Below are 72,089 nucleotides of genomic sequence, written 5' to 3'. Positions count from 1 at the left end.
TAGTATATAAAAAGCCAACTATTTACTATCGTGGTGACCTTGAACAAGTCACTTTCATCCATAAGCCTTGGTTTCCTCTCCTGAAAAATGAGGTTAAACAGATTTGAAGCTGGAAGGGACCTTAGAAGTCATCTGATCCAGTAATTTCACAGAAGAGGAAACTGAGGTCTGTAATTTGGTTGTGATTTGGCCAAAGTCACCCCAAAAGAAAGGGAAGAGCTGGGTCTTTTCCCAGTCTAGGGGTCACTCCTCTGAACCTCACTGGGCCTGGATGAGGTGACATCTCACTTCCTTCTAGCTCTAAACCCAAGATCCTTTGAGCTTCTTCCTCCCAATCTAGAGCTCTTCCCAGTTGGCCATCCTACCTCCGGCTAATGGTTTAGAAAGGGATGCTGCCAGAATCCTTGGGAGGACAGTCCGGAGACCCACAAAGGTCGGATGACGATCAGATCACTGACTCAGCAGAAGGTCCATGTAGGGTGCTTGTCTTTGCCTTCAAGGTGGACAGGCTGACTCAGCAGATGCAAGCTGAGCTGCTTTGGCAATTGTAGAAGAACCCATTAGGGGAATGTGCTTTCAACTTTGCTGGCTTCAGCACAAAGAGTGCCACGGAGCCATCTCTGTTCAGCCTTCTGCCAGGCCCAGGTGGAGCTCACTGGTGTCTGCCAGGCCAGGCCTGGTGAAGGCTGGAAGCTCAAGGCCAAAAGAAGGAAATCAGAGACACATATGGGAGATGGGATGGGATCTCACTCTAGAAAGGATTACAGAACTTGGAAGGCAGTGTGGGCAGCCAAAAGAGCATTAGTTTAGGAGTCAAAGGACCTGAGTTCAAATTCTAGCTTTGTCATTTAGAACCTATATTGCCCTGGGGAAGTCATTCAATTTTTGTGGGACTTAGTTTGCTCACTTGGAAAGTGACTGGTCACCTAGAAAGCCTTTGAAGTCCCTTTTGACTCTAGAACAAATATCCTACGACCCCATGATCATTTCTCTAGGTCTTCACTTTCTTATCTGTAAAATGGGGATGTTGGGAGAGGACATCCAAAATCTCTTCTAGCTTTAAAGCTTTGGCCTTCCCAGAAAAACTGGCCTATTGGCCATTTCCCATACCCAACATTCCATGCCCTTGTCCAGGTAGTGTTCTCCATGCCTGGGTCTCCTTACTCACCCCCGGCTCTTGGAATCCCTACCTCCCTTTAAGGCTCAGATTTAGTGGGTCCATCTCAATTTCTCCAAAAATTCTGCCCCTCCCAATCAATCGTATTGCATTCATCTGGTACTTATCCAAGTGCATGTCAAATCTCCACCATAGAAGGAATATAAACTCCTCGAAGGTAGGGATCTTGTTTTGTTCTTTGGATGCTAGGCATCTAGCATAGTGCTTGGAACATAACATGGACTTCATGGTTGTTCAGTTATTTTTCAGTTGAGTCCAACTCTTCACGACTCCATTTGGGGTTTTCTTGGCAAAGATTCTAGAGTGTTTTGCTATTTTTCCAGCTCATTTTACAAATGAGGAAACTGAGGCAAACAGTTTAAATGACTTGCCCAGGATAACAGAGGCAGCAAGTGTCAGAGGCCAGATTTAAACTCATGAAGGGAATCTTCATGATTTCCAGGTCTGGTACTGTACCTGCTGTGCTACCTTGCTGCCCCAATGGGTACTTAATAAGAGTTTTTAAGTTACATGATTAATTGAAGTCATCCATCTGGGACATGAGCCCAGGTCTTCTGACTCCTGCGTCCAGCTCTTTCCACTGACATACGAGTGGTCATAGCATTTCTGAGCCCTTTTCCTTCTCTGCCAGCTTGGCCCATAGCTGGTTCTACCTCTCAGGCCCTAAAGTTCTTTATGTTTGTGGCCATCTAATACTCTACCTTGAATGGGAGCCTCCCCAACCCCAGGAGGATGTCCTGGGCCAGGCTCCACATTTCAGCATTGGACTAAAACCACTAGAATTCTGGGAAGCCAAGAGAGTGGCCCATAGAACTTCCGTCTTACCTTTCATTTTTCCCCATTCCTAAAGGGACCCTCTGCCATGACTCAGTGGCATTGTAGACTGGAAAGAGGCCTGGAGATGGGGTTAGGGGACCCAAATTCAAAACCTGGCTAATTCTGTGGCTAGGGTCATTGTACTAATCTGAGTCTCAGTCACTGCATCTGGAAAATGGAGATAATATTCTCTACCTCAATTGTTGTAAGAAAATAATAACCCATATGTGTACATCAATTCAAGTTCATAAAGTACCTTCCCCTGAAATTCTGCATGCCATTTATATGCCCTACAAGCCAAACAAGTTACTTAATCTCTTTATTGCCTTTGGGGTCAAAGACAAAGTCTTCAGTTTGGCACTGGACAGCCTTTCCAACTTGGCTATCCTTTTCTAGCTTCCTGATCATGGCTGCCCTTGCACATCCTCATCCTTTCAGCCACTGGCTTGCTGGCTCTTACCTAGTCTTGCATTCTTAGTATTCTATAATAGTCCCAGTGTCTTTGTATGGCTTCTCTCCAACATCCAGAAAGCCTTGCCTCCTCCAAATCTTCCTCGTAGCATCCCTTTTGTTGTTCGGTCATTTTTTCAGTCACCTTCAACTCTCCATGGCCCTCTTTAGGCACCTCCACCCCCATTTAGCATACCCATCTTCTGCCCAAAGGGTGCTAAAAGACTGTCTGCCCTTTGATCCAGCCATAGCACTGCTGGGTTTGTACCCCAAAGAGACAATAAGGAAAAAGACATGTACCAGAATATTCATAGCTGCGCTCTTTGTGGTGGCCCAAAATTGGAAAATGAGGGGATGCCCTTCAATTGGGGAATGGTTGAACCAATTGTGTATCTGATGGTGATGGAATACTATTGTGCTCAAAGGAACAATGAACTGGAGGGATTCCAAGTGAACTGACAGGACTCCCAGGAATTGATGCAGAGCGAAAGGAGCAGAACCAGGAGAACATTGTACACAGAGACTGATACACTGTAGTACAATCAAATGTAATGGACTTCCCCATTAGTGGCAATGCAGTGGTCCTGAACAAGTCAGAGGGATTTATGAGAAAGAACACTATCCACATTCAGAGGGAAAACTGTGGAAGTAGAAACACAGAAGAAAAACAACTGCTTGATTACATGGGTCGAGGGGATATGATTGGGGATGTAGATTCTTACCACTCTTCTGCCTTGGAACCAACACATGGTATTGATTCTAAGGTGGAAAGTAAGGGTTAAAAAATAAAATTTAAAAAAAAAAGCTTGTTTCCTTCCATTCCCTTGCTTAGTAGATCTTGAAGCAATAAAATCCTTGCTCTGACTTCCTTTGTCATTAACATTGTCCAGGGCATGAATTTTCAGGTTATGATGTAAAAAAAAAAAAAGGATAGCGAAGGGAGACAGATTCCACTGCCTTTTCTTCTTGTTTTAACACTGGGTCTCCCAAACACCCCAAGGCTGCAGGTGTTACTCATGGGCACCATCCCACTACTTTGGGGCAATAAAAACTTTGATCTGCTTCATTTTTTCTGCCCTGAGCTGGTTTGCTCCTCCTCAGGCACTTGGGGGGCCCCTGAACCTGGGGCTTCGTGAAATTGATGCCAAACAGTGCCTCCACTCTAGCAGGGGAGCCCACCGAAGCTCAGACCCCCCCAAAGCTGGAGATCTGCCAGCTTCTGCCAGTTTCAGTCCTCAGCATATTATAGGTGGAAGCCATCACCACACCTGGCTGTTGTTAGGTACTCAGTTTTTAGGTATGTTTATATTATTACAATGTCAAAACATCCAGTAACAAATGGGAAAGAAAAAGCCAACACTTGCAACACTATTTTCTTCCATGATCTAATCCAGTGGTGCTGCTTGCAGGCAGTAACAACAGGGCTCCCTTGTGCCCATGAAGAATGAGTCAACCCTGGGGAGCTTTGACTTTAATAAAGGCTTATTGGACTGAAGTTAAGTACTTATTCCTGGCAGGGAACTCAGTAGCTCCCAAAGAAGTCCACTCCACTTCTGGACAGCTTTAATCATTAGGAACCTTTTCTTCCCATCTGATTAGCAACAGGCCAGTGAATTTCACATACTCCTCTCCCCCAGCTGCACCTAGGAGGGGGCCCGGGCTACGGTGGGTCCCTTCCCCCCATTCCACTTAGATGCAAATCTATTGGGACATTCGTAACGGTACCAAGCAGGTGGAAAGATGGCGCCGCAAACCATTGCTCTGTGAAATAGACTTGTGAAACTAGACTTCCTCCTTCTAAATGGCAGTTGGACTTGTCTGTGGAAAGACTAGAGAGTGTGAAGAGAAAGGGGGTGGGTTTGAGATCTGGCTCTTGCCTTCATCAACTCACTTGCACCATCCTAGGTAGCCTCCCCTTTCCAAACTCATTCATACCCTCATCTGTGAGTGCCCCAAGGCCCTTGAGGGTCCTCGACCTCCTCCCCCATTCTGGCCACATCTCTTTTCCTTTCCCAGCTCATCTCCCATAAATTGAATGTTGGTGGTGGAGTTGGGTGGGGAGTAGGATGAGAAATCCAGTCAATGAGGTTCTTCAAGGACATCAGGAAGACCTGGGGTTTTATTAACCCCTTACCTTCCATGTTAGAATGAATACTATGTGTTGATTCTAACACCAAAATGCAATAAGGACTAGGCAATGGGAGTTATATGATTTGCCCAGTGACACACACCTAGAAAGTGTCTGAGGTCAGATTTGAATCCTGGACCTCTCATCTCTAGACGTGGCTTTCAATCCACTGAGCCACTTGTCTGGCCCTAGAAGACCTGGTTTTGAACCTGAGCTCTGCCACTTGTCTTGGTGACCTTGGGCAAGTAACTTAACTTTCCTGAGCCTCTTTCTTCACCTGCAAAATCAGTAAACTGAACTCTATTATAATCTCATCTTCAGTCACTCTTCTGGTCTTTTCTCTGCTGGCTACAAACATACTTGACTCTTCCCCAATCCTGAAAAGTCTTCACTGGACCTTACCATTTCCCAATTTTATCTTCCTATATCTCTCCTCCCTTTAATAGTCAAATTCCTAAAAACAAATCAATAATCGGAGAAGCAGCTAGATGAGTCAGTGACTTGAAAGCCAAGTCTAAGGATGGGAAGTCTTGGATTCAAATCTGGCCCGAGACACATCCTAACTCTGTAGCTATGGACAAGTCACTTAATCCCCATTGTCTACCCTTTACCCCTCTTCTTCTTTGGAATGAATACATATTGATGATTCTAAAATAAGAGGCAAGAGTTATATTTTTTTTAAAAAAACACAATAATAATCTTGCCTATGTTCAATACCTACACTTCTAGTGCAAATACCAACAACATGGAAATGGGTTCGAATCAAGAACACATGTGATACCCAGTGGAATCGTGCATTGGCTATGGGAGAGGTGGTGGGAAGGGGCGGGGGTGGGGGGGAGGAAAAGAAAATGATCTTTGTTTCCAATGAATAATGTTTGGAAATGACCAAATAAAATAATGTTTAAAAAAAAGAAATTAAGGGAAATAAAACATGTATTTGAACAAAAAAAAAATACCTACACTTCTTTATTCTCTCTCACAAATCCACCCTTTGCAGAATGGCTTTTGACTTCATCATTCAACAGAAAACTGTTCTCTCCAAAGTTACCAATAAGTTTTAATTGTCAGTGTCCTTTTCTCAGCCCTCATCCTTCTCTCTTTCAATGTGGAGGAATTGAGAGATTAGAACAGTAAGTGAGAGTGAGAATTAAGGCAATTGAGTGAACCACAATGACTATTTTGTGACTCATTTCTGGAGCTAGTCAGAATTTCTATTTAATTCCAGCTCAATTTTGTCATGTGTGAAAATGTTATTCAATTATGGGAATTGGGAGTAAACCTTATCGAATTGTTTGAACCTACCCATGCATTGCTGGGAAGTTGGACCACTTCTTCCTATGGTTTAGAGACCCTTAACCAAAGACCTAGGTCATGCTGATTAGAAACCTAAATCCAAAAATTGATGCAAGTTTTCTCACAATTATATATCTCAAGCAACCTATATGTCTTACCTGAAAACTGGTCAATTATTATTTCCATGTTCCTTTGATTGTTCACAGACACTTGGGCAGGAAGATCTTTTTCTAATTTAAGGAAATTGCTCTTGTATTCTCCCTCTCTCCCAACTTGGCAATTCCCCAATATTTTCTCCAATTAATAAATCACATTACCCAATGTTGTATCCTGGTTGTTTTCTTTCAATTAACTGGTCTTATTTGACTGTTTTTAATGTATAAAAGTTTGTCTCCTCCAGTATTTGGGGTCCAGCCCTAAGCTGAGGAAGGAGCCTAGTCCCGATTTATTAGGTAATTGCCATATATTGCTTAATAAGTCAATATACTCAGAAAGTAGAACCTTTGTTTCTTTAGTCCTTTCACCCACCACAATGAAGCCTTTGACACTGTTGATCTCTCCCCCATCCTGCATATGTTCTCCTCTCTGGGTTTTCATGAATTTGTTCTTTTTTCATTCTCCTCCTAGCTATCTTAACTATTCTTTCTCAGTCTTCTTTGATAGTTCATCAAGCATATCATGCCCCCTAGCTGTGAGTGTGCCCCAACTGTGTCTTCAGTCCTTTGTTTGATAGATGTGTCTTTGTGTGTGTGTGTGTGTGATCTGTGTATCTGGAGCTGATCATTAAATTTTCAGTGTGATAATTTATACGTTACAAGGAAAGTGCTTGATTTATTGTTTTGTTAATTGTCTAGACTTGAGAAAATAATGGTGAAAATACTAATAAAGGATTAATCTTAAAACTGTATCATAAGAGGGGGCAACTGGGTAGCTCAATGGATTGAGAGCCAACTCTAGAGATGGGAGATCCTGGGTTCAAATCTGGCCTCACACACTTCCTAGCTATGTGACCCTGGGCAAGTCACTTAATCCCCATTGCCTAGTCCTTACCACTCTCCTGCCTTGGAACCAAAATATTGATTCTAAGTCAGAAGGTAAGAGTTTGGGGGGTTTTAAGTGTATCAGAGAGGCAGCCAGGTAGCACAGTGGATAGAGTGGTAACTGGGGAATCAAAAGGACCTGGCTCAAATCTGGCCTCAGACAGTTCCTAGCTGTATAACTCTACGTAAGTCAGAACTCTGTTTGCCTAACCCTTGCTCTTCTGTCTTAAGAGTTGTTCTTAAGACAAAAAACAAGGGTTTGGGGTTTTTTGTGTGTCATACATAAAATTTCTTTTCCTAGAGAGCATGTTGTTAAACATTTAAAATTTACCTGGATCTAGCCCTAGTTTCAGTTATGCATCTTTAATCAAGCTCAGCTCAGACTCAGACTGGATGCTCTAGCACCAGCTCAATCTCAGCATGTCCGCATATGAACGTATCATCCTTTCCCAAAAACCAATGTCTCTTCTGAACTTCCCTGTTTCTGTCAAGGATACCATCATCCATCCAGTCATCCAGAGTCAAAACCATATTGTCATCATACTCTCCTAACTCTCCCTTTAAACGTCCAACAGGGGTGCAGCTGGGTGACTCAGTAGATTGAGAGCCAGACCTAGAGATGGGAGGTCCTAGGCTCAAATCTGGCCTCAGACACTTCCCAGCTGTGTGACCCTGGCCAAGTCACTTGACCCCCATTGCCTAGCCCTTACCACTCTTCTGCCTTGGAACCAATCACCAGTATTGACTCCAAGACAGAAGGTAAGGGTTTTTAAAAATAAATAAATAAATGTCCAACAGTCTTCTCATTTCTATTTCCACAACATCTTTTACATCCATGCCCATCTTTCTTTTTACAAGATCAGCAGTTTAGTTCAAGTCCTTCCTCAATGATCTCCTTACTATTCTCCCTGCCTCTGTTGTCTCCCCTTTAATCCATTTTCCATACAGTTGCCAAGTACGGTTCTGGATACTTCTCTTCCCTACTCAATAAACTCCAAAGGTTTTCTAATGTTTATAGGAGCTGATACTTATAAAACTTCTGTTTAGTTTTTTTTAACTTCATAATCCAGCCCCAACCTACCTTTCCAAAGATATTATACACTATTCTTATTCCCACACCATGGATCAGCCAAATTGGGTTTCTTGATATTCCTCATTATCTTCATCTGGGAAAATAAGTTGCCTGGGCTAGATGGTCAAGATTTCTTTGTAAGTCTCTAAATCAACAAACCTCTAAGCCAGTGATGGTGAACCTTTTAGAGATAGAGTACTAGGTTCCATCCCCACCCCACCCCCACACTGAGTGCTGTGCCCATCACCACATCAAGTGCCAGGCATGTTCTGCCCCTCCCTCTTTACCCCACACAGGAAAGAGAGAAAGCACCCCCATCGGACTGCTGAACAGAGGGATAGGTAAAATGAGAAATGTCCTTAGGGAGTGTAGAGGGGGGAAGGGAGTGGCCCAAGCACTTGGCTCCCCTTCAGCTCTACCACCTGTGAGCTGCCTACCCTACTCACTATGTACTCCCATTGTGCTGTTGGGCAGAGTGTTGAGTGATGTGAAAAAATGTCATCAGTCACAGTGGAGAGGGGAGAGGAGCAACTACATCTGAGTCCTTCTGCCTTTCTAGTAACAAATTGGAGAGGTGGGGAGGGTCCACATGTCCACAGAGAGTGCTCTGCATGCCATGTTTGGCATCAGTGCAGTAGATTTGCCATCACTGCTCTAAGCTAAGCTCTTCCTCCCCTACCTTCTTCCAGTATCCATTCACTGTCCCCATGACAATGGTCCCATTCTCTGGGAGCTTATAGGAATGCCATACTCATTGATGAAAACTGGTAGCATGACTAACAAGTATGCAAGTGGAAATGCACTCCCTTTCCCTAGTTTATGAGAATGAATTCTCTCCCTTATCCAATTTCCCTATAGCTCTGCATGCAGAACACTTCTACCATCACCCTTTGAATCATTCCTGTGTACATGTAACACTACTTGAGAGAGTAAGCTCCTTGAGGGAAGGGGCTGTATTACCTTTATCTTCAGGGCCCAACACAGGACTGCAAACATTAACAGCCACTTTATAAACATTTCTTGAGTTAAAAGCCACTGTGTTCTACATCATACAAAGAAATTAAAACAAAGGGGGCGTAAGACTGAGCCTGATATATGCAGAGTTTGAAGGCTCTCTAATGCAGATAGGAATGAACTGGGCAGCTTCCCCTCACTGGAAGCCTTCAATAGCCTGGATGAACACTTTGGAGCCAGAGGGCCTGGGTTCAAATTCTGACTCCTCTATTTCCTCCTTGTATAACACTGGGCAAATCAACCTCCTCCTCTGTAAAATGAGGGAGCTGGTCTGGAAACTAAGGTCCCTGATAATCCTGCAGTCCTGGAGTTCTTAGCCTTGGTTTCAACCCAGAACTTGCTAACTAACCTTCAGCAAACAACCTAAAATAATGTAAGACCATCTAAGGCAAATGAGCTGTAGTGGGATATAATGGATAGTCCATTTTAGAATCAGCAAGACATGGGTTCAAATCTTGGCTATGACACAATGGCTGTATAACCCTAAGAAAGATCATGCCCCAAGGCAACTCTAAATCTATAACCTATCCAGCAGGTACCAACCTGAATTGATAGAGGGAGTGTCCTCATCTGGAGTTATCTACACCAGCAGAATCACATCTGATTCCCCCCTCCAAAAAAGATGCCTGGGGAGCTGTCAAATTTAAATCCACTTTGCCTTTAATCCAATCATGCAAAGTCCATTCATTTTGATAAGACAGTTGATGCTTTTGCACTTTGTGGCCATCAACTTTAGAAAAAGCTGCCTCATCATCACTCTTCAATCTGCCATAGTATCTGCTTCTAAGTAACTGATGTGAGGCCCTTTCTTATTCCTGCCCCATCCAATCAGCCAGAGAGGTCAAATTGCATTCCACAGTTCACTGAAATGGGGAAATAGTTCCTTTTTAAAACCTGACCAGGCTACATAGATGCACAACCACAACCAGGACAGGTCAACCAGGGTCTTGCCTTGGGGTAGCACCATTTGTAGGACAGAAAGAATACTAGTAGTCTTTCAGTGGGTTAAAAAGCTGAGCTCAGCAGTTTCTTTCTTGCCCTACTCCTCAGTCTCTAGCCCTCCCAGAAGCAACCTCATCCCAGAGTCTCATAGCTCCCTCCCCTGGATCTGTCTTTAAAAGTTGACTTGAGAAAAGTCCATATTTGGTACCATTTGCTCAATGTAGAAAAACTTGTTAATTTTGAGCCTATTCCTTATTCTAAATGCCTCAGGAGCTAGAAGTAAGGAGAATCGCCTAGTGCAGTGATGGTGAACCTTTTAAAGACTGACTGACCAAACTGCAACCTTGATGCTGCATGCAAGCCCCTTCCTTGCCTTACCCCAGACAGGGGAGGGAGGAAGAACTCCCATGGGCTGCTGGGGAGAGGGGCAAATGAAGTGAGAAATGTCCTCAGGCACATATGAAGAGGGGGAGGGGAGCAGCTCCCTCTGGCACACATGCCATAGGTTTGCCAACACAGACCTAGTGCTTCTTGCTTTAGAGGGTCAGAGTACCCCCCAGGTCTGCCAAGCAAACTCCCTCATTTTATGTTTCTTATAAAACATAAGAACCTGGATTTAGAACTAGGAAGGGACCTTTGACACCATCTAGCTTGAACTCATCATTATGTGCAGGGAGAAACTAAAGTTCAAGAGAAAGAATAAGCTAAGTACAGCTAAGAAATCATTGTGCATGTGGCACAATGGATAGCATGGTGTCTAGAGGAGGGGTCCCCAAACTTTTTACACAGGGGGCTAGTTCACTGTCCCTCAGACCATTGGAGGGCCAGACTATAAAAACCTAACCCTAGCCCTAACCCTAACCCAGCAGCAGTACACACAGTGTGGAATCCCCTCCCCCAGATCTCTGCTCACCATGCTGATGTCTTCCATTGTGCAGCCACATAATCCTTTGCACAGTGCCTCATTCTAAGACACCATGCAAAGGATTATGTCACTGGAAGTACATGAGTGACACTGTGCTTTGTGGAGTTGCTACATAGTGCTCCTCTCACCAACCACCAAGGAAAGAGGTACCCCTTCCAGAAGTGTGATGGGGGCTGGATACATGGCCTCAGGGGGCCGCATGTGGCCCACGGGCTGTAGTTTGGGTACCCTTGGTCTAGAGTCATGAATGCTAACCTTCATGAGTACAAATCTGGTCTCGCTGGCTGTATGACCCTGAGTAAGTCATTTAACCTTGTTTGCCTCAGTTTCCTCAACTGTCAAATGAGCTGGAGAAGGAAATGGAAAACCTCTCCAGTATATTTGCCAAGAAAACCTAAAAAAAGTTACAAAGAGTTGGACATGACTGAATTCCAAAGAAGTGGTAAAGCTAGGGTTCAAACTGGGGTCCTGTCTCCCCATACCAGTATCCTCTAAAGTGACTATAATATCACATGAGACAGAACACAGAAAGGCCTGGATGGTGAGGGTACGTGAAAAAGGGTAACTAAAAGCCATAGTACAAGCCTGAATCCACTCTAATCCCAACCCCCTTTACCTTTCTCTTGTAGCTAGGATCAGGAAGAGTCCCATTTTAGAAGTGAACGTGAGTGGGGCTTGGCATACAGCAGCTACAAAGATGATAGAAGGCTGGGCAGCCCACAGAGGGCACTGTGGACCTGCAGTTCTGCCTGCATCATTCTGGCTGCCAATTCCTGCCCTGGGTTCTCTGAGCCTTGAAATATATGGGTCCTGGGCCACAACCACAAAAGCTCCAATGTCGAACCCAAGTTTATAAAAAGGTCCTAGAATTTTTTTTTAGGCTAACTTCCTGGGTAGGCAACAGAAACAATAGGGAAAAGAAGTTTGTCGTCTCCATGCAACCCCTCTTACCCAGGGACTCTTAATCCATTTGGGGGGGATCTGGTAATGGTGAAAAGGATCTCTTCTTGGAATTTTGCTGTTCAGTTGTATCTGACTCTTAATGACCCCACTTGAGGTTTTCTTGGCAAAGATACTGGAGTTGCTGGCCATTTCCTTCTCCGAGACATTTTACAAATGAGGAAACTGAGGCAAACAGGGTAAAACAATTTGCCCAGGGTCACACAGCTAATAAGGGGCCTTGAACTTAGGAAAATGAGTGTTCTGGATCCCAGGCCTAGCACTTTATCCAGTGCATTATTCTAGAATAATACTTCTTCAAAATTGAAGCAAATGCTAAATTTGAATTAAATTAGTTAAAATGAAGATATAGAGTATTTTTACCCATCCAAGTTCACAGACCCCCTGAAAGTTATCCAAGGATTCCTGTGGGATATCCAGATACAAGGTTAATAATCTCTGGTTTCGAGAAGAATTATTTCTTTGGAGGAGGTTCCAGTTTATGCTACTTGTCCTACCTAACTACATAGTCTACTTAAAGACCCCCATTTTATCCAAGTGGCATGGCCCTTGGGGGTATGTCCTTTTTACACTATAAATAGTATTCTTTTTTATTTTTTAAACCCTTACTTTCCATCTTGGAATGTATTGGTTCCAAGGCAAAAGAGTGGTAAGGGCTAGGCAATGGGGGTTAAGTGACTTGCCAAGGTCACACCACACAGTTAGGAAATGTCTGAGGTCAGACTTGAACCCAGGACCTCCCATCTAGAGGCCTGGCTATCAATCCACTGCACTACCCAGCTGCCCCCAAGAAATCTACTCATTACACTCAGTTAACTGAAATCACTTTCTCCCAAGCTGCCAAAGCTATCTTGACTGGTAATTCCAATGGTCTTTGCTTGACTTCTCTGGAGTTAGTTTCCAAAGTACTTTACAAACACAGATTCTCTCAAGTCTTGGGACAATGTTAGCTTTTAAAAACAGATTACACAAAGACTTTTAGGACACTGACAATCTCATTTGATCCTCACAACAACTATTACTATTATCCTCAATTTACAGATGAGGAAACTGAGGCGAATAGAGGTTAAGGTGCTTGCCAAGTGACACATGGCTTAATCTCAGGTCTTCCTGACTCCAAAACCCAGGTTTTGTACACTGTGCCATTTGGCTGGCTTTGCTGCTCACCATCCTTCCTAGATATCCTCTCCTCCCTCAGTTTTTATGACACTGGTCTTCTCTGGTTCTCTTACTTGTCATGATTATCTCTTTATTGCTGGATCCTTATTCAGATCTCACCATCCCATAACCACAAGGGTCCCAAAGCTAAGGCTTAGGCTCCCCTTTCTCTCTAGGGGATTCTCTTTGGGGAATCTCATTGGCTCCCCTGAATTGAATCATTTCTAACCAGGTGACTGTAAGGTCTATGTATCCAACCTTTCTCTCTTGAGTTCTGGGGCTTTATTGTCATCTTCTGCTTGGATGTTAGCTTCCCAGATGTTTTGTTGAGTTATCATTTGGTCATTTTTTCCCAGTAATATCCAACTCTTCATGACTCCATTTGAGATTGTCTTGGAGAAGATACTGGAGTGATTTGCTATTTCCTTCTCCAGCTCATTTGACAGATGAGGAAACTGAGGTAAATAGGGTTGAGTGATTTGTCCAGGGTCACTCAGCTAGGGTCGACAGGACAATTTTGAATGCAGAAAGATGAGTCTTCCTGACTCTGGAACTGGCACTCTATCCACTGCACCACCTGGCTGCCCTATCTCAAACTATATCCAAAACAGAACTCATCCCATCCCATCTGCCCCAAACCTCTTCATCTCCATTCTTTCCTGTTTCCATCCAGGGCACCACCATCCACTCTGGCACCTTCAATCACAATTTCAGTTGTCCTCAAGTGTTCCCTCTCATTCACTCTTCACCCTTTGGCCTTCCTTGCTTTTCTCCACCATCCATCCCTTTGCTCTCCACTTCTAAGGCCAGCATCTTAGTTTGGCTCCTCATCACTTCCTACCTGGACTATGGTAATTACAGCATGCTTGCTGTCTCTCCCCATGCAATTCACCCTCCGCCATCTGCCAAAATCACCTTCCTAAAGCAGTCACCTGTTTATAGCACTTCTCTGCTTGAGAGGTTTCAATTGCTTTCTGTTGCCTCTAGGATGAAATACCAAGTTCTCAGTCATGCATTTAAAGCCTTGAATAATCTGATTCCAACCTTTCTACCTTTCTAGGCTCACTGCACTTTACTCCTCTTGATCCGGCCTATATTCCAGCCCAATTATTCCATCTCCAGCCTCCTTGTGTTTTTAAAAGATTTCCTTTTTTTCTCTTTCCTTCCCTTGCCCAGGTTCACACAGCTGGTGTCTGATGCAAGATTTAACCCAGGACCTTCCATCTCCATGGTTGGCTCTTTCTCTATCCACAGAACCTCCTAACTTCCTTCCTCAGCCCTGCCTCTTGGAATTCCTAGCTATTAACCAGTCTTAGCTCAGGAATGTGCTACCTGTAAGCCTGCGCTGAGTTGCTAGTTGTTAGGGCTCTCTCCCTCCTCAAATGAGCTTCCATTCACTTATCTGTTTGATACCATGTATCCTCCAATCAAGAAGCAGCTCCTTAGAGATGAGGACCAACGGCCTGTTTTGCCTATGTCCCCCCAACACCTACTTCAGTGCCCCCAAACATTGTTAAGTGCTTAATTGCTTGTTGAATCAAATAGCCTGCTTACTGGACTTGATGTTTAAGAAAGTTGAAGATGGAGTCCCTTTATGAAGCTTAGTGTCTAACTGACCTTGAACACAGTCTGTTTAGGCTCTTACCTCCTATACCAATGTTGGCAAACCTATGGCACACATGCCACAGGAGGCTGCTCCCTTCCCTCTCTCCACGAAGCCTAAGGACATTTTTCACATCAACTGCCCCCACCCCATCTGGGGTAAGGGGGCATCTCACAAGCAGCACGAGGATGCAATTGGGCACTCTATCTCTAAAAAGTTTGCCATCACTGTCCTAGACTGACCCAGCTCCCCAGTAACCAATGGGTACTCTTCCTGCTTTGATTGGGTTCTGCCCACCATACTATTCCCCAAGTTGGAGCCCCTTGAACATCACCCTCCCCACCCCAATGCACGATCCCAAAACAGAGAAATGCCTCCCAGGCATGTCTGCAGACACTGACATTCACACATCTTTTTTTATTTTTTTTATTTTTGTACAAAAACATTTTTTAAAAAAATAAGCCATGACCTTGTCTGTTCCATGGCAGATAAACGACCTCAGTTTAGAGGAAATGCCTTCCTAGATACATCCCTTCCCCCTTCTTCCTACCCACTTGTAAGGAGTTTCAGAGGAAGGGATGAGGAAGGCTGCAAGCTACACTACCATAAAGCCCTGAGCTGGAAGGAGGGGGAGCATTGAGGCATAGAACATTAGACATGTTTTCCCTGGCGATGCCACACCCTTGACACCAAGAAAGGATGGACAAAGGAGAGAAGAGTGAACAATATCAGCACAATATTTACCTGTGGGAGAAAAGGAAGAGAAGGAAATGTAAGTACTAGTCCGGGATCACTTCAATCAGAACAATAACTACGGTGGGATAATGAGGGCTTTACCATGAGCACCAAGACTTTTTTTTATAGGGTGCTAATAGCATTTGGACTCCAGCAGGTAGGAATAATTGAGTTAACTAATTCATTTAAATAGTTAAAACAAGAAGCTATGAGGGCATATCTCCTCCCTACTCCCAGTCATTTCTCTTATGTGACCCTGCCCTAATTCTCTTTCCTCTCTCTTCCCCCCTTTCTCTCTGCCCTTTTCTCTCTCTCTCTCTCTCCCCCCTTCCCCTCTTCCTCCCCCTCTCCCTCTCCTTTCACCATAAGACCTGGTGTTCTCCCTATTCCAATCTGAACTTGTCTTGGAAGTTGGTTTGTGGTACTTCCCCCAAGTGGTAGGGATTCTAGGGATGACTGTGACTTATGTGGCCATACTTATTGTTCCATCTTCATCCTTTAGGTAGCCTGTTCATTTCATAATGTTAAGAGCTAAAAGGGAACTCAGATAGCAATCAGTCATAAGCTAGAAGCTAGAACTGGAAGGGATCACCTTACTGTATGGAGAACTGAGGTACAAATACAGTTATTGAGCATCAGAGATGGGATTTGAATCCAAGGCCTCTGCCTCCAGAACCAGTGTTCTCCTTCCAATGCCTCCATAATCTCATCTAGTCCTACCTTTTCATTTTCCACATACAAAGGGAAAGCAACTCATTCAAAGTTACACAGCCAGTTGTTAAAGCTACAATTTAAATAGGTCTTTTAGAGTCAAATATTTTTGAAGAGATCATCTAAGTGAGTCTTCAGGGACATTTTAACTTCTGCATAGCCCTTTGGAGAAAAATGAAGGCAGGAGCAGTTAGGTAGCCCAATGAATTGAGAGCCAGACCCAAAAGCAGGAGGTCCTGGGTCACAGATTCTAAATATCTCATTTTATAGGAGAAGAAACTGGGGCACTAAGAGGCTAAGTGACTTGGCCAAGATCACATAGGTTATAAGGGATGAAACTAGGATTCAAAATGAGATCCTGACTAAATCTAGCATGCTTTCTACCTCATGGAACTACTCTCCTTTTTTGACCTTATTTGTTTTGGGCAACTCTAGACCAAGAAACCCTCAGAAAGCTACAGTCTCTCCTGGGAAACTCTTGAAGAGCCCCAAATACCATAGAAAACAGGTAAAAATCATCTTGATTCTCCCATATTACTCCTCTCCCATCTATTGTTCATCCTCTTCCCCAGAGGCCAGGTATTCTCATGAAGGGAGAGGGGTAGACACAGGGATGTTACTCACATATAGAGGGTTCCCCTGGAGTGGCCCTTTGATGAGGATGAAAATGGGGAACTGTAGAATTGTGACTAGTGCTGACAGCATCATCACTGTCCCGTAGATCTTCCCAAAATGCTGGGAAGGAAAACTGTGGAGAAACATAGAATTGCCCAATGAGTCATCATGCCCCTCCCACTATGGGGGCTTTCTAGTAACTCAGATTTTGTCTATGTTCTTTTCTGTCCTGTTGCCCTATCCATTTCCTTCTTTATTTATTGTACCGATAAGTATTCTGAAGTTATATGATCCAAATTGCCTCCTTCCTTCCTTCTCTCCCCTTTCCCAGAATTGCCAAACAATTCAGTCTGGGTCATACATATGTTATCATGCAAAATCCATTTCCATATCATTCATTTTAGTAAGTGAATAATCTCATAAAACCAAAACCCCACAATATGAATCCAAATAAACAAGTAAAAAATCACATGCTTTCATTTGCATTCCTACTCCAAGAGTTCTTTTTCTGGAAGTGGGTAGAATTCTTTGTTGTAAGTCCCTCAGAATTGTCCTGGATCATTGCATTGCTGAGAGTAGCAAAGTCTATCACATTTGATTATTCTTCAATATTGCTGTTACTGTGTACAATGTTCTCCTGGTTCTGCTTATTTCACTCTGCATCAGTTCACATAGATCTTTCCAGCTCTTTCTGAAAGCATCCTGCTCATCATTCCTTACAAAACAATATTTTCCATCACCCATTATGAAGATTGGATTTGGCTCTCCCCTAATTGTAACAATGAAGGTACTTTCACAATCCTTGATTGTGAAAATTAAATTGTAATCCCGTCTATTTTTAGTCCTCAAAAATGCAAACACAATACTTAAAGTTGAGTGGGAAGATCTGCCCATGTTATATCTAATCACCAAAGGTGTAAATATCCCACTTAATCATGAAGTGGGAGGTCTGTGACCCATGTGTGAGATAGTGGGTAACAAATTAGAATTGACTAACTGCCTTCTGGACAGTCCTAGAGCAGAGCTTCAGCTGTGATTGGTAGATGTGGAATTAGGGGAAGTAACAAAAAAAAAAGGTTTTTGAAAGAAAGAGACAAGGGCATGAGGTGGTTCTTTTGGGAGTTTGAAAGAGACATATTTGGAGTGGAGCCTCCTATAAGAAGCAGTTCTACTGGAGTTGAGGCTGATAAAGAATCTGCTGATTGAACTGACATGTGGTGAGTATAAAGGCTGACTTCCTTTCCTTGGCCTTTCTGGAGGCATCAGCTTTTGGAAAAGGCCCATCGTCTTGAGACTCCTTTCCCCTGGCTGGGGCCTTTGAATTCCTACCTGGCTCAGAGGAAGCCAGAGCTCGCTCGGGCACTCTCCCCTCTCCCCTCTCCCCTCTCCCTTCTCCCTTCTCCCTTCTCCCTTCTCCCTTCTCTCTCTCTCTCTCTCTCTCTCTCCTTTTTTTCCCTTTCTTCTTACTATTTTCTCTCTTATAAAATAAACAATCGTAAATTCCATTCTGACTTTAGTATTCATTTTTGGGATTTAGTAATTAAATCTCTGGTAACCAATTAAATATATCCAGTCCAACCATAATTCTAACAACCTGGCTGACCACATCAGTTGTGACAAAATACCCTCAATCTTAACTTTCCTAAACTTTTCCCTTACTGTTGTGACTATCCCTAAGTCATATTTTAATAGCTTATTTTGAATCTACACAAATCAAGTGTAGAGGTAAGTTCAATTTTTTTTCTCCTTAAATTAAATAAAACAGTAGTTTTAATCTTAGCAACAGGGCCCTAAGGTCATAGCTAGGGGAGCTGTTTCAAATTCTCCCTTGCCCTAGGGAATAATCAACCCAATTAGCTGACCCTCCTTGGAAATACTAACTGACTGGAGTGTTCTTAACTAGCTGTGAGAAAAACCTGGAAAAAGGAGCCCTGCTAGAGAGTGCTTGTATTAAAGTTTTAGCTTTGTCCCCCTCTGCCTTTTCCCCCCAGAAGAGTTAATTGGATTAAAACTTTAAAAAGCACCACACCCAAACACCTAAAAAATGTGGTCAGAGCCAGTATACTGCCAAATTAACAATTGACTTCTCAGCAAAATAACCAGAATTGGACAAACATTGTTCTTTGTCTATTTCATATCCCCAAAAATATATGGCAATGGCTATACTCTACACTGTTCCTGGGTGTAGTTGCAATTGTTATCAGTGCAGTGTTATATCTTTTTTTCTCTAGGAAAGACATGGAAAATACCATAAATATGCTAAAAAATCAAATAAGAGATTCAGTTCAGTCTCCCCTCAGAAGTCTCCAACTGTTCCTTCTACTACTCAGCAATATGTAGAACTAAATGCTCAGCTTCAGTATAACTCAAGTCGACTAGAAAATATAGAGGAGAGTTTGGGGGAGATCATGACTTTTATTAAAAACATTGAAATGAATTTAAAACCATCCCAGAGTAGGAGGGACTTATCTCTCCATACTTCCTCATTATAAGAATCTCTGTCCCACCCTGCTCTACACAATATGGCTCCTAGTTCACAAACCATCCCCTCCCATATCCATCTCCTTCCCCTGTTATCCAACCCACTCCTCCCCCCACCCATGCTGAATGCCCCACCTTCTCCTCCCTGGCTCCTCCCCCTACCCATACTGACTGCCCCACCCCCTCTACCCTAACCCCTGCCTATGCCTCCTGCCCCCCTCTGCATCTTCCCCTCCATAGTCCCTGCCCCTTCTTCCTTTACCCGTCCTTCCTTCCCTCCCTGCCCAATTAATTTCCCATACTACTCCTACCTCTCATCCTTCTGGCACTATGGGCCCACAACCTCTCCCCCTCAGCTTGCCTACCCCTTCCCCTCCTCTTACCTACCCCATTGAAAACAGAGCAAGGAGCCCAGAGACAGAAAATTCAGAAGTTTATTCCCTTAAAGGGAAGTTCCAACTTTCAATAAAAATGGGAACTTGGTATCTATAAGACAACATACAGCTTTCAGGCCTAAAGATTTAAATAAATTCAAGGAAGGCCTGCCACCATTTGAGGAAGAGCCAATATTAATTATCAAAAGATTAAGAACATATTCAAAACTCTTAACCCCACTTGGATAGATGTTGAAAATTTATTAGAAAAAAATTTGACAGAGAGAAAAATAAAGTCATCTCTTTGGCTAATCAGAAGTGAGGTAGGGAAGAAAACTATTGGTCAACTAAAAATCCACATTGGAACCCCAATGTTGAACCAGATTATACAAAACTAAACCAGGCCAGAGAAGCATTAATGACAGCCATGAGAGCATGCTCTGATAAGACTAGATTCATGGTCCAAATTTGAAAACACCCAACAAGAAATAGATGAGACTCCCTCCCAGTTTATGGACAGACTTATTGATGTGGGGAACATATACGTGGACTTTGATCTATCCAGAGAAAGAGATATTAGACAAATATATAAACAATTCATTAAGAATTGTTGTTCAGTGGTAAAAGATTACTTTAAAACTAGCTGTCCGAACTGAGATTCTATGGACCTCAAAGAATTCAGGAGAGTAGTAATGTACATTTATAAGGGCCATACAAAAAGATGTGAGGAAAACAGTAAATCAGTGGAAGACTTACAGAAAGAAATTGAAATGTTAAAAATAAACTGAAAAATCAGGGAGAGACCATAGCCCCTTTGCAGGAATCCACAGATAAATCAATAACATGCCTTTACTGTGGAAAAAGAGGCCATGTAAGAACTGGCTACAGAAAAAAAGAAATAATAACAACTTTAGAAATAATAACTATAGAAATGACTTTAATAATGATCACAGAAATCACAACTTTAGAACTGATAGAAATAACTATAATGACTATAGAAATCAAAATTATAGAAACAGAAATTGGAAAAATGATAACTCAAACCAACTCCACAACAGTATAACTTAAGTGGAGCTCATCCAAAAAATACTCAGGTTGCTACTGCTCCTCCATGTAGGGAAGAAGATGGTGCCCCTTAGACTCTATTGTTTTTGCTGATATTAACTCTTTTCAGTTTTGTCTCCCCTCCAAATAGTAGCAAAGAAGAAATGGATTTTTTTTAATACAGTACCTGTGTGACTGATTATACCCTCTGTTGATAATGAATAATTGGCTATATTGATTGTATTTAACTATTGATTATGATAAGATTTCCCTATTGATGGATCTGTACTATTTTGTTGTGCTTTATTTGTGCCATACAGTATTTTTTCTTTCTCTCATTTTTGCATTTGAAGCACATAATTGTATTGAAAATATTGTCTTTTAACTAGTTTTGGTTTTTGCAATAAGCATATCCATTTGCAATAAGATATCCATTTTCCTAGCATATAAATGCATACCCAAAAGCTTTAGACTATCGGAACCTGCCATTTATTGATAAACATTATGGAACTATGATTAATAATTGTGCCTGATTCTAGGAAATGGAATAAAAAAGGGGGGGGGGAGCAGAGACTATAGCTACATAGTGCCATAGAAGCAGGGATTTACCCTGAAAAGTGCCAAAAGAGCACACAGGTAAAAAAGAAACCAATCCATGTGGATTCTAAGCCAATATGAAAGGACTTGAACCTAGAGTAAGACTCATGAGGTTGAGGTGCTTGACATTATGTTAAGACACAGGATTCCTTGAACCACACTCCTTGTAAAATACTTTCTATGAAAGTACCTAACAAATGGTTATTCTGGCTCTCCTATCCCTGAGAAATGATGAAATATCAGATTTTTCTCTCTTAAGATATGGCATCTTCCTGTAGTCCTGACTTATAATGGGTAAATACAACATTACTGCAATTTTTTCCCCTTGAGATTTGTAGGACATAAATTTACTTTAATTGGATCCTAATAACAAAGGCCTATTATAAATTTATTCTTTTTTAATTCAGAAATTTTATAATATATAGTTTGACTTTTTTATTTCTCTCAAAAGCTTAATTTTTTCCTCTATTTATTTTTCTTTTATGTTTTTGATTTTTTCTTTTGATAATTGACTCATACATCCATAACTCAACCACTTTAGAGTTGATCCGGGTGTTGAAAACCCTCTTCAGGGGGGATTATATTGTATTTTTATTTTTAAAAATCCAAGATTTAGAATTTTGTTTGAGAAGAATTTCAGGAAAAGAAGTTTGCTAACTCCTTGAATATAGAAAATGACCTCCAAAAATTGATGCAGAGTGAAATGAGCAGAACCAGGGGAACACTGTATACATTGTGGCACAATCAAATGTAATGGACTGCTCTACTAGTAGCAATGCAGAAAAACTGGAGAAAGCTGATATGAGCCAGAAAGATCCAGGTTCAAGTCATGATATTTTGCTTGAGTGATTCATTTTATCTCTAAGAACCCTCAGCAACTATCTAAAACTAAGTAATAGAAGTGCCAACCTGTATCAGTAGCAATTCCTCTGGCAGTTCCTTTTGTAATCTCTTATGTCTCTAAGTTTCATTTTATTGTATGTATCCCAACAGTCTAGCCTGTCAAGTTCTTTCTGATACCTGACTCACCTGCAAACTCAATATAGATGTAAGCTCTCTGAAAGCAGGGCCAGTTTCATTTGTTTTTGTACAGTCAATGCTTGCTAATCAATGGCACAGGAATGAGCAGATTTCATCCAAAATCTCTATCCACAATTAATACAAACATCTTGATTGTCACCATTTACCCTATTCCAAAGCCAATCATTGATCATCTTAAGTCTCATCTCTCTTCTTTTCCTCTTGTCTATCCCTTGACCCCATTTCCTAGGAGCTAGAATGGGTATCCCCATCTTTGCTCTAGAACACACACACACACTTCCCACCCCTCTACTTCAACCCTACTTACGCCAGAGTGATGAAGGCAGCATTTCCTCCAAACAGGAAAGACCGACTAATAACTTGTAGGATGAAGGTGAAATACTGGAGCTTGAGGATAGGAATGGAGGCACAGATGGAGAAGGCGAGGCACAACAGAGATGTCAGGGCCAAGGATGGGAAGGTACAGTGAAGATCTGCCATGGATTCTGGAAAACCTGGTCAAGGAAAAGATTCTAGTTTAAGTTGGAATAAAGATAAATGGAAGGATGGAAATTGGAATGGGGAAAGGATCATGAAAAAAGGGAAAAGGGTAATAAGGAAGAACCTGGAGGGGAAGAGAAAGATCTAGGAAAGAGATTAGAGAGCAAAGGACTTTATACTGTCAATAGGCCAATTAAACAGGTAAAACAACATTCTTTAAGATTAAAAAAAAAAGAAAGAAACTACCAAATTGGGAGTTTCTTTCCCCACTCCCCAGGCTATTTCCCTGACTTTTCCTCTCTTTCCCATTTATTGCTTCAAAGCCTCCTGCCCAGGGGCTGACCCTGTCACTACCATGAGACAGATTTCTGGAGTTTCTCCAGTCATGGAACCTTTTCTCCCGAGTTCCAGAAGTCTACACTCTTCAGCCTCTTTCTTTCTAACCCCACTATCCCACTGAACATGTAAAACAGTTTAGCAACAACAGCAGAATTATTCATTTGGGCTCTAAGATGAGGGGCTGAGGGAGCAAAACTGTGAAAAGGAGAGACAGGAAAACAAAGACTTGATAAGGGGTTCCAGGACCCTGGACAGAGACACTCAGACCTCACCTTTTCTTCTTGCCTCCTGCTGGTATTTTTTCTTAAGGCGATCCAACATGAATCCATTCCAGGGGGCACACAGCACCCCAAAGAGTTGAGTGATGGCAAAGGCATTTGTAAAGGAGCTGACTGCAATGGTCAAGAGAGATGGAAGAGATTAGTTAGAGCTGAGCAGAGGAGTGTCTAGTTTAGATATAGCTACCCCTTATCTCCCCCTTTCCTGTATTCCCAGTGCTTAGCACAGTGTCTGGAACACAGGGAGCACTTAAATGCCTAATAAAAGCTGAGTATGGTGATCAATGCCTTTCAGGTCAACTACCAGAGAGGCTGAGGGTAGAAAATCTCCCGAGCTTGGGGGTTCTAAACTGTAGTGGGTTATGCTGATCACTAAACTTAGAATTCATATAGTAAACTGTTGGGGTAGAAGAGGTGAACCACCAGGTTGCCCAAAGGGTAAAAACTGGCCCCAAACTGAAATGGAACAAATCAAAACTCCCATGCTAATACAAAGGGGACTAGGCCCATGAATGGCCCCTCTACATCCAGTCTGGATGACAGAGGAAGGTTCAGTCTTTTGTTTTTTTTAACTCTTACCTTCTATCTTTGAATCAATATTAAGTATTGGTTTCAAGGCAAAAAAATAGTAAAAGATAAGCAATTGGAGTTAAGTGATTTGCCCAAGGTCACACAGATTTGAACCCAGGACCTCCCATCTCTAGGTCCAGCTCTCAATCCATTGAGCCACCTAGCTGCCAATTCTGTTCTTTTTAAAAATTAAAATAAATATTTGCTACTGCTATTGGTGATAAGATCAACTAATCCAATGTTCTCACTGTACACGGAGAGCAAACAGGCCCAGAGGAGGTGAATGACTTGCCTAAGTTCACCAATGAGTCAGTGGCAGAACCAAAACTAAAATTCAGGTCCTCCTTCCCTTATAGGCTAGTGCTCCCTGCAGAGCTCTCATTGAATGCTCTAATAATGGCACACTGCTCTGAGAGGACTAACCTAGCATGTGGAAAGATGGGGGCTATACCTAGATGCAGATTCCAGTGGCAGCTCAACCACTAAGGGATTACAAACAAGTTATTTAACTTCATTAAAAGGCAGCCTGGGGGGAGGGGGTAGAGAAGAAATTAGGTGGCTCAGTGGTTTGAGATCTAGGGCTAGAGATGGGAGGTCCTGGGTTCAAATCTAGCTAGACACTTCCTAGCTATGTGACACTAGACAACTCACTTAACCACCATTTCCTAGCTCTTACCACTTATGTTTCAGAACCAATATATACAGTAATAATTCTAAGATGGAAGGCAAGGGTTAAAAAAAAGGCAACAAAGGATAGAGCAGGATACCTGGATTCAGACCCTACTTCAGGCACTCACTAGTGTGAGCCTGTCTCACCAATGGAATTCCTTCAATCTATAAAATTTTAGTGTTGGACAATGACAACCCATTTCACCTCTCAATTCAGGAGGCTATATACCATAGGTTTTTTCCTCCTCAGGAAACTTTGTGATGCCCATTTCCCAGGATCCTTTATTTATTCTTGGAAACCCTAGAGAGCTAAAGAAGTAGAAAGGATTTCCACTGGATTCCATATCCCTAGCTGGCATCAGTTACTTATATCTCCCTATCACATACCTGTGTGGCTCTACTCCAGGGTCCCTCCTATTCCCCCAAACCCCTCATCTGCCCTCCAAGCAAATACCATGATCCTGGTTCCCATTGGACAGCTGGTTCAGCATGGGGTTGAGAGTCCCGATGAAGAGGTAGTGCCACAGCTGCATTACAGACATCCAGACCAGGTGCCAAAAGAATCGCCAGGAGAGAATACAGCTCCGGAAAGAGACCTGTTCAGCCCCAGATGACTCTGATGGAAAAGGAGAGCCTTGACATGATTAGAGGAAAGGGAGGGGGAATAGAGAAGATTGAAATCTGGAGAGATCATGGACCGAGAAGTAGAGGAATCTAATAACAGGCAACTAGCAAGTTGCTTACCATCTCCAAGAGAGGGGAGGGAAACAATTTGGATCTCATCATTTCAAAAGAAATTGTTATTACATGTAATTGGGGGAAATTTTAGAAGTGAATAAAGAACTGGACTTGTAGTCAAGAAGACTTGAGTTCAAATTCTGCATCAGGTACTTTAGTTGCATGACTCTGGCCAAATCACTTAACTGCACTGTGCCTCAGTTTTCTCTTCTATAACATAGGAGGATCAAATGAGATAAACTATGTAAAAAAAAAAAAACAATGCAAACCTGAAAATACTCTGAAAATGTTAGCCATTACTCTTTTTTTAAATCTTTACTTTCCTTCTTGGAATCAACAGTATATGAGTTCCAAGGCAAAAGAGCAATAAGGGCTGGGCAAGGAGAGCTAAGTGAATTTGAATTGCCCAAGAAAATGTCTGAGACTGGATTTGAACCCAAGTCCTCCTATATCCAGTCCTGGCTCTCTATCCACTGAACCCCTAGCTGCCTCACTGCTCCCTTCATTCATTCCTTGTTAAGAGGGAAGAAAGGGTTAATAAGGCATATTTGAAAATGACAGAAAGACAGATGGCAATAAAAAGCCATGTTGGAGGGGCAGCGACCCTGAAAATGAGGGGTCCTGTGTTAAAATTGCTCCTCAGACAATGTCCTACCTATGTTACCCTGGTCAAGTAACTTAACCCCAGTTGCCTAGCCCTTATTGCTCTTCAGCCTTAGAACCAATACCCAGTATTGATTCAAAAAGAGAAGGGAAGGACTTAAAAATAATTTAAAAGTAACATTAGTGTTTAGAGAAAAGGTTTCCAGTGAAAGATGGACTTGGGAGGATAATGAAATCTCCATTGCCTCTGGGGATAATCAGGTGACAGGAAAGGTAAAGATGGCATGGAAGCAGATGATGAGAAGAGGGGATGCAGACTTACCTTGAAGTGTTGGGGAAGGAGTGACCTCCTGCCTCAGTTCCTCCTCTTCCTTGCGGACTCCACCTTTTGTTCCTTGGGACCCATTAGCTCCCCTTGAACAGCTAATGCTGAGGAAAGAGATGGCCCCATCCAACCCCAAAGCACAGTCAGTTTTTTTCCAACAACAATAACCAACACTTACAATGTGCCAGAGTCCTTGCCTTGAAGAAGCCAAGCTTCCACTAGAGGGGAGGGAGCTCATAAACAATCCCCCCTAAAAGATCTTGTGGTGGCCATATACGGCCTTGGGGAAGGGGAGAAAATGAATCACAAAACGGCAGAAAATGATCCATCAAAAATTGTTTCTACATGTAATTGAAAAAAATAAAAATGAAATCCCATGTTAAAAAAAATGGGGCAGGTAGGTGGTACAGATCTGGAGTCAGACTGGGGCAGGTAGGTGGTACAGATCTGGAGTCAGAAAGACCTGAGTTCAAATCTAGCCTCACTCAAGACATTTTGGAGGTGTGTTACCCTTGGCAAGATGCTTAATCCCATTTGTCTAACCCTTGCCCTTCTTAGAATTACTAAGAAAGTAATAGTTTAAAAAAAGTATCCTGTTATTCTTGGCAGGGCTGGGAGAGTTAGTAGGGTCCTGGATATGGTACCCTATCTGATATGGGGTGGCTTCTTTCTCATTCCCCATACTCACCCCACCACCTCCTGGTGCCTCCTAGTCTCAGTGCCCTGGGGTAGTATTAACCTGGACCTCTGAGAGGTGACTGCCTGGGGGAAAGGCCAGAGCTTACCCATAAGTGTAGTTGGATGGCACTGGATAGGGTATGTGGCCCCTGGGCATGAGGAAGAAAGTTCGGATGAGATGAAAGATGCTGAAAGCACAGAGAATGAAGAAGGACACTCGGAGAGGCAGGCCCCGCTCGTACAGGAGCTGTGGAAAGAAAGAAATGGGGTAGGTCAGCAAGGATGGAGCACTCTCCATCAGTCCACCTGTTCAGGACCTGAGGACATCCACTATAGGAGCCAGGCAGTCAACCTCTAGGTCTTTAAAGAGGAGCTTTGAGTCTTTTTTTTTTTAACCGTTACCATCTATCTTGGAATTGATACTAAGTATCACTTCCAAGGCATTAAGAACAGTAAAGGTGGGGGCAGCGGGGTAGCTCAGTGGATTGAGAGCCAGGCCTAGAGACAGGAGGTCCTGGGTTCAAATTTGGCCTCAGACATTTCCCAGCTGTGTGACCCTGGGCAAGTCACTTGACCCCCATTGCCTAGCCCTTACCACTCTTCTGCCTTGGAGCCAATACACAGTACAGAACAGAACAGAAAAGGTAAGGGTTTAAAAAAAAAAAAGAAAGAACAGTAAAGGCTGGGCAATTGGGGTGAAATGACTTGCCCAGGGTCACACAACTGGGAAGTGTCTGAGGCCAATTTGATCCCAGGACCTCTCATTTCTAGGTCTGGCTCTCTATCCAGTTACCTAGCTGTCCCAAGAGTCATTAGATGGAAGGAATCTTAGAATGGAATAGGATCAGAACTGGATCTAGATCCAATAGATAAGTGATTCATAGATAAGGAAATTGAGACCCAAAAATTTAAGTAATTTAAAGGGACCTTAGAACAGACAATGAAGAACTAAAAGAGGGGACAGTTGGGTGAATCAGTGGATTGAGAGTCAGTCCTAGAGATGGGAGGTCCTGGGTTCAAATATGACCTCGGACACTTCCCAACTGTGTGCCTCTGGGCAAGTCATTTGACCCCCATTTGCCTAGCCCTTACCACTCTTCTGCCTTGGAGCCAATATACAGTATTGACTCCAACATGGAAGGTATGGGTTTAAAAAAGAACTAAAAGAAATCTTGGAAAATAAAATGTAGGAAGGGATCATGAGCATAATGTTAGTGTTGGATGAGACTTTGGAAATTATTTCAGTTCTAGCCCTTCATTTTACCAATGGGGAAATTGAGGCTAGGAAAGTGGGATGACTTGTTCAAGGACATACAACTAGTTAGTGGGAGAAATGAAACTAGATTCTAGGTATCCCTTTGTCATTGTTCAGTCATTTCAGATGTATGTGGCTCTTTGCAATCCCATATGGGGTTTTCTTGGCAAAGATACTGGATTGCTTTGCCATTTCCTTCTTCAGCCCATGTTATAGATGAGGGAAACTGATGCAAATAGGGTTAAATGACTTGTCTATGTCTGCCCTTTGATCCAGCCATAGCACTGCTGGGTTTATACCCCAAAGTCATAATAAGGAAAAAGACTTGTACAAGAATATTCATAGCTGCGCTCTTTGTGGTGGCCAAAAATTGGAAAATGAAGGGATGCCCTTCAATTGGGGAATGGCTGAACCAATTGAGGTATATGTTGGTGATGGAATACTATTGTGCTAAAAGGAATAATAAAGTGGAGGAATTCCATGGAGACTGGAACGACCTCCATGAACTGATGCAGAGTGAGAGGAGCAGAACCAGGAAAACATTGTACACAGAGACTGATACAATGTGGTACAATCGAACATAATGGACTTCTCCATTAATGGCAATGCAGTGATCCTGAACAACTTGGAGGAACCTACGAGAAAACCACTATCCACGTCCAAAGGAAACACTGCAGGAGTAAAAACACCGAAGAAAAACAACTGCTTGAATACATGGGTGGAAGGGATATGGTTGGGGATGGAGACTCTAAATGAACGCCTTAGTGCAAACAACATGGAAATAGGTTCTGATCAAGGACACAAGTAATACCCAATGAAATTGTGTGTTGGCTGCAGGCAGGGGCAGGAAGGGAAATAATATTATTGTAACCAAGGAATAATGTTCACTAAATAAACTTATTCAAATGGAAAAAAATAATAAAAAATAAAATTTTAAAAAATGACTTGTCCAGTGCTAAACTAGTAAGTGTCTGAGGCTGGATCTAAACTCAGAAGATGAGTTTTCCTGACTCTAGACACAGCACTCACTCTCTCTCCCCCCTGCACCAGCCAGCTGCCTCTAGGTCTCCTTTCCATTCCCAAGTTCTATTATTATGCTTGTCTTCTTCTGGAATTAGAATTCCAAGGCCCTGATCCTTATAGGGGTGGGGGAATGGTCCCATCTCATCTTGAATTGGTATGCAAGGTCTAAGAAGGGCAGCTAGAAGAGCCCTAAACACAGGATTTTACAAAGTGCTTCATGCAGAGGCAGAATGAACTGGGTTCAAGTTCTGCCTCAAAAACATGTTGGCTGTGTGTCCCTGAGCAAATCACTTTTTTCTTCTGTCAAATAATATGAGTGGCTTCAATACTCTCCGACATCTCTTCCCGGTGGTCTACGATCCTAAAACCTCAGTTGGGTTGCAGGCAGGCTCTGGTCCTGCAGAGGTCAGCAAGCTGTAGAGTCCTAAGAGCTTTCTACCTACAGAGCTCAGCATTGTCAACAAGGGGGAAAGGGAAGAAGAGAGCCACAATGGGGAATTGTGGGGGAACATTCAAAGACAGCCCAGCCAAACCAGGCTTTTCAGTCAAAATTCCAGGTCCTGTTGCTGGACATTTACAATGGCTATCCCCCTCACCAGCTTCCCCCAACCTGGCACATACACATGTAGCCTAGAATGTTCTCCTCCACCTCTTCCCTTCCCCCTTTCTGTCTGTCTCTCTTTCCCTTCCCTCTCTCCCTCTCTGAACCTCTCACACACACTCTCTCTCCCCCTCTGTCTGTCTGTCCCTCCCTCTCCCTCTCACACACACACTCTCTCTGCCTCTCTCCCTGTCTGTCTCTCCTTCCCTCCTTCTCTCAATCTCTTAATCTCAGGTAGCCTTCAAAATCCAGTTTAAATACCTTCTCCCTGAAGCCTCTCCCAATTCCTCCCAGCTGGCCTCCCTCCCCAAGTGAGCTGGTATTCCTGCTGTCTCACACACACACACACGCACACACACACTTGTGCATGGAGGGGCCTCTTTTTCCTCAGTGTCAGTTATCTACAGTTAACCCAAAGCACAGGAAGTCTGTCCTCAAAGCACCACCTGTGGCAGCAGTCGGCCCCCGTGGCGGCATCCTTTCGGCCTCCACTTTCATTTCTTTCGAGTTTGGTAGAAGGATAAGAGGCTGAGGAACTGGGGGGATCCAACAGAGATACTTGCTTATCCTCAGTTTCAGCCATTCTCAGTAGGTCTTGGAATATATCCCCCAAAGAACGCCCTCCTGTGTGTGTACAAACATGCACATGCATGTATGTATAGAACTATAGCTATCCACATGTGCGCATACATGTATAGACATAGATATATACATGTGTCTATGCATGGGTATATAAAGGTATAAATGGACATGGCTAGATCTATACACATCTCACACACATTTTCTATACCCAGTTGTCTCCCAGATCAATATGTAAATTTTTCTGTTGTTTTTTTTTAACCCTTATCTTCCATCTTGGAATCAGTACTGTGTATTGGCTCCAAGGCAGAAGAGTGGTAAGGGCTAAGCAGTGGGGGTCAAGTGACTTGCCCAGGGTCACACAGCTGGGAAGTGTCTGAGGTCAAATTTGAACCTAGGACCTCCCATCTCTAGGCCTGGCTCTCCATCCACTGAGCTACCCAGCTGCCCCCTATATAAGTTCTTTGAGATCAGAGACTATTTCCTTTTTCTCTTGGTATCTCCTGCTCCCAGCACACTGCTTGGCACATAGCAGGTACTTAATAAATACTTGCTCATTGGTTGATCAGTCTCAGGTGAGAAGAATACAAGATGGAGATTGGGTCAGTGTCTACTTAGAGGTTCAAGGACACTTCCTTAAACCATACAGTATTGCCAGGACAACCTAGTCTTATGATCCTCATGGCAGCAGCCACATGGGACATAGGAGAGAGAGCAGTAGCTCTTAGTTGGATCTGGGTACAAATTCCACATCTGAGCCTATGACCCTAAGTAAGTCACTTAACTTACCCAGATCTCAGTTTCCCCTCTCTGCCAAAAAGCGGTTGAAGCAGCTAGCCTCTAAAGTCTCTCCCAGCTGGTAGACTATAGCCTCCTTTGTCCTCTGTTCCAGATTCACCCTAGTCACCTCTGACCTGGGCATTCCATCTGGGATCTTGCTTCAGGACCCACATTGGAGCTTGTGAATCCAATACAGCATTTATTAAGCATTTGCTGTATATGAGGCATAGTGTCAGGTTCTAAGGATATGGAGGAAAAATGGTTCCTACCCACCTGATGCTTATAATCTGGGGGATGGGGGAGGAATACAACAGATATTCAGATAAGGAACTAAGTAAGAGGAGCTGGTTCATGAACCCATGCGAAGACAAAGAGGAGGGAGATGGAGTTCCAAACTGGCCATTTGGGCCAAGAGGATATGGAGGAGATCAATGTAGGCTATGTCTGGAAAGAGAGTTGGGAGCCAGATTGTGAAGGGCTTTAAATGCCGGGCTAAGGACTTCAGGTTGTCTCATTTCATCCTGAAGTAATAGGGAATTATTCAGAGTTTCAGAGGAGGGAGGTGACATGGTCAGGTGAGAAGATGGATAAACAAGGAGGAAGGAATGGACTCCAGAAACCAATCGGGAGGTTAAGAGAAGAAAGGAAAGGGGGATGATTACAAGGCAGGGTTACAATGGCTCCATCCTATGGGAAAAAATGATCAAGTGACCCAAATGCTTGGAAGAAATTGCCTGCCATCTTCATCAGCCCCTTCTTGGAAGTGTTTCCAGGATAGGGCAGAGGAAGGAAGGGAAAGAGGAGAGGAAAGGAACAAACATACCTTAATGATGAGAAAGATTGCAGAGGAGGAATCGAATGCCCCATTGTAGAGGGTGATTATGGTGGATCGATGTTTGCCAAATAGGTTCCCCACCTGGCGGAAGGACAGCCAATGAGCTATTAGATTTCTGGAAAAACTTCTCCACATATACATCCTTGAACATAATCCCCTGACCAGGGGTCTTTGAAGGAAAAGCTTTAGCCTCTGAGGGACCCCAGTTTGGAAGAATTACTGCTACTGCTTCTTCTTTGTCCTTTGTCCCTTCCCTCCCCCTACCTCACTTTGGGAAAAAGAGCTAAGGAGGAAGACCATACCTGCAAATTGGTAAGAAGAAACAGGATGCCTCCAACAGCAAGCATTGGGAAGGCAGCAAAGAGCATGGGTGCTGTACCTGAAAAGGACAGACGGGTCACTTCTGGTTTCCTGACCCTAACCAGAGGGGAAGTCAAACCCAATAACCCAGATTCAAAGAGATTCTAGATATAGATTTTCTCCATCCTTCAAGGCCTACCTTATGCTATAGCAAGGTCCCGGAAACCCACCATGCTCTTTTCTTTTCCCTGAATTCTTATAGGACTTTTAGTCTCTGCCCCACAATTCCACAATTAACTAATCGTGTATCATTCTATTTCACAGGATCATAGAATAAGAGAATACAAATCCTCTTCCCTTTTCCTGGCTAGACCAGGAGGAAGCCTTAGATAATTTGAATAATCTGACTTAGCTACCAAGGGACAAACAAGAGGAAGTGGGCAAGATGGAAACAAGTCAAGAGACAATTCTAACTTAACCATCTAAGCATGAACTTAGTTCTGAGTGTTCTGAGCCTTGTACACCTGTGTTTGTAAAGCAGGCTGGTGAGAACCCACAGAAAATGTAATAAACTGAAGTTTCCAACTGTATTGCAGCCTTTCATGTTAGGAGGGAACCTCTAGAATAAATGACAAGTTCTGGAAGGAACCTTTACTTTTGCATCTGCAAAATAAAAGGGTTGGGCTCGCTGGCTTCTCAAGTCCCTTCCAGCTTCATGTTTGATCTTAGTCATGACTGTCATGTACAGACAGTATGGATTCAATATTCCAAATGTGGCCTGAGTAGGAAGAACAGAACCTCGTTCCTAGAAGCTACACGTCATTGTCAACAGAGCCCCAAAGCCCAGCATAAGAATGCAATGTGGAGGGGGCAGCTGGGTAGCTCAGTGGATGGAGAGCCAGACCTAGAGATGGGAGGTCCTAGGTTCAAATCTGGCCTCCGCCACTTCCTAGTTGTGTGACCCTGGGCAAGTCACTTGACCCCCATTGCCTAGCCCTTACCACTCTTCTGCCTTGGAGCCAATACACAGTATTGACTCCAAGACAGAAGGTAAGGGTTAAAAAAAAAAAAAGAATGCAATGTGGAGTTTTGATTTGGGTCTTTTCCTGGTCCAAAATGCATCATTCTATTGCAGACTGGCCCTCCTCAGCCAGCTTTTCTCTTCTCTTTTTTGCTTTTGTTATCTAGACCTGGGGAGGGATCAGAGTTCTTCTCTGATGTTCCCTTCACCAATGAATGAAAAAACATTTGTTGTTAAATGCTTACTAGGCTGTTCTATGTACTAGGCATATTAGTAGAAAAAGACAATTTCTGCTCTCATGAAACTGACACTAATTGGAAAAGTCACAAGGAAGACAGCAAGGTCTTCATGCCCCTAGGATACTTTGGGCTATCTGCCCTGTGGGAGGGACCCACCATTATTGGACAAAGGAGTTAAGCGGGGTGGCAACCACCTTGAAGAAGGGGAAGAGAAGTTCTCCTTGGCACCAGCCAACGCTACGGATTGGCACCTTCTTTGCCACTTAAGTCTTAATTACAGGGGACATTAAAGTGAAATGATTTGCCCAGGGTCACAGTGACAATACACGTCAGAGATAGAACATGAGCCTGGGTCTAGGGGACTTCAAAGTCAACTCTTCAGTCACTCACTACTCCTTGGTGCCTCTAAAACATTACTGTTGGTACCCATTACTGTGATGGTTACATACTGCTTAAATTTCACGAAATCAGGTTTATGAACCAGAAATAAATATAAACACCGACCCCGTGAATCGTGGGCTCCCTCTGCAACCTCTTCTTTAGAAATTGAGTCAGAGTTGCACCCAACATTCTTGGAACACAGTTCTGGGATAAGACTTTGGCTATCTACCCCATTAGAATACCAGTAATATCTTCTCCCTCTGCCCTGAAGGCTCAGAGTGAACTCCTAATAACCACCCCACCTAAACTGCCACCCAGCATTCTGTCAGGCTGGGCTTCTACTTAGCAAGGTCATAAACCCCTTGGGATATGTTGAGGTTGCCAAGCTGAAAGGGAAAAAGAAGGGCGAATACACTCCTGCTTACTAGAGGGAGGGAGGTGGAACAGTGGATGGGGTGATGGCTCTGAAGAAAGAATGCAACCTTGAAACATTTCCTAGCTTTGGGACCTGGGGCCAGTCACTTAATCTCTGGTCTGCTTGTTTCCTCAACTGGAAAAAAGGAGATAGTAAGATCTACAGCCCAGGGCTGTGATAAGGACCAAAAGAGTATTTGAAAAACACTTAGCACAGTGCCTGGCTCCATAATAAATGTTTATCCATGGGGCAGCTAGGTGGCTCAGGGCATAGAAAGTCAGATCTGTAGATAAGAGGTCCTGGGTTCAAATGTGACCCCAGATAATTTCCTTTCCACGTGTGACTCTAAGCAAGTCACTTATCCTCAATTGTCTAGCCCTTATTCTTCTTCTGTGTTGGAACCAATACTTAATATTGATTCTAAGACAAGTTATGGTTTTAAAAAATGCTTATTCATTTCCCTTTCCCTTCCTTTACTTCAGCTTGCCCTAGTCTCTAGAGTCCTAGGGTCTACACTGCAAGTCCCTTTGTGGTCACTTATGTTCCCCTTATTTCTAGTATCTTCAAAAAGTCTTGCCAAACCCATTCCCCAATTGCCCTCCAAGGCTCATGTCATGCTCTCAAAGTATCTCTATTTGACCACTGGCAAAGATAGGATCTTGGATTTGGAACTGAAAGGTCCTTTACTTTATATTTGTTTATTTACTTACTTACTTTACATTTAAATAGGAAGGCTAGGTGGCTCAGTGAAAAGAATGCTGGGCTTGGCATCAGGAAGACTCATCAATCTGGCCTCTGACACTACTACCTGTGTGAAACTAGCCAAGTCACTTAACTGTGTTTGCCTCAGTTCCTCATCTATAAAATGAGCAGAAGGAAATGGCAAACCACTCCAATATCTTTGCCAAGAAAACCCCAAATGGGGTTACAAGGACTCAAGACTTGACTTGACAACAACTTTACATTAAAGATGAGAAAATTGAGACCCACGTGCAATAAGTGGTTCCCTCAAGATGACTAAGAGACAGGTGTTGCTTGTAAACCCAGGATGCCCTTTCACCTGTGTATCATACATCAAATTAGGGAATCTCAACTGTCTTTGTGACTTAGTTTCTTTCTCTATAAAATGGGAATAGAAGCCCATTCTATCAACTATAAAGGATTATTTAGACTTCCTTTGAAAGTCCTTTTTGCATTCTGAAAAGCCCCACCCACCATAAATGAGAACCATAGATATCGCTAGCACAGTCTAGTTAAGAGGGAGTGTTCCTAAAATGTGAGCCCTTAAGTGATGACCCAGCCTGGGGTAAGGGGGATAAGAAATACCTAAACCAATTCCTCAGCACCCCCATCCCCACTGTCCCTTTTGGATCAATCTCCTAGCATTAGGAGGTCCTATGAGAAACTGTCCTGCTTCCTTCCTCCCAATTGGCACTCACCTGCAGAGGAGATAGCTACAAGAAGGGTGGCCCCAGTGTAGAGAAATCTGAAATGCAGAACAAAGAAAAGGGACTTGTCAAAACACCAGGGCCCCTGAGTAAAAGAATGGAGAAACTCCATATTTCCTACGTAAGGCTCACTCTTTTGTTTTTTATTTTTTCTTTCTGTTGCTCAACAGGAAATGGGCAAGAGAGATTTCCTTCTCTCTGGGTACATGGCTGGAGAAGACCTAGGTATTGAGAAAGCAACTGGCTAGGTAGGGATGGGGGATTGTGGGAGTAAAAAGATATAAAGAACAAGTCCAAGAAAAGGAGTTAGTGTAGTCATAAGGGAATAAAGGAAAGGCATTCAAAATGATGTGATGGATAGAGGATGGGTGGAAATCTGAAGGGAACCAAGAGGCCTGTCTGTCTTTCCAGAGGGCTCCAAGTGGCTAATAACTCTAGGAAAAGAACATACCACATATGTGCTTTCACACTAAAAAGTAAAACAAAAAATTCAACAATAACAAAGAGTTCAAGGACCAATCATGGTGTTTTCTGGTTAATAGGGCTCAGTGGAAGGAACCCTGACCCTAAACTTTGACCCAAGAAATCTAGTTTGGAAGCAGAGGCTACCACTCAGTGGCTAGAAGCCAGGTCTGGAGTCCAGAGATCCTGGGTTCAAATCTGGTCTCAAACACTTCCTAGCTGTGTGACCCTGGCCAAGTCACTTAACCCCAATTGCCTAGCCCCTGTCATTCTTCTGCTGTAGAACGGATTTTTAGGATGGATTCTAATATAGAATGTATTTTTTAAAAAACAGAAATCTAGGTTTGAGACATAGCTCTGAATGAATAGTACCTAGTAGTCTGAGTTGGGTCACCCTGAGTAGGTCCTTGAACTTTTGTGACTGGGTTCTCAATTAGGCAATACCAGTTTTATTACCTGTCTCACTAGTTTGAGACAAAGACATCGCAGTCTTTAAGTCACTCTAGAAATGTGAGCTTTTATTACTGCACATTTCTCACCTCCTTGGAAGGGAGCCAGACTTATCTCAATAACCCTTGCCAGGAAGAAGGCAAGACAGTATTATTCTGACTATCTTGATGGCAGATGTAGGAACAGCAAAGAGAAGGCAAGGAGGGAGACTGAGGAACAGTGTAACAAGTCACAGTAAAGGAATTAGTGGAATATAGAATTCTTTATAGAAGAAATAACAGATCCAAGGATAGAAAAAACTTGAGAACTTGTATGGGCAGATGGAGAGCAGAGTAAGCAAAACCTGGGAGACAATTCACCTGATGGAAAAGATTCACAAGGGAAAAGAAGGAAGATCAGAACTCTTTTCTCGATGAGGACTTTTGACACATCCTCTTGGGAAATACTGAACTCTAAGTCCATGATCTACATTTTCAGAAAAAATGAATACTGATTGATTTGTTTTGGGTAATTGTATTTGTCACTAGGGAAAAGTCCCATTTGGAAGTCTAGAACAACTCCTTGGAAACTGATTCTGTTTGGGGTTTTGGTGGCAGTTTGTTTGTTTTTTGAGACAAAAACAAGACATTCTGGATTCTCTATTGTTTGCTAGTAGGAGATAGAAACAGAAAAAAGCCCACCAGATTTAGCAGATTCTGGAACCTGGCTCAGACACTTAGAACTAACAACTCTAAGCAAGTCTCTTTCCTTTTCGAGATCTCAATTTCCATGAAACTTTATATTTTGGAGATCAGGAGAGAGTGCCGAGTTGCCATTTAGCTCCTAGCCTTCCCTCTCTTGTCTAGGAACTCACATGGCAATGAGTCGAGCTACGGTGGTTCCAAGGCGATCAAAGATGTAGCCAGTGGGGAATGTCATGAAGTTGTTCGCAAAGGACGCCAGAGTAAAGATGAGGGAGAACTTCGAATCCTGAGCGCTGCATTCTAGAAAAGAAAGAATTTTCACAGGTCCACTTAAAGTAGGTGCTACCATATTCAGAGCTGCAACTAGACAGAGTTCTCCGGAGTAATGATATTTAGGGGGCATCAAATATGTTGGCATCTTTTACCAGTGGGGGGGGGGGAATATGAGCTTTGCCTCCAGGGAGTAGCAGTAATTAGGGAAAGATGGGGAAAGAACAGCTTCATTCCCATCAACCCCTGTCCATAATTATCCCGATGTGCTCTTTCCCTCCCTGCCTGCACCCTAATATCTAAATTGTCAAAACTTGCCTGATTCTTAGATAGATCTACCCTTCAAACCCATTTTAAAGTATTACTTGGATTTAATGTTAAATGTAGATATTACTAATGTTTTATATCCTATTATTTATATTTATTGATAATATTTGCTATAAATAAGATGTTAAATAATATTAATTTTGAAGTATGATCTAATATAACCAACACAAAAACAGAAATCCTTTCTCCACCATTTCCTCCATCTTCCGTTTAAAGACTCATTTATATAGCATCTAAAGTTTTGCAAAGTGCTTTACTTCACCATTATTCATTTGACTCACAATAGCCCTGGGAGGTAGGATAATGATTAACATTTGAAAAGTATCTTTTAAGGTCTTCAAAGCACTCCCTTCACATCACCTCAAAGACGTGCCAACAATCACCCAAAGAGGTAGGTGTTATTACTCTCAATTTACAGATGGGGTAAACTGAGGCCCAGAGAATTTAAGTGACTCATCCTAGGTCCCACAGGCAAAAGTAAATTGAGGTCCTCCAATTCCGATTAGCAGTCTTCCCATTGCACAGTACTTCTCTCCTTTGGTAAAGCTGACTGCTTCCTAAGGCAGCTTATCTCACTTTAGTATAATTGTTAGGAAAATCTACCCCCCAAAAAAGTTTGCCCCTGGACCCAATGCCATCTACAGGTCCAATTCCCCAACAAAAACCCCAGAATTGGACTCCTTGTGTCGTGTTAAAATTTGACTGGAAAAAGGTTCAGGAAACACGGAGGTTTTAGCAACAGCAGTTCCTGTTTCATTTGTGCTCGACATTTCCCCAAACTCTGTCCTCATAAGAGTTTCCCATGAGTAATGAGGGGGAAGTGTCACTTTCTGCAAGTGGCAAACTCATCAGAGAGAGGCCAAGTGATTTGCTCAAAGTCACAGGTTGAGCCAGGTTGAGTATTTTTAAGGAATGGTTCCCACTAAAGCCGGCGTTTGGATCAATTTCTATCAAGCATTGGCTTTGTGCCCACAGCAATAAAAGCTAAAATATTCCCTGGCTTCAAAGGGATTCTATTCTCATCAGAGAACTGCTTCATTCTTTTTAGACCTTTTTGGGGTGATCTGTCCAATTGGGGAATCATGAGATGGCCACACCTACATTCTGTATTACTCCCCTAAGGTGCCAATCTCCCAGCACCAAGATCTTCCTCCATAAAAAAAAAAACAACAACAAAAGATCGATTCAGCCATTGTCCAGACACACGCTGCTCCTACCTGCCTTCCCTGTGGCATTGCCCGTCAGATTGAGCGGCTGCTCACACAGATCCTGAAAGTAGTGGTCACTTTTGAGAACGAACACCAGCGAGGTCCAGCCAAAGATCAGTCCGGAGAAGGCTATACATTCCAGTAGCCCCGTCAGGAAGGTGGCCACGCGAAGCAGGAGCTGAGATCGGGCCATGGAGCTCCAACCGTACCGCCACTGGTTTGGTCAGGGTCCAACCCCAAGGTTCTGCCTCAACAGAGGCTTTTTCCTTGGGTACTGCTCCAAATTCCAAAGGCAGGAAATATCTGTTTCTGCTCCTTGCCCCAAGCTCTGGGGACCAACCTGCGGGGCAGACGGGATCTTATTTTAAGCCTCTGGAGCTCAGCTACAACCTGAAGGGCTAGGATCAGAACTGGTTGAACCAGGGTAGAAACAGAGGATTGGAGGAAGGGGAGCAAGAGCCAGCCAAGGGAGCAAATAAAGCAAAGCAACAGCTGGTTCTTTTAGGATTAGAGCCCTTGCTCCACAATCTTTGGGGGACCAGCTGTTGCTGGCTAGATACAGCTGTGGGAAGATATTCATTTCACGACTCTTCCTCCCTTACTTCCTTTTCTCTCGTTTCTTCTCCTGGGCCTGTTAGACCGACCCGGTTGATTCTCAACCTCTCCAGAGGTTAGTTTTTTTGGATGAGGACTCCTTTGGCGATTTGGCAAAGCCTTTCTCACAATAATGTTTTTAAATGCATAAAATAAAATGCGTAGGATTATACAGGAAGCCTAGTCTATGGGAATACATTTTAAAATCAGTCCAGGGACCTTAGGGTAAGAACTCCGGGTCTATGTAGTCCATTACCCCAAGGTAATGGCTCCCAGGATGACGCTTTGTGATGCATCCTTTAGCCCCACTCCCCAGCAATCTCATTTCTAAACAAAAGTTCTCAGCCATTTTCTGCATATTCACACACAATCTGACCAGCAGAAGGAAGACCCAGGGAAACTGGGATTTTCCCAACTTCAAGCAAAAATAACTCCTGTAAAAAGCTTGTTCCTTTTCTGTACAATGAAGTGATCAAGTTAAGTGACTCATTAGTTTGACCTAAAATCCCTTCCCAGCTCTGAGAATCCAGGTTCTTAAACCCCCCCCCCCCCACTCCCCAGCTCAAATATTTTGGTGTTCTAGAGTCCCTTCCAGTTCTGATGTTCAATTTAAGGTCTCTTTTCATTCTAGGCGCTGGGCCCACGCTTCCAAGAATCTGGCCTCCCTCCCATCCCCCACTCTACCACATGTGCTCATTCCTGAGATAGGGATTCCAGCCTTTCCACCCAACTTACCTCTCCGGAGAGCAAAAGGCTTCTACGTTCTCTTCCCCTACCCTTTCTTAAATGAGTTCTTTGCAGATTCCCGCCTTTGCTTCCCAATCTCTAGCCCCTCCTCTTTTGCAAATTGATTAGTTCACAGCCAGAAGAGACCCACCCCACTGTGGAGCTTAGTACAAGCTCAGCCCATCAGTCTCTGTCCAGTAGAAAAGAAAAGGTCTTTTGTCCACTAGAACCTAACACACACACACACACACACACACACACACACACACACACACACACACACACACACACACACACACACACACACGATTCTCTCTGTCTGTCTCTCTGTCTCTGTCTGTCTCTGTCTCTGTCTCTCTCTCTTTCTCTGTCTGTCTGTCTCTGTCTCTGTCTCTCTCTCTTTCTCTCTCTGTCTCTGTCTGTCTCTGTCTCTGTCTCTCTCTCTTTCTCTCTCTGTCTCTGTCTGTCTCTGTCTCTGTCTCTCTCTCTTTCTCTCTCTGTCTCTGTCTGTCTCTGTCCCTGTCTCTCTCTCTCTCTCTCTGCCTACTCAGATGGGCAGCTTGACTCTTTCCAAGTCCAGATCTCAACCCAGGACTTTTCCGTTCGCCCCCTCTTCCTCAAACACCAATTTCACCGTCACCATCGGACAAACACTTTACTGCCAACACCCTCGACGGACCATATCTTAACTTAGGGAAACTTCCGCACTGGAGGCTGCTCTCCAGGGCCCCCAGGTCACAAGTGGCCAGTTATTTTCGGGAAAGCCCGGTCTTACTTCACTCCCAGCTCCCGGGCTATTTTCTCGTAAGCCTCTCCAAATACCTTTCATACCTAGATCTTTTCCTTTCCGTTTTCCGTTTCTAGAACAATGAACCACAACCTAATGAGCTCACCATAGTTCTTGGACGGTGCTCCTCTGACCCCACTGACCACCACCCCACCGTAACTTTCCAGGCTAAGTGTTCCTTCCCCCTCTTAATATGTAGATTCTTTTCCGGCAGAGACTGGCTTTGTTTTATGTTTATACCCCCAGAAATTAGCCAATCATGGAACTAGAATAAATGTTTAACAGTTGCTATTTCCATGTATTTAAAAGCTTTCTTTCATTCCTCTTCATTTATTATTCAGAACCTCCCTTTCTTCCCTCCCCCCCCCCAATTCCAACATACTGGTCTCTGATTGGTGAATTTCTGTCTCTCCTCTTGCCCAAAGCCAGTTCTTCATACCACTTCCCAGTTATCTACACACCCATGCTTCCTGCACTCTGGACATCCTCCTACTCCTCTTCCTCTTCTCCTAACCATCAACTCTGCCCCTAGAAGGTCTGGCTCTGGCTGCCCCCTCATCTTGCCACCACCCCCACCACCCTCACCAGGCCTCCACCATTACTTCAATCTCCAGATCTATACTTTTTGCATCCTGCTGACCACCTTATTTTATGAAACCTTCAAACATTCTTGGATCAGGTAGATTGTCCTAGACTGAACAATAAACCTTGAAATATACATTAAGCACTTGAGCAGATATAATAAAATCATTTTCTCTTAGTTTCTCTGATTTTATCTGGGCTGCTTTCAGATAATATCCTCTTTCCCTAGCTTCCATGTAAGCTAAACAATCAGTTGTCCTTCCTTTCTTATACCCCCTAACATGTATATATAAGATACCAAATTCTTCAATTGGACAGAAATTCCCATTCTTAGTGTTTCTCCCAGAGACTGTGTTCCCAGAGTCCCAGAGCTTGGCTCTGTGTGGTGGCCATAAAAGCATTGTCTTCTTTGTCCTAATGAAAGATTTGTTCTTTTGTAACTGTTTTGGTGGTTCCGCAGTTTTTTGTTTTGTTTTATTGACATATTGGAGACCTCAGTGAGATTCAAAGTTATTTTGCTGTAATTTGTATTTTTTAATGTCCAAAAGGCACAGAAAGAAATATCTCTGGTAATAGAGATCTAACATGGAGTGCAGTTAATTCAGTGTAAAAAATATTTTTGAACTATTTTGTGCGCTGCCATATATGCTCTTCATTCTGTTACTTTTCTGTTATTCACCCATGAGAAATGAAACAATAAGTCATTTATTGTTCAATATATATATATATATATATATGGGTTTAAAGATCAACTGAAATAATGCATTTAAAGTATTATAGAAATGATAGTGATTATTGTGATTCTCCATTGTCTGTACCAGCAAGCCCTCAATACCTCATCCCTTGAATATCACAAGAGTGAGCTAGTAGGCCTGTCTGCTTCAAGTTTCTCCCCTTTCCAGTCTCTCCTCCTCTCAGTTGTCAAATTGATCTGCCTAGCACAAGTCTAACCCTATCACTCAATCATTTAACACTCCCTATCACCTCCAGAAAAAGCCCTTATTTGGCATTCAAACCTTTCATATAAGACTGTCCCTTGCCTTCCCTTGACAATCTTCTTTAAAACAAATCTTTAAAACAAAACAAAAACAAAAAATCCTTATATTCTGTCTTAGCATCAGTCCAGACAGAAGAATGGGAAGTGGTGGCAGTGGTTAAGTGACTTGCCCAGGGTCACACAGAAAGTATTTGAGGTCAGATTTGAACCAAGGATTTTCCATCTCTGGACCTGGATCTCAATCCACTGAACCATCTAGCTGCCCTGCCTTGCCAGGCTTCTTACATAGGACCATCCTCTACATTTTCTGCTATCCAATGACACTGGCCTCCTTGTTCCTTGAATAAGACACTTCATCTCCCAATTCTTGACATTTTCCCTAGCTATTCCCCATGCCTAAAATATTCTCTATTGTTGTCTCTGCCTCCTAGCTTCCCTGGCTTCCTTCAAATCTCATCCCCTCCTCTTCTAGAAGCCTTTCCCAGTCCCTCTTAATATAGAGTTGTCTGCATTGTTGTCTCCCTCTTTTAGAAAGTGAGTCCCTTTGAGGGCAGACTTTGGACCTTTTTTATGCTAATGGAGACAACCTAGCACCCTGAATCCAAGAGCCTTGGGAATAGCAATGCTTCCTAAACCACCATGTCCAGCCTTTGCAGATATGGAGGAGGAAGAGATCATTATGGACATGAGTTTCATCTTCTTTATTACCACCAGCAACAACTGCTCAGCAATTGCCACCAACAGGCAGATACACAAAGACCCTGGGAGTGGCAGCAACCTCTAAACCATCATTCCTGCTTCCAACCCAGGACCTCACATCTCTCATCGGGAAAGCAATTCCTTTGGAGAAGGGGCCAGCCACTCTTACCAAAAGCCAACTAATTACCACACACAGGCAGGCAAGTCAGCCTAACTAAAACAGTAAGGCACCTGAAGGAGAAACCAGAGGCAGCATGTGCCAGGCAAGTGAAACCATTACCACCTTAATCACCTTGCCCTTAAACCAAAAGCCTTGGGAATAATGATGCTTTTAGCCCAAGGCCTTCAACCATCATCCTAGGAAGCAACTCTTGTAGAGATAAAGCCTGACAACTAGTCCTTCAAGTGCTGCAGTCACAGCTACTGAAAAGTTCTTGCCAACAAAGTACTGGGCACTATCAAATGCTTCAAAATAAGAATCTGAAAGGAATTTATCAATAGAAATGGCATCAAATCCAGCCATACCACTGCTGGGTTTGTACCTCAAAGAGATAATAAAGAAAAATACTTGTATAAAATATTTATAGCTGTACGTTTTATAGTGGCAAAAAATTGGAAAAAGAGGGGATGTCCCTCAACTGGGGAATGGCTGAACAAACTGTGGTATCTGTTGGTGATAGAATACTGTTGTGCTCAAAGGAATAATAAACTGGAGGAATTCCATGGAGACTGGAACAACCTCCAGGAACTGATGCAGAGTGAAAGGAACAGAACCAAGAGAACATTATACACAGAAAGTGAAACATTGTGGCACAATCAAATGTAATGGACTTCTCTACTAGCAGCAATGCAATGATCCAGGACAATCCTGAGGGACTTATGAGAAAGAAGCTCTCCACACTCAGAGAAAGAACTGTGGGAGCAGAAACACAGAAGAAAAACACATGATTGATCACATGGTTCAATGGATATATGATTGGGAATATTGACTTTAAACGATCACTCTATTGCAAATATTAATGATATGGAAATAGATTTTGATCAATGACACATGTAAAATCCAGTGGAATTGTTCATCAGCTCCAGGAAGGGGGAGGAAAGAGGGAAGGGAAAGAGCATGAATCATGTAACCATAGAAAAATATTCTAAATTTATTCATCAATAAAAAATTTTAAAGTTTTTAGTTAATTAAAAGAAAGAAAAAAAATTTAAAGAAAAAAATCAAAGAATTTGAAGACTAAGTGAAAGTGGACCAGCTGCAGAATAAGCTCATATTCCAAGGTGTGCTCACCAATGTTGTCCACCACCAACTTGGTTCCAGTTTGGTAGCCCTTCTGAATGAAACATATATTTTAAAGTGAAGATGTTGGTTGTACTGTGTGAGAAGTGGAGTTGTTGATATGAGAACATCAATTAATGTGTTGATAAGGTTGTGGGTTTTTTTGTTATTATCCTAAAAAGAAAAAAAAATAGTTTATGATTCAATCTGGGGAGAGACAGAGACAGAGAGAGAGAGAGAGAGAATTGCCATATGACATCTCACAGACCTTGCCTCAAAATTTCCTGTCCTCCCTTGAACAAATATGATTGATGATTCTAGAAAGTATAAAATATACAATGGGTAATCAGAGCAAAAAAAAAAATGCAGAAAGAATGATCTTCCCTAAATGACTGGAAAAATCATGGCTAATACTCCAATGATAAATTGTAAATACCATTTTAAACATTTTAGACCTTGATACATATTGCTGGATTGCCTCTTTTAAAAGGAGAAGCCATTCCTTATTGCTGGAACTGCTCCCTCAGATAGTGGGGGCCAGAGATAAGCAAGAAATGCAAGAATTTGTAAAACTAGCAATCAGAGCAGCCATATCACTCAGAAACTTAAGACTTTCTGGCTGTGTTTTCAGCTCTGGCCAAGTTACTTATTTTGCTGTTGTTGCTGTTGGATAGGGTGAACTGAAGTGACTCCAATCAGAATCTGCGAAGATAAGGGGCAGCAGCACTTGTGCTAAGTGGCATTTATTGGCTAATGTTACCCAACATTCTAAGAGAAAGGTCAGTGTTTTATTCTCTTAAAGGGGCCATGCTAAAATGCTTTTGATTTGTTTATTTGGATAAAACTTATTCAGAAATGTTTCAAGTCTATTTGACTTATTCTACTTCCTCTCATGTTTCCTTATTGTCACAAGGTTCTGAAATCATCTCACCAAGGCTGTTGGGTTGATCTGTCATTGCTGCTGGAGAGCTGTGGGAACCTTCTGTTTCCTGATGTTTTGTAGTGCACTGTGTAAGTGTGGATTTTTGATGTGTTTGAACACTGAAAAACAAGTAAGGAAACATTTTCTTTCTATGTAAATAAATAACAGCTACCTTGGGGAAGGGAGGGAAATTATACCATCTATAACTGGCATCTTGGGATTACCCTGCTGAGGGAGAAGAAGGCCAAAGCAGAAATTACCTTTTTTTTTAAGACATTTTAATGACATTCAAATACATCTATTTCACCTTTGATCTTCCCTCATTGTACCTTGCCCCAATTCCTCCTAGTTTTGCCCTTACTTGAAGAGCAACAAGAGAAGCTGGTCCAACATGATACCCAGAAGTAACGAGGGGAGATAGTCCTGGAGCCAGTTGGGAAATGAGAAAAAGAAGACCAATCCCAACTGAAGAGAAAGGGAGCTTTCCTCTAGGTGATCCACAAAGCATGATTAAATGTTGAGTTGACTGTAAATTAATTTTGTTCTGTAAATGACCAATCCTGTTGTAGTGTTTTCAAAAATTAAATTAATCTCCCAGATCAATGAAGCTTTTGTTACTTTGAGGCTTTTGCTAGAGGAGAGATCATTTAAGTTCTTTTAAAAAAAGAAAAGAAAGAACATTAAATAATAAGTATTATTCTCTGCTTTACTACTGCATCTTAAGGATGATGGGACCTTTCCATCTGCTGTATGTGTGTCATCTCCCCTTTTGGAATGGGAACTCATTGAGGGCAAGGACCGTCTAAGATTTATATTTTTATTCTCAATGTTTTAAACATAGTAAGCCCTTAATAAATATTTCATTCATTCATTCAATTCCATCCAGAGCCTCAGCCCCTCTTGCATATTGCCCAATGGATCTAGAGAAAATAACAAAACAAAATTAAGCAGACTGAGTCTACCACAAAATTATATTATCTAATCTCACCTGGAACCTCACAGCAAGGCTGTAAGTGTTGGACCATAAGGAAAGCTAAGTGCTCCAGAATCGACATTTTCAAACTTTGCTGCTTCAGAAGACGTTTACGAGTTCTTTGGATGGCACGGAGATCAAATCGGCCAATGCCTAAAAGAAATTAATTCAGACTCTTCAGTAGAAGGTTAAATAACTGAATCTGAAACTTAAATATTTTGGCCACATAATGAAAAGACTGGACTCATTGGAAAAGACCCTGATGGTGGGAAAGTTTGAAGCCAAATGGAAAAGGGAATGGCAGAGGATAAGATAGGTACAGTGAATGCATGGAAACACACATGAGCTGGGACAGACTTCTGGAGATAGTGGAGGACAGAAAGGCCTGCTGTGCAATGGTCCATGGGACCATGAGAGTCAGACATGACTGAATTACTGAACAATTGATTCTCTATCTCAATCTCCACAGAAGCTGTCCCAAACACCTTCTTTCTTTTTTAAAAATTTTACCTTTATTGCATTGCAAAACACTTCCATATTGGTCATTGCTGTGAGAGCACACTCATATAAAACCCAAACCCCAAAATAAAAACAAAGAGACATGGATGGGAAGGATACCCCCAGCAGTTCTTTCTCTGGAGGTGGATAGAATTCCCTGCCATGCGTCTTTCAAGATTGTCCCAGATCATTGCTTTGCTGAGAGTATCAAACGTATTCTTTCAAGTCTCCCACACTGTTTCACACTCACTCCTTCTCTCTCAGCTAAGGACCTCACCTGGAACATAACTAAAAAGAGTTCAGTTCATCTGCAGTTTGGAGTTGTTGAGGATGAATTCCCCCTTTTCCCCTTCTCTTCACCTCAAAAGCTTTTGCCAAGGACAACTGCTCTGCACATCCACTTGATCTCATCTTCTCAAGTCTTCTCCAGGAGAAAATAATTGTCCACTCCAATGACCTCTATCTCTGTTTCTCTGTATGTTCATGTCTGTCTGCATCACTCTGTGTCTCTCTTTGTCTCTGTCTCTATCCATCTTGCCATCTCTCTCTCTCTCTCTCTCTCTCTCTCTCTCTCTCTCTCTCTCTCTCTCTCTCTCTCTCTCTCTCTCTCTCCCTCTCCCTCTCCCTCTCCCTCTCCCTCTCCCTCCCTCTCTCTCTCTCTCTCTCCCTCTCTCTCTCTCTCTCTCCCTCCCTCCCTCCCTCTCTCTCTCTCTCTCCCTCTCTCTCTCTCTCTCTCTCTCTCCCTCCCTCCCTCTCTCTCTCTCTCTCCCTCCCTCCCTCTCTCTCTTTCTCTCTCTCCCTCTCTCTCTCTCTCTTTCTCTGTGTGTGTGTGTATGAAAACATACACCTCTCTATCTACTGACTCTTTATTTGATGCAATAAACATGCTCAAATTTCCCCTAAACTGGGAAAAAAAAAAACCTTACTAGATTTTACCATTTCCTCAACCTTTCATCCTATAACCCTTCTTCATTTCACAGCTAAATTTCTTGAGTTTATAGACAGCCATCTACAGAGTCAGATACAGAATTCCTGGTCCAGAGCAGGCACTTAATAAATGTATCTTGACTTGTCTCTCCTTTTATTCACTTTCCAACCCTTTACCATCTGGCTTTAGCACTCAGTGGAAACTGCTCTCTTCAAAGTTACTATGAGCCAAAGGGTCAAATCTGTTGGTTTTCTCTCTTTTCTCATCCTTCCTGATCTTTGCAGCATTAACCACATTCTCCTTCTGGACGATTGCTCCTCTCTAGGTTTTAGCTGTATTGCTCTCTCAGTCTTCATATCAGTCTGTTTACTCCTTCTCCATGTCTTTTCCTGATCCATCATGAACATACACTTCAAATATTGATGTATAACAAAAGTCTTGCCTGAGACTATTTTCTGTTCTCTCTCTGTCTCTCTCTGTCTCTGTCTCTGTCTCTGTCTCTGTCTCTCTGTCTCTCTCTCTGTGTGTGTGTGTGTGTGTGTGTGTGTGTGTGTGTGTGTGTGACTTCATCAGTTCTCATGTATTTAATTAGCATATCTATGGAGACAACTCCCAAATCTCTCTCCTGAGCTCTGGAAAACTGTCTTACTATGTAGTTTTTCAATACTTTTATTTCATTCAAAGCACACTTCTATATTGATCACTGTTGTGAGAACACACTCATATTAAACCAAAACCCCAAAATAAAACTGTAAATACCCAAGTGTGAAAGATAGTATGCTTTGATCCACATCCATCCAGCTCCAAAAATTCTTTCTCGGGAGGTAAAGAGCATTCCCCGACAGGAGTCTTTCAGGATTGTCCCAGATCATTGCATTGCTGAGATCTCCTGTATATTATGAACTGCACATCTGATAAGCATCCAAACCTCAATACATCCAAAACAGAGTTCATTCATTATCTTCTTGTGCAAGCCCTAAACCCTCCCTCTTTTGAACTTCCCTGTTTCCACTGGGAGCATCACTAACCAGTCAGTCACACATATTTGTAACTTCAATGTCATTCTCAACTCATCACTCATCCTATATAATCTAATCAGTTGGCAAGAGTCTTGTCATTTCCTCTTCCACAAATTCTGTCCTTTTCTATTTACATGGCCACCATCCACCTAGACTATTTCAATCACCTCCTGATTAATCTCCCTGCTTCAAGGCTCTTTTCATTCTAATCCATTCTTTGCAAGGCTGCCAAGGTGATTTTCCTAAGGTGTGGGTTTGTCCGTGTTCTTCCCTTGCACAATCAACTTCAAAGGTTCCCTACTGTCTCTGCAATCAAATATAACCTTTCTGTTTTGCTTTTAAAGTCCTTCACAATACTTATTTGTTGAAATGTGACCTCTCTGAATAGAATGTAAACTCTTTGAGGGCAAAGTCAGTTTCATTTTTATCTTCCTGGTCTCAGTAGTTGGTGTAGTGCTTGATGATCATCCTTCATTTTGAAGGGGACCAATGGTATCATGAGGTGATATCTTGACTTGAGTGTATCTGGGATTTAAATGAGGCAAAATTCCACAAAGTCATTACCCTTACTTTCTTCCAGAGTTATAGAAATCAAGTGACAAGCAAAAAATTCAGAATGACTGGAGACGGTCTGGGATGCAGTGAATGACCTTAGCATCTTCAATGTCTGTCCAAGCTCTAAGCATCTTACAGTACCTACTTCAGCCACTTTCATGGCCACTGTAACAAATTGCTCTCATTGCTTCCCATTGGGGAAAGTCTTCACATAGTCATGGTAGACATCCTCATAACTCACCAATTGATGGGTCTGAAGCCTGTCAGCTACCTTCAAACTGGTTTAGCCCATCTGTGGAGATGGTGTGGCCCCTGTACATGCTTCAGTTCCTTCAAGCCATAAGTAAAAGTTGGGTGAGAGGTGGACACCAAAGGTAGATGAGCAGCCCTGAAAAGGGTTCAGCAAGCTCTCACACCAGAGATTCTAGTCCTCCCCTAATACCCCTTATACCTCAATGCCTATCATCATCATCATCATCATTATTATTATTACTAATCACATTCTCACTTTTCTGCTGAAGACAATTAGCAAGAAGTCACATATCTGCCTCCCTAACCTTTCATACAAATCCTGGCTTCACCTACCACCATTAGGCCCAAGAATCATTGCCCAAGAGAATCATTGGAGCACCTCATGAAGTAAAGAAAAAATCTTCCCCCTGTGTTCCATTTATCTCTCTGGAAATTGACCAACCAGCATCTAGAAGGTATAGCTGGGTACCAAGGTAGAAGTCAGCCAGCTTCTCATTCAAGAGCATGAGGAAATAACCTGAGAGTCCCTTGGGATGTTAGGGAAGTAAGAGGTCTAGATTCCTTAGCTGTAAAGTCATCACCTGTTGCCAAGTACTAGAACCCAAGAAATGGCCAGTGGCTTTTTCACAACTGTTTCACTTTAGACTCTTTCTCCTGACCTGCTTTCTTTCCTGTCATAGGACATTAGCAGAGTTGGAGCCAGAGGTCCAGAGTTCAAATTCTGACTCTGCTACTTTCTAGCTGTCTGACCTTGGGCCAATCAATTGTTCCCTGGACCTCAGTTTATTCCTCTACAAAAATGAGAGATTTGACTGGATAGTCTCTCATTTCTAATTCTCAATCTATGATCCAGTGATTAGCAAGTCAGTGACTCACTGGGTTTTCCTTGGCACATCTGAAGTTACCAGTACTTGCAAATCTATACTTTAACAACGCTATTGGGCTTCATTTCCCCCAACAATCTTTGTAGACCATGAAGCCTTTGCTAACACTATATGTTTTCTTCAAAAACTGTTCACTGGGACAAAACAGGAACATCAACAGTCTCTGAACCAAAACAATATTTTGCTGACTTCTGATTTGAGTAGCTAACACAGACTGATACTCTTCAACTAAATTCCTCCCCTCCCTGCAATCAGCAGAAAACACCTTCCACATTCAGAGGAGCTACTGGACTAAGGAGTGAAGGCAGCCAGGCTTCCTTCTCTCCTCTCCTCCTATCTAAGCAACTTAAAAAAGTGGTTGCCTAAGAGCCAACTTTTATATTTTGGGCTGATGAAATCTAACCAAGAAGGCTTCCAAACTTTGCTGCTCACTCTCTCAAATATTATGATGTGAAATAATATTCCACTTTTCTCCTTAGCTTAGGACTAGTTTAGGAATTCATATAATATCAAAACTGGAAAGGATCTTAGGACATGAAACAGAGGATGCTAGAGCAGGGAGGGACCTTAGAACATAGAACATGCAAGGGGCATTAGAGTATAAGATGTGGATTGTCACAGGTGGAAACCATCTTAAAAGTGTAAAAATAGAATCGAATCCAGGACTTCAATCCCCAGAAATCCTTGCTCCACTTCCCCAGAATGCCCTCTAATCTCACTGAATTCTCACCTGGGCCAAGAGCGAGATGGGGTATTTAAACCTGGTTGTGAATAGGCTTGGCTCTCTTTTGGACTTCCGTTTTGGAGCAGACATGTCTCTTTCATGATGTGAGGTTATCTTGTCTAGGCCTCTCTGGCCTAGGCATGTGCTTTCTTATTCTGTATTTTCTTTAATCCTTAACCTTTAATAAACCTCATAAAAATATAATACTCCTTGCAGCGAGAAACTAATTTCTACCTGCCTCAGTCTCCCCTAAATTTTAATCTTTACAAAAGAAAGATTTCCTGACCACTGGCTCTAAGCCATACCACCTCTACTTCTGCAATCATCCCCATCAGAAACCTATACATGGGGGGCAGCTGGGTAGCTCAGTGGATTGAGACCCAGGCTTATAGATGGGAGGCTTATAGTTGAAATCCAGCCTCAGTTACTTCCTAGCTGTATGACCCTGGACAAGTTACTTAACCCCCATTGCCCAGCTTTTACTACTCTTCTGACTTAGAACCAATATATAGTATTGATTCTAAGGCAGAAGGTAAGGATTAAAAAAGAAAGAAAGAAAAAAGAAACCTATTCATTGCCCCTGGAATTACCTTGGGCTCTGATCCTTTTTTATCTTCCTTAGAACAAAGACTACACCTTCCTTCCAAGGGACCAACTCCAAACCATATTGCTCCATTCTTACTTTCCAACTCTCATTCATATGTTGTCTTCTTACATTAGAATGTAAGTTCTTGATCTGGAATAAAGATAGTAGAGTAATGGCAGGAATTTGCCTGAGATCTCCCAAATTCCTTTCCAAAAATCTTTAAAATAATGTATCAAAATGAATTCAAGAGCAATGGAACCAACAAAAGAACGAAGTAATACAATTTTCCTGCCTAAGACATCTTAAAAGGTTGGAAGGAAAGATGTGATAAGGAACAGTCCAGTGCAGACCAGGTCCTGCAAGCCAGTAGCAGGCCTTGGGGGCAACTAAATTGGTGGCTTACAGAAAGAGATTAAAGAGCACATCTTTGCTGTCACTAGGTACAAGACTCCGTAGCACTGGACTGGGTGAAAGTCCCAAGCAAGGAGAAGCCTTAATATATTAAAGAATGGTGCAATAAAAAAGAAGGTATCTTGGTCACAGTTCCAAGGTAGAAAAGAAGTCTCACAGAAATGAGTCTAGAAGAGCAGTAACCTCTCCCTTGATCATACTACCTTGGAAGAACTGAAAACTTAAAGACCCCCAGAACTAGCTATAAAAACAACAGCATGAAAAATCTGAAACTTGGTATAGAATAGAGCCCAACTTTGTAATAAAGTTAAACATCAAGAAACAGGCTAGAAAATGAGCAAACAACAAAAGAACCTGACCATAGAAAGTTGCTATCATTACAGAGAAGATCAAAACACAAACTTAAAAGAAGATAACAACATCAAAACAGGTCCAACCAAAGCCTCAAAGAAAAATCTGAATTCATTTCAGGTCTTTAAAAAAAAAAAAAGCTGATCTGGAAAAAAAAAGATATTGAGAAAAGAGGATTTAAGAATTATTGGACTTCCTGAAATTCATGATCAAAAAAAGATGCTGACATTGTAGTTCAAGAAATTATCAAGGAAAACTCTCTTGATATCCTCCTAGAACCAGAGGGTAAAATAGAAATGGAAAGTCACCTTCTGAAAGAGATTCCAAAATGAAAACTCCCAGGAATATTATAGCCAAAGACCAGAGCTCCCAGGTCAAGGAAGAAATATTGCAAGTATCTAGAAAGAAACAAGTCAAACATTCTGGAGTCACAGTCAAGATAACACAAGATTTAGCAGCCTCTACATTAAAGGATCAAAGGGCTTACTTAGAATATGATATTCTAGGAGGCAAAGGAGCTGGTATTACAACCAAGGATTAATCATTTACTCAACAAAACTGACTATAATCTTTTGGGGGGATGGATATTTAATGAAATAGATAATTTTCAAGCATTCTTGATGAAAAGATCAGAGTTAAGTATAAAATTTGGCTTTCAAATACAATACAAAAGAATCATGGAAAGGCGTACAGGAAATAGAGATAATTAGAGACTCAATAAAGTTAAATTGTTTATATTCCTAAATGTGAAAATAATTCACATAATTCCAAAGAACTGTATCATTATCAGGGCAATTTAGATGCAATCTATGTAGATGGCAGTCATGAATGTAAATCAATTATGTTGGTATGGTATCAAAAAAAAAGTGAAGGAGTGAGAAAGAGGAATGCACTGAGAATGAATAAGGGAGAAGAAAAATAGAGAAAAATTATCTCACATAAAAGAAAGGTGAACATGTATACAGTGCAAGGGAAGATAGGGAGAGAGTGGTAGACAATGCTTGAACTCAGTTGGGTATAGAAATCTCTTGCCCTACAGAGAATTGAAGGGGAAAGGGACTGATAAAATGGAGGACAGATGGGGAGAAGCAGTAGTCAGGAGCAAAACACTCTTGAGGAGGAACAGAATAAAAGAAGAGAGACATAAGGATAAACTGAAGATGATTTAAAAAATCTATCTAGTCATTTCCATTCTCAAACAGAGAAAGGATGGTTTAAAAGAGAATTGTTAGGGGGCAGCTGGGTAGTTCAGTGGATTGTGAGCCATTCCTAGAAACTGGAGGGTTCAAATATGACCTCAGACACTTCCTATCTGTGTGACCCTGGGCAAGTCACTTAACCCCCATTGCCTAGCCTTTACCATTCTTCTGCCTTGGAACCAATACATAAAATTAATTCTAAAGTGGAAAGTAAGGATTTTTGTTGTTGTTATTGTTGTTTTTAAGAGAGAAAGAGAGAGAGAGAGAGAGAGAGAGAGAGAGAGAGAGAGAGAGAGAGAGAGAGAGAGAGAGAGAGAGAGAGAGAGAGAGAGAGAGAGAGAGAGAGAGAGAGAATTGTTAGGGTCAGAATAATAATCTTTGTCTTTAAACATCAAGTTGCTGGTTCATTGCTGGCAATATCCCTGAACCCTAATATATGGTCAATGTTTGTAAAACTTCCAGGGGGTACTGATAAATATGTATTTTCTTTAGCAGTGCCATTTAGAAGACAACATAAGTCTTTTCGTTCCTGTTTCTCGAGAAATTTGTTTAGTTGTAGTTTCCCTCTATGAGGCTCACCATATTCTCCCAATTGGAGAGTTGCTCCTTGAGCCTCCATTTTGAGGAGAGGCCCCGTCCAGCTTTCATTTCTTTCCCAGCCTTGTTCCTATTTTCTGGAGTTCAAAACTATGTTCTCTCATCCTAGAACTTCCCTCAGCAAATAGTGCTTCCCTACTCTAAAACATCCAACTACCCCTGAAGCCTTTTCAATATGGAACATCCCTCTGGGAAGTTTTCCCCATTATTCCATTGTTGGACTCCTCTTAAAGCCTTCATTTTATGGAAGGTACCAGGCCAACCTTTATTCTCTTCTGAAAACCTTCTGGACTTCAAACCCATGTCTGTTGGGTACCTTCCCCCTTATTCTGCACCCAAAGGAGATGAGTATTAAAGTCTCCTGCCATGTTATATTACCTTCTGTGTTTTTATCTCTTCTTATAGTTTAGTTAATTTTGCCTTCCTGAATTTAGATGCTAAGGCACTTGGAGCATATAAATTTTAATATTGATATTGGTTTGTTTTCTATGGTTTCTTTCAGCATCATGTAGTTTCCTTATTCATTCCCTTTTATATAATGGATGTTTGTTTTTGTTTTAAGATTGCAACAACTTTTAGGGGTCCACCTGATGAAAATTATTTTCCAGTACCTTATTTTAATTCTGTATAAGGCTTTGATTTTTAGGTGTGTTTTTGTAAGCAAAAGATTGTGGGATTTTATTTTCCTACCTAGTCTATCACATTTCATTTTATTAGCTTGCTTAATCCATTTACCTTTAAAGTTACAAGAGCTGGGTTAATATTTTCTGACATTCCTTTCTTTCTCTTCTTTTTTTTAAACACTTACCTTCTGCCTTAGGATCAATACTATGCATTGGTTTCAAGTCCAAAAAGTGATAAGGGATAGGCAATGGAGGTTATGTGACTTGACCAGGGTCACACAAGTAGCAAGTCTGACGTTTATTTCATATATATTTGTGTGTGTGTATACACTCATGCAAGCAAATTTGACTTTCTCTCTCTTTTTTTTTTAACTTTTCTTTCTGTCTTAGAATCAATACCATGTACTGGTTCTAAGGCAGAAAGAGTGGTAAGAGCTAAGCAATGGGGGTTAAGTGACTTGTCCAGAGTCACACAGCTAGGAAGTATCTGAGGAAGTATCAAATTTGAACCCAGGACCTCCCATTTCTGGACCTGGTTCTCAAACCACTGAGCAACCCTGCTCCCCCCTCCTCCTGCCTCTCTTCTCCCTTCTTCATCTTTAAATACAGTACTTTGTTTTTTCAAGTTTTTTTTAGTTTAATCTATACAACTCTATTCCCATCAGCTCTCTTTCCCTTGCCCTCAACTTCACTCCTGTCCCCAATTTATTTTCTCCATTTCTTAGTTTTGTGTACATATTAGTTCCTTTTCCTAATTATTTAAAATGTAGTATTTAATTCTTCTCTCTTTTCCCCTCTCAATTAAGTAATGGAGTAAAAACCACCTTTCTCCCTACCCCTTCAGCTTGCTTTTGTGTGTTCGTTTTTCAGATTTCATTTTCTGTAACTTTTGCTAAAAAAGATTGCTTCCCCTCCTTCTCTTCTTTATTCATCTTCCTTTCCTGTCTAGTCTAGATTTCTATTCTTTTTTTTAAACCCTTACCTTCCATCTTGGAGTCAGTTCTGTGTATTGATTCCAAGGTAGAAGCTTGGTAAGGGCTAGGCAATGGGGGTTAAGTGACTTGGCCAGGGTTGCACAGCTAGGAAGTGTCTTGAGGTCAGATTTGAACCTAGGACCTCCCATCTCTAGGCCTGGATCTCAATCCACTGAACCACCCACCTGCCCCCTAGATGTCTATTCTTTATTTGTTTGTTTGTTTATTTATTTATTTGTTTGTTTGTTTTTAAACCCTTACCTTCCATCTTGGAGTCAATACTGTGTATTGGCTCCAAGGCAGAAGTGACTTGCCCAGGGTCACACAGCTGGGAAGTGTCTGAGGTCAGATTTGAACCTAGGACCTCCCATCTCTAGGCCTGGCTCTCCATTCACTGAGCCACCCAGCTGCCCCCTAGATGTCTATTCTTTAGAGTCATTATGGCCTTTATATTTACTTAGTGCTTTATTAGTCTCTTTATTCCCCCCTAGAATTAAAATTTCTAAGGAACTGACTGTGGATTCCCTCTTCTAACATTTCCATTTTATTGCCTTGTAGATCTTTTCCCCAGACTCCCTGCCCTCTGGTATGCCTCATTTCTTAGAAATACCAGTTGCTGCGTGTGGATAGAAAAGATATTGCCCCATAGTAGGAATTTTCTGTCTGCTGTTGTGCAATTTGTTATGAACCTTTGTCCTCCTCACAGCCATCCTCCCCCCCCCCCCCCCCATCTGCCATGGAATCTCTTCCCTGGATTCTTTCCTTCCCACTCTTCTGGAAGTCATTTGCCACCAGGAGCTCAAATTCGCCTTCTCCTGAGACAGAATAAGTGTCCTCTCTAAGTACCCAATCCTGACCTATCATGTCTCTTCCTCAGTGGTAGCATTCATCAGCGCTACCCTTCCCCCTCCAGCTCTGAAACAGCATTCCCCTCTTTCTTTCTTTCTTCCTGTTTCAATCCACCCCCACCTCTTTATCCATTCATCCATCAATTCTCTTCTTCCTGAGACTCTCAGAAAGTTACTCACTCTTTATTGTTAGCCTTTGACTTAATTAGGATAATTCCTTAAGTTGCTGCGGGATCAAATTCAAAATCTCCAGTTTGGCATTCCAGGCTTTCCATTCCCAGCCCCCTTCTTACACTCCGCATATCTAGGAAGCCAGTGATGTTTCAGAAACAAGATACTACATCTCTCCCCTCCGGGCATTTTCTCTAGCTGCCTCTCATAGCTGGAATACCCTCCTCTCTCCTCCTCATCTTTTAGCTTCCCCAGCTACCTTTAAGTAACATCCATATTCTGTGTGGAGTCAGGAAGACCTGAGTTAAAATCTTTCCTCATGTACTTGCTGGTCATGTGGTCTTGGGCAAGTCCTAGCCTCAGTTTCCTCACCTGGAAAATGGAGTTAACAATAGCATCTTTTCTTAAAGGGATGTTGTGAGGATCAAATGAGACAAAAATATAGAAAATGCTTTCAAATCTTAATGTGCACTTTGTAAACACTTTATTATTATTATTATTATTATTATTATTATTATTATTCAGTGGTGGCATAAAATTATCAGCCTCTGGATCCTGGGGAAATTGGTGAGAAAATAGAAATAGTTCTTAAAGGCCACTCTTTTAGGATGATTGTGTTCTGTCCGGAGAACCACAATTTTGGAAGGACATTGAAAAGCTGGAGAATATCCCCAAGGAAAACAGCCAGGAAAAGGACAGGTCTAATAGCTAAGAATAAATATAATAGCTATCAACAAAGCATTTATATAGCATCTACTATGTGCCAGGCACTGTGCTGAGTGCTTTACAGAACTACCTAATTTTATCCTCACAACAACCTTGGGAAGTAGGTGCTATTATTATCCACATCTTACAATTGAGGAAATCAAAGCAAACTGAGCTTAAGTGACTTGCCCAGGATCACTTAGCTACTAAATGTAGGAGGTTGGTTGGAACTCAGGTCTTACTGACCCTGAGACCAGTTCTTTATCCAATGCACCCCTCACTACCTGAGTCTCAAGTCCATGCCATCGGAGGGTGGATTGAAGCGAATCCGATTCAGACAGAAAAATAAAAGTCAGAGGGCAAATGAGAGTTGCCTTCAAGTACTGAAAAGAATGTTCTGCAGAAAAGAAAACTGATTTTCTTGATGCCAGATGCCAGAAGGAATGGAGGCAAGCTGCAAAGGGAGATACAGGTTTGATGTCAGGAAAACTTTCCCAAGAACTTAACTTATACAGAGTAGAAAGATGTGTCATAAGAAATGATGAGCAGGTTGATTAAAAAAACTTGAAAAGAACTCCCTGAGATAATGAAGAATGAAATGAATAGAAACAAAAGAACATCGTATATAGCTCTAGATTTCATATTTGAAGGATAACTTGGGAATGTTCACCTCCAATGAATGAAGTCAGATGTGGAAATACAAAAATCATATATATGTTTTTTTTTCCTGAATGATGCCTTCTCTGGTACGGGGAAGGAGGGAAGGGGCTGAATTTTGAAAATAAATAAATAAGTAATAATTTATATATTTTATATATTATGTTTTATATAATTTTTATTATAAAATATTATTTAAAAATTTATATAAATATGTACATATTTATCTATATAATATATATTTATTTATATTAAAATATATAATATATATTTATATATAAATATCAAATATTATAAAATATTATAAAATAATTACATATAATAAATATATATTATAATAATAAAATAAATAAATAAATAAATTTTTACAAAGTAATTAGATTTTTTTAAGTGGAAAGAGCTACTTTGGGATGAGTTGAGATTCCCGTTTGCTGGAGGTCTTCAGACAAAGGCTGGATGCCCACTTGTTCTATATGTTATAGTGGGGGTTGTTTTTCAAGTAGAATTGGGACTAGATGATCACATCTGAGGCCCCTTCTGACACTGCAATTCTGTGATTCCCTGATTGACTCTCAAAGATGAAGGATCCTCAAGGTTCAATTAGTCCAATTTGCAGCTGAATGGGCATCCTCTCTCTGTTATCTTCAAGGATCTGTGTGGTATAATGGAAAGGGCACTGGTTTGGGAGTTAGAAGACAAGGCTTTGGGTTGTAAAAATTAAATTAGTCTCTAGCAATAGAATATTATGTTTTGAAGTTTATTAAAGATTATTAGAAATCAAGGAATAAAGAAAAATACAGGGTTCCCAATATGGGCACATACCAGCTATGAAAATATGAGCATGTCATTTTACTCCCTTAGGATTCCATCCCTTACTTTCCCTTCCCCATAATGTTGCTGTGAAGGGTCATGTGAAGATGAAGATCAAAAGAGGAAAAAGAATTATTTTGTAAGCTCTAAATCTTAAAGTTTAAGCAAAAGAGTTCAGCATGGGGACAATCTAATAAATTCTAATAAACATTTATTTATTAAGAGCTTGAGACAAGCCAGGTATTTTGCTAAGTGCCAGGGATACAATTATTAAAAGAGAAGACAATGTGTGCCCTCAATGAACTTACAATCTAACGGGAGAAACAACACATAAAAAGAGGCAGGAATGGGAAGTACCCTGTGCAGGGACATTTTATTCCATAGAGTTGAAACCAGTGCATTCAAAGTGGAGTGATCTGAGGGTCTGGTTTCTGCTTTCTATAAAGGAAGGGATTGGGAGGAGTTTGGTTCTCATTAACAATGGCAATGGAGTCAGTGTGGGGGCTGAGGAGAGAATGCTGGATTTGGCAGAAAGATCTGGTTAGAATCCCAGCTCTGCTACTTAACTGCCTCTGTGTCCTAGAGCAAAGCAACATCATTTTTCTGAACCTCAGTTTCCTCATCTGTAAAAGGAAGTGGGTGGCAACCAGATGATCTCCAAAAATTCCTCTCAGTTATAAATCTATTATCCAATGATTTTTTAATATAATTATTGACCAGTAAGTTTGGTTATGCTTAACTCTTCATGACCCTATTTGGGGTTTTCTTGGCAATGATACTGGTATAGTTTCCCATTCCTTCTTATTTTATGTATGAGGAAAATGAAATAGAGTTAAGTGACTTCTCCAGGGTCACACAGCTAGGAAGTGTCTGAAACCAAATTTGAACTCAAGAAAATGAGTCTTCTTTATTCAAGCCCAGTGCTCTATCCATTATGTCACCTACTTACCTACCTAATGATTAGTCTCCTCATTTTCCAGTTGAGGAAACTGAGACCCAAAAAGATTAAAGTAACTTTCCTTAGGTCCCACAACCAGCAAATGGTAGAAGTCAGAATTTGACTATATCCGGTAATCTTTAATAAAGAATGCCTGAAAATGTTTTAAAAAAAAAAATTATCAGAAATCCTGAGGATAGAGGGCAAGGAAATTTGGGACTGAAGTCAATATCTGAGGATTGATTTTCTGGAGAGGAGCAATAAACAGAATTAGAAGCTGCAGAGTGCAGAAGAGATAAGAATAAGGAGGTAACTGAAGAGATTCCCAATAGAGATCCATGGGACCATAGAATTTGAGCTGGAAAGGACTTGGAGATCAGATAAACCAAGTTTCTTGCATTTTATCTACAAAGTTTGAGGAAAGCAAGTGTTGACCTGAGTTACTTAGATGCAATAATTGGATCCTTCTATCTTTGAGGCTGATTTACAGGCCAGGGGAGAGGAATTTCTTTGCATTTAAAGCAAGTGCATCCACCCTCACTCCCTTCTTTGCAGAAGTGGAGGATTATGGGTATGGAATAGTCAGATTCTTTTGATGCCTTAGATTTTCTGAATTGTTTATTTTTCTCTTTTTTTATTATATGTCAAGAAATAGTTAATGAACATTTATTAAGCACCTACAATGAGTCAGGAACTGGGTTAAGCTTTGAGTCTGTATAATTATTATTATTTTAAATTCCTTTTAAGAGTAATTTTAGGTTAAGAAACATGCTACCTCTCCAAATCTAGAAAGTGAACTGTCTGGAGAAGACACCATGAAGATGCCTCCACAGACCACACACTGCACCAGAAGATTCAGAGTGAACTTTGAGATGTGGTGATTTGAACTGGGTGGGGTTTGGATGCATTTGTTTTGTATGTATACTCTTATGCCAAAGGGGACTGCCCCCCCCATTGGATTTTTGTCAATGCGCCTAGCAATTATTGGTTTTGTTCTCTTTTCCTCTTATCCTGAAATTGTTGTAATTTCATAGCTGGTGTAGTCCTGTAGTCGAGTCTATTTTTTACAACAAGACCCATTGGAGAGACTAGTCTTCCTCGGGCCTCAGGGGGGTATGTAAAAATTGAGATTTTGAACCTCAGACTTCAATCCCCAGAATTCCTTGGTGTTTCCCAGAATTCCCTATAATCTCACCTGAATCTCCAGGTTGGCGAGATCACAATTGGTATTTAACTGGCAGTAACGCCTCCCTCTCTCTCTTCCATTCCATTGCAATGATGTAGTAAGTAAGTTAAGCTCGGGGATTCTGAATTGGCTAATCAGCCATGGGCACATGGTTATTATTGTGTATTTTCTTTATTCCTTGATTTTGATTAATCCTTAATAAACCTCAAAAATATAATATTTTTCTTACTAGATACTAAATTAATTTTTACAAGTATACATGGAATAGCCAAAGGCTGTCCTTGCTCTCAAGCAGTTCACAGTATAATGGGGGAGACCACATGCATATAACTGTACAAATAAACTACATACAGAATATGCTGGAAATAATTAACACAGGGAGCACACATAAACTAAAGGGAATTGGGAAAGACTTCCCGTAGAAGGTAGAATTTTAACTGGTATTTGGTGGAAGCCAAGGAAGCCAGAAGGCAGAGATAAGGAGCAGAGGATTCCAGGCCTGGTGGGGACAGCCAGTGAAAAGATCTGGGGTCAAGAGAAAGAGTAAGGGTTAGAAAATAAAGATGATATAAAACAGAAAACAGTCAAAACAGGGCTGGGAGATGGAATGTGAGTTCGTGGGGAAAGCGATATGCTGGAAAATAAGTGATAAAAATAGAAGACTTTGGTAATTTTTAGAGAATTTATGCATGGAAAAAAAATTCCCAAGTAAACTGCACTGTAAGCCTCTGCCTATGTTGTTCACCTCAATCCAGCCTGAGTTGTCTTCTACTTTGTCTTCTTCTCATTCAGCTAGTATGTCCACAGAAGAGTGGGAGGTATAGAAATAGACCAGGATTGGAAGGTTTGGGTTTCTGATTCTTGTTCCTAACATCTGAAGTCTTAGATATTTACTTATTCATTTATTTTTAAACTCTAAGCTTCATCTTAGAATCAATACTGTGTATTGGTTCCAAGGAAGAAGAGTGGTAAAAGCTAGACAATGGGGGTTAAGTGACTTGGCCAGGGTCACACAGCTAGGAAGTGAATGAGGTCAGATTAGAACCTAGGACCTCCTGTCTCTGGGCCTGGCTCTCAATCCACTGAGTCACCCAGTTGCCCTCCAAGTCTTAGATATTTAAGATAAAGTTGGGGCAAATGCTCACTCCATCCCGGATTGCCATCAGGACCCTCAATTTTTAAGTATTTGGTGGAAATTTTCACATTTTAGGAAAAAGAAAGCCAGAGAATGCTGGAATAGAATCATTTAGACCAAACCACTTTGATTTCACCAGAAGAAAGTAAAGCCTAGGACAAATTACTTCCCAAGGTCATATAGCCAGGAAATGACAGAGAAGTGATTAGACCCCAAGACTTAGAAATTCCAAGTTCATTGTTCTTCCCCTAGAGCAGAGAATGGAAATTCCCATTCCAAGATCCCCAGGGGTCTCTACGGGACTCATGTTATCATGTGCTCAGCGCTAAGGATGCCTATCGGTTGGCTAAGTTCCCTACTTTCACTGTTTACTCTTCTCAATCAGCTATTTTCTCCCCAGGTGCAGAGGAGAGCAATAGCAAGGTTTTGGCTTCTGCTCTCTGTTTCCTGAGTTGGAATTCTCATATTTAGACCAGGATGGGTCAAATTCTCATCCTGTCAGCAATTACCAGAGGGCCCGTTGGTGTTCATGTTTTAGAGAAAATAGAGGTATAGACTGTCCCAGAATTGGCAACCCCCTGATGGATGTATCTCATAGGACTGCAGATTTAGAGGTAGAAAAGACCTTAGAATTCATCTATCCAACCATCTCATTTCATAGATGAAGAAACTGAGGCCCATAGAAAGTCAGTCAGTCAGACATTTATTAAGCTCTTTCTATATGACAGGCAATATCTGCAGCCCTGGTAATGCCCAGAAACACAAGGTCACAGGGGTGATAAATGGTAGAGCTAGGATTCTTTTTTATTTTAAACCCTTACCTTCCATCTTGGAATCAATACTGTGTATTGGTTCCAAGGCAGAAGCTTGGTAAGGGCTAGGCAATGGGGGTCAAGTGACTTGTCCAGGGTCACACAGCTAGGAAGTGGCTGAGGCCAAATTTGAACCTAGGACCTCCCATCTCTAGGCCTGGCTCTCAATCCACTCAGCTACCCAGCTTCCCCCTGGTATTCTTGAACCCCAGTCCTAACTGACTACAGAGTCAAGATTATCTGCTTTGGAGCAAGGTGGCAGGCAAGGGACTATATGAAAAAGCATTCAGTGTGGGGATGCTGACATTCCCTAACAACATCTGACCTAGAGGCATAAAAAGTGGCTATCTGGATTGGAGAGAGGGGAGGAGGGAGGAGTATTGGAATTGAACAATAAGTCTAAAAATCTCAACTCAGGGTCAGAGGAGATGCCTACCAAGCAAGCCTGGGGAATTCTCTTGATGCCAGTCAACCAGATGAGATGCCTAAAAATGGTTGATTCTCCTTAACCTCCACCTAAATCATCAGGAAATTTTGGTGGCTGTAGTGCAGGAATTAAAGAATTAAGACAGGTGACACTGAAGACAATGAAAGCCGGCTTGGGGAGAGACAATAATATGTTTAAAACTGGCCTATGGAAGAGAGCTTGAACTTACTCTATTTGACTGCTGAGGACAATTTCAGGGATCAAGATCAGTGAAAAACTATAGTTTACATACACACACTCAGAGATGGAATGGCCTGCTTTGGTGTTGAGCTCCCCATCTCTGGAGGTCTTTAAGAGGACTTAGCTGGATAACCATTTGTCAGGAATAGTGAAGGGGGGGTCCTTCTGCTAGATCAGTTAGATGGATGCTGGGGACCCCTTCAACTCAGAGATTCATGATTGCCTCTTTATTTCCATTGAGCTCCAAAGGTGGAGGGGGCAGGAAGGGACAGGGAGGAAGTAAGAAGGCTATTGGCAAATTAGTGGTTTGGTGGTAAGTGGAAACCAGTCCCTAGATGGGGGAGGTGCAGTGTTGAGCAGATGGCATGGCATGAATGCATTTATATTTGTATCCAACGTACAGTTATTACGCTTGAAGTCGGAGTGCCAAACAGTGTCACGAGTTTTTTGTTCTTGTTCAGTCATGCAGTCATGGGTGACTCTTCAAGACTCCACGGTCTAGAGCACACCAGGCCCTTCTGCCCTTCATCATCTCCCCAAACCTGTCCAAGTTCATGTTCATTGTTTCCATGTCATCCTCTGCTAGCTCTTTCTTTGGCTTCAAACTTTCCCAATATCAGAGTTTTTTCCAACTAGACCTGTCTTCCCATTTTGTTGTCAAGTAGTAAGCTTTGACTTCAGAATTTGTCTTTCCACAGAACTTGAATTCAAAAGCTGACTTGGCCATGCATTACCTCTGTGACCTTGAATGCTAAGTAAGTGAACATCTCTGATCTTCACTCTCCTCATCAATAGAGTGGAGTGTGGGAGCTGGGTGGCTCAGTGGATTGAGAGCCAGGTTGAGAGATGGGAAGCCCTGGGTTGAAATCTGGCCTCAGATACTTCCTAGCTGTGTGACCCTGGGCAAGTCACTTGACCCCCATTGCCTAGCCCTTACCACTCTTCTGTCTTGGAGCCAGTACACAGTGTTATTCTAAGGTGGAAGGTATTAAAAAATAAAATAAAATAAAGTGTGGAGTGGGAAGTGGGAAGTGGGGGGTTTACACTCAATAATGTGTAAAGTCTTCCAGCTCTAAATGTGTGATCCTTTGATCCTCTGTGCCAGTATGGAGGCTCCAGTTGAAGCTGGGGAGGGGCGTGGGGGAGAGAGGATAGAGTTGGTTTGAGCTTTTCACCTTGAAAGTCTGTAACAGAAAGTTCCCATTGGAAAGTACTTTAGGCTTCAAGTTAAGTTCTCTCTCTCTCTCTCTCTCTCTCTCTCTCTCTCTCTCTCTCTCTCTCTCTCTCTCTCTCTCTCTTCTATCCTCTCTATCCTCTACCCCACCTCCTTTTCTCATCCCTTCTCCCTTTCTCTCTCTCCCCTACTTTTTCTCTCTTCCCCCTTTTTCTCCCTCTCTTCCCCCTTTCTCTCTCTCTGTGATCTCTGTCTCTTCTATCCTCTCTATCTTCCACCCAACCACCTTTTCTCATCCCTTCCCCCTTTCTCTCTCTCCCCTACTTTTTCTTTCTTCTCCCTTTCTGTCTCTCTCTTCCTCTTCCTCTCTCTCCCTCTCTCCCCCTTTCTCTCTCTCTCCCCTTTCCCCTTTCCCCTTTCCCTCTTTCCCTCGCTCCCCCTTTCTGTCTTTCTCTCTCTGATCTGTCTCTTCTATCATCTCTATCCTCCACCCCAACTCCTTTTCTCATCCCTTCTCCCTTTCTCTCTCCCCTACTTTTTCTCTCTTCCCCCTTTTTCTCCCTCTCTTCCCCCTTTCTCTCTCTCTCTCTCTGTGATCTCTGTCTCTTCTATCCTCTCTATCTTCCACCCAACTGCCTTTTCTCATCCCTTCCCCCCTTCTCTCTCTCCCCTACTTTTTCTTTCTTCCCCCTTTCTCTCCCTCTCTTCCTCTTTCTCTCTCTCCCTCTCTCCCCCTTTCTCTCTCTCTCCCCTTTCCCCTTTCTCTCTCTCTCTCTCTCTCTCTCCCTTTCTGTCTTTCTCTCTCTGATCTGTCTCTTCTATCCTCTCTATCCTCCACCCCAACTCCTTTTCTCATCCCTTCCCCCTTCTGAAAACCCCCATTGCCTTCTGCCGACCCTCTGCTGGAGAGCTGAATAACAGTAGGCCGGAAAGGCACGAAGGCCTAGGACTGGTGGGTTATAGATTAGCCATTTAGTTCTTCTCAGGAGTAGCCAAACCACAGGCCGGGCTATAACTGGATCCTCCAGAAAAGAACCAGATACTGCAAAGAGTCTTCATCCTGGGATGGAGAGCAGCTTTGGACCAGCTCCCTGTGAGCTCACAGCAGGCTCACCTGTTTGGGGGGTGGGAGGGAAGAATTATCAGTATTCCCACAATCTGGGATGTGGGAAGGAAAAGACACTGATCTTAGAGCAGTCAGCCCAGAGGATCAATAATGAGCGTTTGACCCGGAGCAAGACATCCTGGTCCTCTTTGGAGCCAGTTTTCTTATCTGTAAGATAGAAACTGAGATAATACTGAGAGCACATTGCCTGTAGCAGCAATGAATAAGAATAAAGATACCAGATAGAGTAGCTATTGCCCTGCTCCCCAAACCCATCTTCCTCAGCATCTGTCCCAGAGCTAGCAGGAAAAGTATTTGCCTCTTCTCCACCTTCTCCTCTTCCTCCTCCTCTTTCTCCTCCTCCTCCTCCTCCTCCTCCCCCCCCCCCTCAGCTGAGTTTGCCACTTATGCTGCTCACCTCAGGGACAAACTGTGGTACTTACCTTTGGTACCAGCATTCTCGTATCCTCTCCTTCATCATAGCAGTGTGCCAAGTAAGGAAAGCACTCTTGACTGCTGGGCTCAGGAAAACCTGAGCTTAAATCTTGTCTGAGACACTTACTAACTATGTGACTCTGGGCAAGTCACTTGACTTCTGTCTTCTCATTTGTAAAACACAGATAATAATAGAGCCCATCTCCCAGGATTGATGGATAATATTCTGGGTGGCACAAAAGTCTTAGTGCCATGCTAAGCTTTCCTTTAAACCACATTTACTGGGGAAAGCCTCTATGTAAAGCTCTAAAGTACTATGTAAATGTAAGCAATTATAGGCCTTAAAATGCTAATTTAGCACCTACTAAATATGTACCGATTGGTCCAATGATGTAGAGATGTTGCTATTCTTTTGTCATTTATCTTCTTAGCATCCCAGCTCATACAACCTTTGGGAGATAATTGGAAGGGGTAGGGAAGATCTCTCACCTGACAGCCCACACAAGCTCTCAAAGCACCACTGGGGTGTATGGAATTATCCCCGATTCCTCCAAAATTACAAGATGTAGAGCTGGATGGCTTGGTGGCTCAGTGGGTTGAGAGCCAGGCCTGAGTCAGGAGGACCTGAGTTCAAATTTGACCTCAGACACTTCTAGCTGTTTGACTCCCGGGCAAGTCATTTAACCTGGATTGCCTAGCCATTTCCACTCTTCTACCTTGGAACCAATAGTTAGTTTGGATTCCAAGATGGAAGGCAAGGGTTAAAAAAAAATTCGCTGGGTGGGAGTCATGAGGGAATCTAGTCTAAAGCCTGTCCTTTACAAAGGAGGAAATGAAAGTCCATAGGAATGATGTGACTTTCACACACCTCGTGAGCTGCAGTGCTGGGTTACAAATTTAAGTCATCTCCAAATTTGGAGTCAACTCCAAATTTTTCCACTCTATTACCTCTCTGAGCCAAGACAGGATTAAAAGTCTGGCTTTATAAGAAAATTAGGGGACAACTAGTTGGCTCAGTAAATTGGGAACCAGGCCCAAGGATGGGAGGTCCTGGGTTCAAATTTGACCTCAGATGCCTCCTAGCAATGTGACACTGGGTAAGTCACTTAATCCCAATTGCCTAGCCCTTGTTACTTTTTTTGGCCTTGGAACATTCTAAGACAAAAGGGAAGAGTTTTTTTAAAAAAGAAAGAAAAAGAAAAGGGGGCAACTGGTAGCTCAGTGGATTGAGAGCCAGGTCTAGAGATGGGAGGTCCTAGGTTCAAATCTGGTCTCAGACACTTCCCAGCTGTGTGACCCTGGGCAAGTCATTTGACCCCCATTGCCTAGCCCTTACCACTCTTCTGCCTTGGAATCAATACACAGGGAATATAAGAGAAGAAATACTTTCTCAGTGGCTGGGGAAGAAGCTGAAGAGAGAGAAAGAGAATTTAGAACTGAAAATAAAAACTTTTTAAAAAGTAACTTTGTAAAGTACTTTAAAAGGAGGATACAATTATACAACAGAGACAAGTGTACACAAAAGGCAGCCTGTGCCTGTTTCAGACCCTTAAATGACTCTAATTCCAACAAACATTTCATCATCCATTCATTTGTTTAAGCATAAAAGTTTAGGAGAGGGCTTCGATACTAACACAGAGAGATCACTATGATGTACACTCATGCATGGAAGGTGCATTGGGTGAGATTATCAGCCTAATATCTGGAGATGAAAAGTTTAGGAATCCAGTAGACACTTAACATGTATTTGAATGAATAAACTAATGAGTAAGTGAGATATTTGATTAAATAATCAATGAGCATTTATTGGGCATCTATTAGGTGCTAGAGGACAGGCAGTCTTGTGAAATGACTAGAGCATCAGCCTCCTCAGAAACAAGAAGTCCTCAGTTCAAGTTCAGCTTGTGACAGACTAGCTGTGTGATGGGGAGCAAATCACTTAACCTCTCTGGGCCCTAATGATCCTCCAAGATGATTAGCTACAGAATAGTAAATAGTAGCTAGGTGGTACAGCAAATAAAATGATGCTGGGCAAGTCACTTGGACCTGTTTGCTTTAATTTCCTCATCTCTAAAATGAGCTGAAAAAGGAAATGACAAATCATTCTGGCATCCTGGCCCAGAAAACCCCAAATGGGGTCATGAAGACAGACACAACAGAAAAGACTGAACAAGAAACCAATTGACAATAATAAAGGAACTTTCCTCACAGGGAGTTCCGTATACCTATGAAATCACAGATCTGAACCAAAAGGAAAAAATGGGCCAGAGGCTATGCTAGCCATCAGGCTATAAGCAGCCCTCATCTTCCTCATAAAATTGAAGTCCAGCTGGGGAATTCTATTTACAAACAACTAGAACAGAAACCCTAGAATACCTAACAAGCCCTATTATTGAAGTTCTAGGGGAGCTGAGGGAAGTAAAAGAGGCCATACCATTTACTGATTGGGGGCAAGGGAGGGGGGGGGTGATATCTGAGTTGAACTTTAAGGAATCTGTCAGAATTCAGCTGGAAGATCTAGGAAGGAGGTCCTTGGAGGCATGAGGAATAACAAAAGCCTTTAGATGGAAACTACAGATGTTTAAAGGAGGATAAAGTCCATGAAAAGGGGAGTAAAAGATAAGGCTTGAAAGCTAGGGTAGCTCAGAGTTAGCCCCATCATTCCCACCTCCACTCCCTTTGCTTATTAGCTTGGACACAATAACTTGGGATGAGCTTCCTTCCAGGCTCTCTAAGAAGCCCAGGGAAACAATAAAATCCTCAGAAAGTGGAATGGCTATGGAGATCTATTTGGCAGTGGGCAGTGTGCCCAAAGGACTATAAAATGATGCATACCCTTTGACCTAGTAATACCACTACTGTATCCTACAGAGATCAAACAGGGCGGGGGGCTGGGGGGAGAGAGAGGACCTCTTTCTACAAAAATATTTATGGCAGCTCTTTTGTGGTGACAAAGAATTGGTCATGGCAGGGGGGGTGCCCATCAATCAGGTGATAGCTGAACTAGCTGTTGAATATGATTGTGATGGAATCCTATTGTACTATAAGAAATGATGAGCAGGATGCTTTCAGAAAAAGCTGGAAAGACCTATGTAAACTGATACAGAGTGAAATAAGCAGAACCAGGAGAGTATAAAAACAGCAACATTGTATGATGATCAACTGAGAAAGAATTAGCTGCTCTCAGCAAAATAGTATCCAAGATGGTTTTGAAACACTTACAATGAAAAATGCTATTCACCTTGAGAGAAAAAGTTAATGGAGTTCGAATACAGATTGAAGCATACTTTTTTTTTTTTAAACCCTTACCTTCCATCTTGGAGTCAATACTATGTATTGGCTCCAAGGCAGAAGAGTGGTAAGGGCTAGGCAATAGGGGTCAAGTGACTTGCCCAGGGTCACACAGCTGGGAAGTGTCTGAGAGCAAATTGGAACCTAGGATCTCCCATCTCTAGGCCTGACTCTCAATCCACTGAGCTACCCAGCTGCCCCCGAAGCATACTTTTTTAAAGCTTTATTATTCTTGGTTTTTATTGATCAATGTTTTCTTTTGTTAATATGGAAATGTTTTGCATGATGACGCACATATAACCTATATCAAATTGCTTTCTTTCTCAAGGAGAGAAGGGAAGGGGAGATAGTTTTTAAATTAAAAAATGTTAAAATTAAAAAATTTTTTAAATGTTAAAAATTTTTGTTTACATGTAATTGAGAAATAAAATTGAAATTAAATAAAAAAAGAAAATAGGATGAACCTCAACTTTCTAAGAGGTTATATATATGCATACATACATACATATATATATATTTTAAACCCTTACCTTCTGTCTTCAAATATATATATATACATTTGTCTTAAATATATATATATATATATATGTCTTATATATTGTCTTAAAAAAAATATATATATATATATTTTTAAACCCTTACCTTCTGTCTTGTGTTAAGTGACTTGCCCAGGGTCACACAGCTAGGAAGTGTCTGAGGTCATTTTTAAATACAGGATCTCCTGTCCCAGCTCTCAATCCACTGAGCCACCGAATTTCCCTCTAGGGTCAGTTCTTAGAATAGAGACTCTCTGAACTAAAAAGAACAGACTACAGAATGGATGGACTGAAAAGAGACAGATTATAGAATGTCAGCAGCACTGAAAGAGACTTTAGAAATTGGAGTGTTCGAGTTAGAACTAAAAGAATATCAAAGCTGAAGATTCTGTTAGCTTCAGGTCTGACAAAGGGAAGCCTATCTTCCTCTCCCAAAAACCAAAGATAAACCTCAGCCCCTCTCCCTGCCCTGTACCCAGGACCAGAATATTTCATAGTTCCCAGAGAACTCTCACACTTCTCATCTTACTGCAATCTTAGTAAACATCTATGAGGAAGGGAAAACTGATTGTATTTTCTTCATTTTACAGATGAAGAAACTGAGGCACACAGAATTCAAGTGTCCATAACAAAGAGTGGCAAAATATTCAATCACTATTCAACAGGAAGGAGGTAGACTGTGAATTTAGGGAAAACGTCTTCTCCCCAGAAAAGGTAACCTTAAAGACATAAGCAACAGATTTGTAGGGTTTTGTAAATAGTGACAGACCCTCAGGCTGTCAAGGATACAAAGAGCCTTACTGATTTCTATCTTGAAAGAAACCTCCATTCTTATAGAAATTTCTTGACAAGACATCTGATAAGATTAACTACAGAGAAAAATCCCACTGGAGCAAACAATCTTCCTGAACTCTTGAGGCCTCAAGGTTAACCTATTCTTTCCAAGATTACCTGACATTCTGTCCCTGTTACACAACTTTCCAAATAAGGAAAAGTGGTGAAGGAGCCTGACCTGACAGACTCTTTTGGCTACCTGTAATGTCAGCCCCAAGGCTGTGAAGCCTTACCTAGGTATGTATACATCTCTCTTTCTTCTCTACATTGCCATCCTTTAGGCAGTACCCATTAACTGATGCTAATTAAATTCTTGGTTTTTTTAGCCTATACTTGATTTATTGACCTTCAGGCAAATAGACCAAGCTGGGAGGAATTCTTTTCTGGTAGGATCTTGGGGCCTCTGAGTTTTTCCCAATATGTCAGTATTACTGATAAGGATGAAATGTTTTACCTGATCTGGGACCATTTGAGAAACTCATACAGAATC

At 42.0% G+C, this 72,089-nt stretch overlaps 1 protein-coding gene across 1 annotated transcript; it reads right to left on the bottom strand.

Moving 5' to 3' along the window:
• Positions 1 to 14,991: 14,991 nt before the first annotated feature.
• Positions 14,992 to 40,622, bottom strand: SLC43A3 (solute carrier family 43 member 3). The gene is made up of 13 exons (XM_056801736.1): positions 40,466 to 40,622; positions 39,146 to 39,476; positions 37,502 to 37,631; positions 35,728 to 35,774; positions 32,235 to 32,311; positions 31,921 to 32,013; positions 26,967 to 27,106; positions 26,179 to 26,285; positions 24,970 to 25,131; positions 23,271 to 23,390; positions 22,487 to 22,673; positions 16,652 to 16,775; positions 14,992 to 15,325 (listed from the first exon to the last, which is right to left on the bottom strand). The coding sequence occupies exons 2-13, from the start codon at positions 39,327 to 39,329 to the stop codon at positions 15,233 to 15,235; spliced, it is 1,464 nt and encodes a 487-aa protein (XP_056657714.1). The 5' UTR covers positions 39,330 to 39,476; positions 40,466 to 40,622; the 3' UTR covers positions 14,992 to 15,232.
• Positions 40,623 to 72,089: the final 31,467 nt, after the last annotated feature.

Source organism: Monodelphis domestica, chromosome 6 (genome assembly GCF_027887165.1).
Source record: "Monodelphis domestica isolate mMonDom1 chromosome 6, mMonDom1.pri, whole genome shotgun sequence".
NCBI classification, from domain to species: domain Eukaryota; kingdom Metazoa; phylum Chordata; class Mammalia; order Didelphimorphia; family Didelphidae; genus Monodelphis; species Monodelphis domestica.
The sequence above is the reverse complement of the archived record's forward strand: the minus strand, read 5'-3'. Positions and strand labels throughout refer to the sequence as shown.

Bases quoted from the DNA above. Each gene is read 5' to 3' on its own strand.
- SLC43A3 (XM_056801736.1), bottom strand. From the start codon at position 39,329: ATGGCCCGATCTCAGCTCCTGCTTCGCGTGGCCACCTTCCTGACGGGG. The intron at 32,014-32,234 runs GTATGGTCTTCC...TCCTTCCGCCAG, and splicing joins TTCTTCTTACCAATTTGCAG to GTGGGGAACCTATTTGGCAA. The intron at 22,674-23,270 runs GTGAGGTCTGAG...TTCCTTGACCAG, and splicing joins GCAGGAGGCAAGAAGAAAAG to GTTTTCCAGAATCCATGGCA.